This window comes from Gopherus evgoodei, chromosome 14 (genome assembly GCF_007399415.2).
Source record: "Gopherus evgoodei ecotype Sinaloan lineage chromosome 14, rGopEvg1_v1.p, whole genome shotgun sequence".
In the NCBI taxonomy this organism is placed as follows: domain Eukaryota; kingdom Metazoa; phylum Chordata; order Testudines; family Testudinidae; genus Gopherus; species Gopherus evgoodei.
Genome location: NC_044335.1, coordinates 2,995,637 through 3,058,169, shown reverse-complemented (window position 1 = coordinate 3,058,169; position 62,533 = coordinate 2,995,637). Strand labels below are relative to the sequence as shown.

General features: G+C 51.5%; 1 protein-coding gene across 2 annotated transcripts; it reads left to right on the top strand.

Moving 5' to 3' along the window:
* The first annotated feature begins 26,312 nt into the window (after positions 1-26,312).
* Positions 26,313-59,449, top strand: HM13 (histocompatibility minor 13). 2 transcript variants are annotated; one of them, XM_030533178.1, is made up of 13 exons: positions 26,313-26,522; positions 28,528-28,626; positions 31,730-31,812; positions 33,752-33,840; positions 34,657-34,742; positions 35,080-35,205; positions 46,128-46,185; positions 50,258-50,341; positions 51,960-51,996; positions 53,291-53,393; positions 54,877-54,962; positions 57,568-57,765; positions 59,000-59,085. In XM_030533178.1, the coding sequence occupies exons 1-12, from the start codon at positions 26,328-26,330 to the stop codon at positions 57,716-57,718; spliced, it is 1,197 nt and encodes a 398-aa protein (XP_030389038.1). In that variant the 5' UTR covers positions 26,313-26,327; the 3' UTR covers positions 57,719-57,765; positions 59,000-59,085. The 2 variants fall into 2 exon arrangements, with proteins under 2 accessions (XP_030389038.1, XP_030389039.1); XM_030533179.1 differs by lacking the exon at positions 57,568-57,765 and having other exon boundaries at positions 59,000-59,449.
* Positions 59,450-62,533: the final 3,084 nt, after the last annotated feature.

Sequence of the window (62,533 nt, the reverse complement as noted above, 5' to 3'; positions counted from 1 at the left end):
GGAGTCCACAAAGCCATCACCAAGGTCAGAAGCTGCCTCTGAACACTGCTGGCAGCCAGAGCACAGCTGGCCCATGATACCGTGCGGACAGGCACTCTAGAAATCCCTTAGACAGGAAGGCCCTGAGCTGAGGTGCAATGGTATGTTGGGGTGGGGGCTGGCGGTGTTTCGCTGCCACATCTGGGCATATTAACGTCAGTGGGGCAGGGGCGAAGAGGGCAATGGAGAAGCAAAACAAAACTTCCTTGGGTAGGAGTTTGGGGAGGCCAGACTCCACCTGTCTCCTGGCTGGGGTTGGGGACTGTACCAGATAGGGTTCCTTAGTGCCAGGGGCCAGGCGTGGTGGCATTTTGTACCACATCTCTCTTGTACAGTGTTTTTAGGATCGAGGTTTTTCTGTTGTCTCTGTATGACCGCGGTGACGACCCGTCTAGACTTGCAGAATAAACCAAATCTGGAAAGGAGCCTGTCAACAGTATCTGCGCAGTACCTCTTGCCCTTTAACTCCTCTGCAAGGTGCTCCTCTCTTGGATTTCCCTGGGCTCCCCAGAGAGGCAGGGAGCTGGGCCCACTGCTCGTTGTACCTGCTTCCCAGTCAGAGATGGGCAAAGCCCAGCCCAGACCCCTGAGTCTGAGTCTGAACCCTGGGGGAGCTGGGCTTCAGAAATGCACCTTTAATGGGGGCAAACGGACTGGATCCATTGGGCTGCCGTGGGAACTTCCTGTGATTCCCCAAGAACCTGGGATGTTTTGATTTCTGTAGATACCCTGAAATGGCAGCACAGAAGCACATGGGGCAGCTGCTAGGGTGACCAGACAGCAAGTGTCAAAAATTAGGATGGGGTGGGAGGTAATAGGAGCCTATATAAGAGAAAGACTCAAAAATCAGGACTTCCCCTATAAAATTGGGACATCTGGTCACCTTAGGAGGGACTTGGTTCACACACAAGGTTTCCGGGTGGCTAGGAAATCCCATGAAATATCTTTGAGGAATTTAGGCCGGATTCTCCAGTCTGCCAACTTCGCTTTGTGCTACTTCCGAGGTGCAGAGTGAACTGAAACTGGCTGGAGATTCCCCTGGGAGTAGTAGGAATCTGGGCAGTGAACAACACAGCTGCCCTCCTTCCAGGATCTGAGTGGGAAGCGAGGGGTGTCGAGGGCAGGAGCAGAGCTCCCCTAAGTTACACAGCTCTCACCAGCAGCAGGGAGCCGACTGTCTTCTGGTGCTGGAGCCGAGCGGTCAGGAATCGGCAAGCCGCAGTCCGCTCCCTGCAGCTGCCACCGAGCACAGCGTGGCCGTAGTGGGAGGAGCAGGGCCCTTGTCTCCTATGCACAGAGGGGGTGATTTCATTGCTCAGTGACTGTTAATCGCCCTAGCTGTTGATTCTGTACCCCACGCCATGTGCACTCAGCACTGTGCCAAGTGGGTGTAAGCTCACCTGGGGCAGGAAGCCGGGCAGAACCCAGGCCGGCCCTACTGCCCTTACAACGTGGTTTCCAGTGGAGATGGGGTCAGCCTTTGACATCAGTTGGATGTCCAAGGCGAAAGGGGTGGAGATGGAGTCTGCAGCACAGACAGGGTGAGCTGGGGGTTGGATCCGGGCTCCAAGTGGACATGTGATCAGAAGCCAGGCCTGAGTGGAGGTCAGCAGTGACCCCCCCAAGCAGGATTCTGGAACAACCAACAAAGAGACCAGCTCAGCATCAGGATCCATCCCAAGTTATGGTGAGCGCCGTGCATGCTGGGAGGGACCTGGGGAATTTCAGTGCCATGGCGAGACCGCTGGACATCAGCAATGAAGCTTTGAGCTATGGACCTCCCGGGGTGGTTCAGGGAGCCACGATGGAGCCCACTCCCAGCTCTAGCTCCTAGGAGAGATTGGAGAGAGAGAGGGAAGGATGCTTGGCCAGCAGGGTCTGGGGGAGGTCCCTGGTCTATGGGGCAGCATGGGAGACAGCGAGAACTGGATGGGGGGTAGACTTGTGAGAGGAGGTGGGATGCAAAGTAGGGGGGTAAGGACAGTGTATGGGGGGGGAAGGTGTCTGACTGTCAAGGGTCCTGTGAGAAGAGGTGAGGTTCAGGGAGGGAGTAAGAATGGTGTGGGAGGGGGGAAGGTGTCTGACTGTCAGGGGTCCTGTGAGAAGAGGTGAAGTTCAGGGAGGGGGTAAGAACAGCGTGGGGGGAAGATATCTCATTGTCGGGGGGGGTCCCGTGAGAAGAGGTGAGCTGCAGGGTGAGGGGGTAAGAATGGTGTGGGGGGGAAGGTAGCTGACTGTCGGGGTCCCATGAGAAGAGGTGAGGTTCAGGGAGTGGGTAGGAACAGTGTGGGGGGGAGAAGGTGTCTGACTGTCGGGGGCTCCTATGAGGAGAGGTGAGGTTCAGGGAGGGGGTAAGAACAGCGTGGGGGGAAGTATCTCATTGTCGGGGGGTCCCGTGAGAAGAGGTGAGCTGCAGGGTGAGGGGGTAAGAATGGTGTGGGGGGGAAGGTAGCTGACTGTCGGGGGTCCCGTGAGAAGAGGTGAGGTGCAGGGTGAGGGGTAAGAACAGTGTGGGGGGGAAGGTGTCTGACTGTCGGGGGTCCCGTGAGAAGAGGTGAGGTTCAGCGAGGGGGTAAGAATGGTGTGGGGGGGAAGGTAGCTGACTGTCGGGGGTCCCGTGAGAAGAGGTGAGCTGCAGGGTGAGGGGGTAAGAATGGTGTGGGGGGGGGAAGGTGTCTGACTGTCGGGGGGTCCCGTGAGAAGAGGTGAGGTTCGGTAAGGGGGTAAGGACAGTGTATGGGGGGGAAGGTGTCTGACTGTCGGGGGTCCTGTGAGAAGAGGTGAGGTTCGGGGAGGGGGTAAGAATGGTGTGTGGGGGGAAGGTGTCTGACTGTCGGGGGGTCCCATGAGAAGAGGTGAGGTTCAGGGAGGGGGTAAGAATGGTGTGGGGGGGGAAGGTGTCTGACTGTCGGGGGTCCCGTGAGAAGAGGTGAGGTGCAGGGTGAGGGGGTAAGAATGGTGTGGGGGGGGAAGGTGTCTGACTGTCGGGGGGTCCCATGAGAAAAGGTGAGGTTCAGGGAGGGGGTAAGAATGGTATGTGGGTGGGAAGGTGTCTGACTGTCGGGGGTCCCGTGAGAGGGGCTGATGGTGGGTTTGGGGCAGATCAGTGCACTTTGCTGACTACACAGCACGGCTGGTGGCTCGGGCGGGGAGAAGAGCGGGAACAGGAGGGGTTTCTGGGGTGCCCAGGCAGGGCGGTGAGTTGTGGGAGGCTGGGACCCAGCCCTGCGGCTGGGCTAATGAGGCCAGCCTGTGGGTGACAATCCATCTGATCTTGTACAGACTCGCTTGACCCCACTTTGAAAGGTGAGCCCTGCCCGGAGCGGGAGGGCCCTGCTAGGTCTGGAGCACTTGGCCGGGAGCCGAGCTGGCCCTGTGATCGGGGAACAAGAGCGGCTTGTGCCTGCAACTGATTCCAGCGTGAGAAACCGAACGGGGGCTCCCTGCCCGGCTCCCCAGGGGGTGAAATTCCAAGCTGGCCACTGTCACTGGAGGGCCAGGGTGCCTGGCCTTGCTGGGCCACAGACTGCCCTGGTCAGCTGCCATGGAGAGGAGGGCCTGTTTGTGGCCGTCCTGGCCAGCGAATGGAGGTGGGTTAACAGGTGAGTCCCAGGGCCTTTGACCTGCCGTGTCTGGCTTGCACGGCCAGGAGGGACCAGCCCAGAGAGGAGGCTTGTGCTCCAAGCTACTTCTATCTGTGCCAGTCCCGGAACGCACCTGGCTGGGCTGCTCTGTACGCCCTCCGAACTCCTCCCAGGCGTCTGCCTCGGCCTGGCAGCCCTGCAGGGCAGCTAACCAGGGCCCTTTTCACAGAGAGGAAGGGGAAGGGATTTCTCCAAGTCTGTCCAGCACCTGAGCTCACTTGCCCCTGGCTGTGTCACAGCACTGGCCTCCGGCTCACAGCGTGGCTTGGTCAAATGCCCACACTGGTCTACGGCCTTCCCGAGGCTCCCCCTTGGCACCAGGTGCCTGTTGCATCTCCCCTCCCAGGCCATGCTGCTACCAGCCTGGCCCTGACTTCACCAGACTGGGACCTCGTATCCCCTGGCAGGAGCCCAGTGAGGAGGAGACAGTTAAAGTCCGGGGCTGTCACCTGCAGCTTCCAGTCCTGACTTGCTTCTGGTCCTGGGGAATCCATTAAGGGCCTGTCTGTGCTACAGGGGACTTGGCCCTCTAACGTGTCCACCTTGCAGAGCTGCTGGGAGGCTGAATTCCCCCGGCAGCAAGAGCCTTGGATGGGAGCCGCAGGAGAACGGGGCTGGGCTGCATGGGTCCAGCTGGGTGAGAGAGGCTAGCACTGATGGGGTGGCGCTGAAGTAGCTTGGAGCACAGAAATCCGCCCTTTGAATGGCTAGCGCTCCCCCATCCTCGCGAGTCAGCTGGGAGCAGCACACTTCCCCAGCTGGACTGCCAAGATCCCCAGGCTGGCACAGCCAGGTGTGATGCGACTGTTGTCCCTGGCATACCGGTGAGTGATTCTCCACTGGGAGCGCAGCCCCCACCAGCCCCCTCAGAACCTGACCCGAGAAATCCACCACTCAGATAAGGAGCAAAAACCCCTCTCGAGCCGCGCTGCTGGAAGAGCCTTCAAGTGGTTTGTGGTGGTAGCTTGCGCTGAGGCTTTGGGCCCCAGGCCAGAGCTGACTTTGCTAGCCGCCCCTGCCCTAGGTCAGGTCAGGAGTTTCCACTCCCCGTGCATCTTTAGCATCAGGCGCGGGAAGAATTGTTTAAGGGGAGAGCGGGGGAGATGCAAAGCTCTGGTGAATTGCAGTCATCAATTTAGGCGGCTGAAAGGAGGGGGGGAGGGAAGCAATGTGTGTGTGGGGGGTAAAAACGTCTTTCCTGCTCCCTAGGAAACCAGAGACTGAATTCTGCTGCTCTTTACACCAGGGCAAATCCAGAGTGATTCCACTGACAGCTGCTTACTCCAGATTTACCCAGCTGCCAGTGAGCTCAGAATCTGGTCCTGGGCTGCTGCACTAGTCGTTATCCAGAGGAGCCCCAGAGAAACCTGCTCTGCAGCCCCCTGGGTGTTGCTTAAAGGTTCTCGCTAACCAGCAAACTCTGTTTCTGAGCTGAGAAAACTTCTAATAAACAGTGGCCGCTCTCGGGCTGCTCCTTTATATGCCACCCAGCCAGCTGCCCCTTCAGCAAAATGCTTGTTCCTGCCTGGGATCTAGCGGCTTCCTCAAGGCACCGCTACAGGGCAGCTCATGCTGGAGGAATCCCATGGGCCGCTGGCAGTGCGCTGCTGGGAGGAAACTCACAGCACTGGAGTCCCATTGGCTGCTGGCAGTGCGCTGCTGGGAGGAAGCTTACAGCACTGGAGTCCCATGGGCCACTGGCAGCGCACTGCTGGGAGGAAGCTCGCAGCACTGGAGTCCCATTGGCTGCTGGCAGTGCGCTGCTGGGAGGAAGCTTACAGCACTGGAGTCCCATTGGCCGCTGGCAGTGCACTGCTGGGAGGAAGCTCGCAGCACTGGAGTCCCATTGGCCGCTGGCAGCGCACTGCTGGGAGGAAACTCACAGCACTGGAGTCCCGTTGGCTGCTGGCAGTGCGCTGCTGGGAGGAAGCTTACAGCACTGGAGTCCCATTGGCCGCTGGCAGTGCACTGCTGGGAGGAAGCTCGCAGCACTGGAGTCCCGTTGGCTGCTGGGAGGAAGCTCGCAGCGCTGGAGTCCCGTTGGCAGCCGGCAGCGCACTGCTGGGAGGAAGCTTGCAGCGCTGGAGTCCCGTTGGCCGCCGGCAGCGCACTGCTGGGAGGAAGCTCGCAGCGCTGGAGTCCCATTGGCCGCGGGCAGCGCACTGCTGGGAGGAAGCTCGCAGCGCTGGAGTCCCGTTGGCCGCTGGCAGCGCACTGCTGGGAGGAAGCTCGCAGCGCTGGAGTCCAGTTGGCCGCTGGCAGCGCACTGCTGGGAGGAAGCTCGCAGCGCTGGAGTCCCGTTGGCCGCTGGCAGCGCACTGCTGGGAGGAAGCTCACTTGAAGCCTAGCTGCAGCTGGACCCAGGAGATGCCCTTTGATCTCCACCCTGGGTTCTTTAAGCCCAGCATTCGCTGTGCTGCCCTGGCCTGGAGTTAGCTGAGGCTGCCTGGCGGGCGGCACCACTCCAAAGTGCAGTGGAAACAGTTCTCTGCGAAGTGTCAGCGCTGATCTGTAAAGCCCTTTGTTGTTGTTGAAGATCAAGTCTAGCCCTGCTGCCCTCCCCTCCTTCGCCCACCCTGGCCCCGGCCGGGGAACGTCCAGATGTCTCCTGTGTGCAAACAGCTGCGAGACGGTTGCAGTCGCTCCGGGTTTACATCCAGCAGAAAGGCGGGGGCGGGGCTGTCAGTATGGAAAGTTGGCAAGAGGCTGCAGGCCGGGAGGAGAGTGGAAAGAATGAGATCAAACCTAGAAAAATGCAGCCCTGCTGGAGGGCCCGGGAGGAGAGGCCAAGGGGGCGAGACACTGACATGCTGGGAAAGGAAGGGAGGGGGGCTTTTGGCCAGGGGTCCTGCACACAGCAGCAGCTGGGCTGGGGCACCTGACGCAGGTACGGAAAGCCAGGCCTCAGCTGCCTGCTTGCTTCCCACCCCTCCTGAGTGGCAGCGCCTGTCCGTCACAGCATGGGCCACTGCAGTGCAGGGCCGGCAGGGAGAGGGGAATGGGGAGCCCTTTGGCTGAATGTGGTGGCTCCTCCATCACTGACAGCTCTTAAAGCAAGGGGGAAAAGGGGGTTAATAGCTCTGCTGTAGGTGTTCCTTGGGGGACATTCGCGGGCCTGTTACACAGGAGCTCAGCCAGAAGATCACAATGGTACCTTCTGGCCCAGAAATCTCTGAATCTGCCCCCAGTGCGCTGCCGGAGCTAGTGTTCCTCTAGTGCTGCCACGGCACTGTACACAGGGGCCCTGAGTGCAAAGGGAGCACAAGCCTTGGAGGTGGCCTTGAACCGGTCACGGGTGAGGCTAGGAGTGGCTGGAGGCTGGACCTGTGGGGAGCATGCCTTGCACCTATTTTGAGGATCTAGTAGTACCTGCTACTTCTGGGCTTGCTCCTCCCAGCAGCCCCTGCCTGTTTCTGCGCACGCAGGCTCCAGCACCCTACGCGGCCACACACACCACACCAAGCCGATGCAAAACGCTGCCGTTCTGAATTGCACATCTTTGGCCCAGGTGTAAGTGTTGACACAGTGCACCCTGCTTCACTTGGTGCCCACGGATTGCTACTGGCCTCTGGTCCCTCCACGAGAACCAGCACCTCCACTATCCAGCGGCCCAACTGACCCATTGCTCTGTCCCCAAACCCACTAACTAGAACTAGGACCAGTAGGAGCCAGCTGCCAGCTTTCAGCTAGAATTCCCTCTCTAGGGCTGCTGCCCTGTATTTGTCTCCAGCCATTAGCTGACTCAGTGTGACGTGCACTGAAGCTTTCAGGTGCTGACCCTGCTCCCAAGGAAGCCATTGGGGTTTTTGCCAATGTTTCAGCAGAAGCAGGTTCTCAGAGAAAAGCATCCCACGCGGGGCCAATTCTGCTTTCAGTTACACCTGGGCATCCCGTGAACTGTTCTAGGTGTCCCAGCTGTAAATGAGAGCAGGAGTGAGCTCAAAAGGTTTGAGACAATCAATGGTGCAACTTTCGGGAAGTAGCATCTGCTGCCTGGGAGGCACCGCAGGAAACGGAGGGCTGAGAAAATCTAGAGGATGGGAAAGAAAATGCAACTAGCATTTAAAGTGGCCAGGAACAGCCAGCAATGTTCTAACCGGGACTGTCCTTAGGATTTATGGGGCCCTAGGCAGTATTATTAAACTGGTGCCCCTGTGCCGGATGGCAGCCCAAGCTCACAGCCTGGTGGGGGAGGGGGAGGAGGGACTTGACAGCAAAGGATAATGAGATGCCCAGCCTGCCTCATGGTGGCGGAGAGTCACAGTTCCCCGCAGAGACTTCCATGCACTCTCCCTCATGCAGAATGGACATGAAGAAAGTACCTAATTAAAAGCACTAAAATTTGGGAATAAAAAATGTCAGTCACAGGTTTTTTGATATGCCTTAAAGTTTGTCAGAGATTTATTTGCAAAAACTTCATAGTAAGGGTGAGTCAGCTGTCCTACTGAATACAACATTACATATAATGGAATATATGATGCAGCTCTTCTCTGTTTTACATTTTCTTCATCAGTATTTCTAAGTTGAATTTATATTTTAAATGTACTCAAATCTTAAACCAGCATTCCAGATTACTACATATTTAACTCACTAAAACAAAGACATTCTTTTAAATTAATCAGAGAGGTTTAGTGTGTTCATAACAATGTTCATTGCTTTTAGAAAAAGGGAACAGTAATTTACTTTGTGTGATCTCCATAACAAGAGACATGGTTATGAAATTTCACCAACTTTAAAAAATATGTTTCCAAAGATTTAGGTATAACAAGGATTTTGTCTTACTAAGGTACTGATTTTGCTGGAGGGTTCTTTTAAAACTAGTTTGTCGGATAGTCAGAAGTAAAGAAAGGGAACTCTTTGTCCAGCTATCTGGAAGGGAAGGACTGTTGTCCCTTTAAGGGCTCTCTTCAGTGGGGAGTGGGGGGAGAGGTGGTGAAGGGATGGACAGAAAGGACAGGAAGACTTGGAAGCACTTTTTTTTAACTATAGTAATTAAAATGTGTATTTTAGATAAGGGAGGTCTTTTGAAGGATTTATTAAAAAAACTATGTCTGAAGATCCACACATTTAAGGCTAAAGATGATTGTGCATCTAAAACTCTATGCAAGCATTTTTTAGAAATGTGATTTTATAATCTTCACCAGCTCACTAATGAAATATTTTTAAAGCAAATTTTAAACTAAGGTCCTGTAGACTGACATGTTCTGTGTAAATATTACATTAATGCACAACTGTTTTTGTCAGTAAAGTCAGAAACTGACAGTATAAAAATTTATTTGGGCATAAGCTTTCATGGACATCTGATGAAATGGGGTCTAGTCCACAAAAGCTTATGCCCAAATAATTTGTTGTCTTTGAGGTGACACAAGGACTTGTCCTTGTTTTTGCTGATACAGACTAACAGGACTACCACTCTGAAACCTGTCAGTATATACCTTGGGGTTGGCAAATGCCTGTTAAATGGCTTTATTACCCCTTGAATGTCTCTTTAACAGTTTCAATGTTGTGCTAATAGGTCTGGCAGGCTGGAGGTTTTTTCACTTTTAACTACTAGATTCCCTCCCAAGGAAGACTCACCAGGCTAGAGCAGCCATCCGTGGGAGCCTGCAGGAAGGGTCAGAACAGGGATAGGAAAACAAGCGGTGGACACTAAGACCCAGTGGTGCCCCAGATTTTCAGGTGCCCTACGCAGCTGCCTCTGTTGCCTATGCCTAAGGACGGCCCTGGTTCTAACTGAAAAGAAGGGGACAGAGCCCCCGCTGTTGTAAACTTGTGCAGCTCCCTTGAAGTCGGCGGATCTAGGCCTGTTTTTTCCAGATGAGGATGTGGGCCTAAACTTTACTCAGACAGTTGCTAGTAGGATCTTGAGTCTTTTCACTTCCAAGTCACTCACTGGTATCCGGACTTGGTCAATGGGGACCAAAAGTTGTTGCCATTCGATGGCCTCAGTGAACAAGTTTGTTGGGTTTTCATCCAGCTTCCAACGGACAAGTGTCCACATCTCAAAACACTCCTCCAGTTGGCACTGACTGGCCCAGGGGTTGGTAGAGAGGCCAGTGTTTGAATGGGCCATGGGGACAGAACTATTTTTACTTTATTTGTTTAGTCCTTTTATAAAGCAGCTTTTTTGAGGCATCTAAGAAACGTGCAGTAAAAACCAAATGCCAAAGAATCAACCAGCCAAATACAATATGCAGCCAGACAGTGTAAAAAAAATCTGACACTGAGACAAGCCTAATAGCCATCAGGCAAACCACTCTGCTTGTGCCAGGATCAATTCCCATATAACAAGAATAACAAGGAAGGGTAGCAAATACGCCCGCAAAGGAAGGGGCCCATACCCAGCCTAAAACAGGCCAACCAAAATAACTGAGATTTGGGGGGGAGGGATAGCTCAGTGGTTTGAAAATTGGCTTGCTAAACTCAGGATTGTGAGCTCAATTTTTGAGGAGGCCCTTAGGGATCTGGGGCAAAATCAGTACTTAGCCCTGCTAGTGAAGGCAGGGGGCTGGACTCAATGATCTTTTGGGGTCCCTTCCAGTTCTATGAGATAGGTATAGCTCCATATATTTTTTTATGCTTTGAGGGCAGCAAGTGTAGGAGCTAAGGATCTTCACCTGAGCCATCCCTGCTCCTGACTGACACAAGGGGCCCAGAGCAGACAAATGCCTTTTGACTGCTACTGCTGGGTCAGGACTCAGGAGATATGGCAATCACATCTCCCCCTAATACTTAGGACTTACAGAAGGTGATGAAGGTTCTGCCACTGCCAGGACTTTGCATTGTATCCTTTGGGGGTCAGTAGATTGCAGAGGACCCAATTGTCTTGCTCCTATCCCAAGGCAACCTCGGTTTGTGAGCTTTGAAGCGTCTGGCGCTATTTCAAGAGAAGCAGAAGCACATCTCAGTGACTTAGCCTGACCAAGGCAAGGTCTGCACTGGAGAGAATGTGACAACCATTCTGGAGAAAGCAAACGCAGTAATGGCCACTCTGGACTGTGTTTGCCACATGGGCCTCTCTACTGAGAGCGTGTTCAGGGCTGACTCCAGTCCCGCCCCGTCGCAGCACAGGTAGCTTTCCCCCTTGCAGAACAAGCACACCTGTCTCATCTGATGGAGGATTTCCCTCCTCCCCTGCTTACTGCATGAGCTTGGATATCTCAACTGACTGATAATGCCATTTGCAGCCTCTTTGGGCAGCATTCTCGGTCACTTTTCAGTCCATGGCCCCTCTGCTCTGCAAACAAAAGGTTCATTTCAGCTGTTTACAGGGCAAGAAAAGAGGAGAGGAAAGAGGGTTAAAGAGAAGAAGCAGGGGAGTAGCAAAACCATCACTTCTTTTCTATTCTCTCTTGCCACATTCCCCGCTTTCCAGTCTCTCTTCATCCCTTCCTTTGCCCTTTCCTTTGCTTCTCTCTCTCTCTGTAGCCTTGTTTATCCTGCACTCACCATCTCTTTCTGATGATGGTGAGAGATGAAGCGAGGCAGTGTCTCTCTGTCGCTCACCCTCTCAGATTCAGTGTGGGGTTCCCCCTCCCCACTTGAGGGGCATCAGACCAAGGTCATCTCCAGAGCTTTGTGCTGGGAAGATGCACCAAAGGGACAGGGACAGTATTTGCAGCTGTGAATCTCAGCAGGGAAAAAGGGTCCAACCTGAGGATTTGACCCTGAATTTTTTTGTTGCTTTGAATTAAGATTGCTAACATTGACTCTGAAGCCTAACATGCGTGTGCATGCGTGCGTGCGGAGAAGGCACCTCAAATCTACGTGGGCCGTACCAGCAGCCTGGGGTGGAAATGGTTACACATGTATAAAATGTGCCACAGTTCATCTTCTCATGGAGCAGCTCTAAGAAAAGCTTTTGGGAAGGATGGTCTGGCGCCTCTCCTGCTCCTCACTACAGACTGCAGGCAGGTCATGTTCCAAATCCCTCTAGTACAATGATAGTGGAAAGTCCCTCCTGCTTTCCCAACTCATATTCTTGCAGAAAATTCCTGTTCCTTTGCTGACCGCTCCACTCTGCTCACTACTACCCCACTGTTGGACTCTCTCTAGCAGATGACTAATATCCCTGCAATTAACTCTTCCTGGAACCCTGAAGCCACTATCCTGGGGTCATCCTATCTCGGTCCAAGGTGCCTGCCTACATGCCATGGTGATGGGTGCATTATAAATGCTAGAAGATAGCTAGAGAACCCGAAATCCCCCAGTCCTGCTTTTTGAAACTGTCGTTCTGTAATCAGCCCCTTTAGGACTAAGGACTTTTGCCCTGAAATCTCCCATTGCAATTTATGGAGGCTGCTTTCCCCAGGATCAGACTCACACCAGTGAGAGGGATGGCTAGCCAGGGTTTGACTGCAAAGCCAGAGATCTGCTGAGGCTGTGCACGCCCACATACATGACACTAGTGAACTTTCTGAGTTAAGCCTGTTGGTGCTTCCTGCCGCTGTCAACGGAAAAGAAAGGTCCATGAGCAGGCTTCATAGCGCTACAACTTTATTTCTAAAGCCAATTCCTTCAGTTGTGTCAAAGACCCTCACCATCCTCATTACAAACAAAGCGCCTGCCAAGCTGGACCTTTCCTCTCAGGATGGGGTCCCCACTGAGTATGGGTTGTAGCTGTTTGATGATCCCCTGTATGGGTTCCAGGGTGGGGTGGCAGGTGACAACTAGGGGTGTTTTGTTGGGGACAGAGGGGTCATTTCTGTATTGAAACATTCTCTTGGGGTATTTGGGAGGCCCATTCCATGACGTGGTCCACATCTCTGGAGCAGCGTCTGTGTTTGGTAAAGGCAGTTTTAAGTGTGTTAGGCAGAAGTTCTTGTTAATAGTCCCTAAGTGCATGACAGTGCACTGTGTAGTATTAAATGTCATCCTATTTCTACGACTCCAGGCCTCTAAGTCATCCAGTTCTTCCTGGCTAATATTCCACTTCTCCTCTGTATTGATGATGCTTCCCAGTTTTGTGTCATCAGCAAATTTCATTCGCACGCAAGGTCACTAGTGCAAATATTAAATGAGCTCAGTCTCACGCCTGACCCTTGAGGAATTCCTCTAATAGCCTCCCTCCATCCCAAGAGTTCTCTTCTCAGCACAACCCATTGTCGTCTCTCCTTTAGCCAGTTCCCTACTCACCCTACAATTCCGTGCTACTCCCCACCTTTTCCAGCTTAACAAATCACTTCCCATGTGGCACCCTGTCAAATGCGAGGTCCGAGATATCCTGCAGACAGCTGGCCTTCAGTTCCGCATCAAGATTCCTGGCTTCTCTGTCTTCGGGTTCAGCATGTGGAACTTCCACACCAGCTTCATTCAATTAAAAACGGTGTTGTTTTTAAAGTATCAGCCATGGACATTAGTACTACAGTCAGTAGATCACCCAGTATTGTTTAGTTTGAAATTATATTCCCCCTCTAGGGAGCCATGGATGGCAGTTTGGAATTATGGGGGAAATATTTGTTGAATGTTTCTTCTAAAATGCTCAGCAGTGAAAGAGTTAACAGTGTTAGCATTTAAGTGGTTATCCTCAAGCTTCAGATTTAACAATCCTTTGAAATGAATTGCTCAGTTCACACCTCTCCAAGCTATTGTTTCAGGCTGCCTCCAAACTCAGGCAGACAACACTGCATCAGTCACACTCCATCCAGGTTATCTAGGGCACCTTTGCAACCATGCAACGGAGAAATATGGTTTCTAAACTGAAAGCTGAGATTCTGCAGCAAGGTCTGAATATCACAGCATCATGGAATCATGGCCCTGATCACATGATGCAAAATTATTTTCTGGAGTGCACCAGGGTTACATTTTTTAAGTCAGCACCATTGTTCTGGTGTAATTAAGAGCAGAATTTGACACTAATTTTGTTCTTCCAACAGAAAAAATAAAATAAGAGGCTGAAAGGGTTTTCTCCCATGGTGATTTTTCTAGCCCACTTGAGAGTGATCTTTTCAAACATGCCTCTTATGTAGGGCATAATTCAGTCAGCGTGGAAAATGAGAAGCCTTGATTCCACGATGTGCATGTGTCTATCGCTGACAAAGAGCACACTCTGGGGCTGGATTCCTATGGCTTTCAAGGGACTGGGACAGGGACTGAATGGGGTTGAGATAAAGTCATGTAGAGGTGGGGAGAGGGCAGTAAGGGGAAGAGTTTTCCCTGCATGAAGGGGTTACCAGCCAAGCCCTGGTTTAGAATATGGTTTACAGCTGCTGTTTGTGAGAGAAGGACAGACAATAACAGGAGATTCTCCTGGCCAGGAGACCAGCCCCATAGAAATTGGGACTAGAGCTCCCTAGAGACCTTTCTATCTCCCCTTTGCCTGAAATATGAAACTAGGAATCATCCCTTCTGAGCCTTGAAATGGATTTTTTTAGAGGGGTGTGACAGATCGCAACCAGTGGGGTACAGGAGTCTGGTAGAGAGCAAATATACTGGTCACTGGATGAGTAGTTTTCTGTTCCCTGAGTGACCAGAGCAGGGGCTGTACTGGAGTAATCAGGAACCTGCTAGAACCAATTAAGGCAGACAGGTTGATTAGATCACCTGCAGCCAATCAAGGCAGCTAATCAAGGCACCTGGGTTTAAAAAGGAGCTCTCTCTAGTCAGATGAGGAGGAGCCAAAGGAGAGGAAGTGCGTGTGATGGGCTAGGAGCAAGAGGCACAAGGAGCTGAGAATGAGAGGCTGTGCTGCTGGAGGACTAAGGAGTACAAGCGTTATCAGACACCAGGAGGAAGGTCCTGTGGTGAGAATAAAGAAGGTGTTTGGAGGAGGCTGTGGGGAAGTAGCCCAGGGAGTTGTAGCTGTCATGCAGCTGTTACAGGAGGCACTATAGACAGCTGCAATCCACAGGGCCCTGGGCTGGAACCCAGAGTAGAGGGTGGGCCTGGGTTCCCCCCAAACCTTGCAACTCCTGATCAGACACAGGAGGAGTTGATCCAGACTGTGGGGAAGATCACTGAGGTGAGCAAATCTGCCAATAAGTGCAGGAACCACCAAGGTAGAGGAGAAACTTTGTCACAGGGGATAAATTAAAGAAATTGTCTTTCTTTCCTTCTTGGGCTTGTTTTCCCTGCTTGCACTCTGAATTTAAACTAGCTTTATGTGACCATCACTTATTAGCATGTAGTGTCCAGGAAGTGGATCTCTTGTGTGGACTGGTCAAGGCTGAGGTTGTTGGTGGGGTGGAAATTCTTGAAATCATGGTGGAATTCCTCAAGGGCTTCTTTTCTAGGGGTTCAGATGATGAAGATGTCATCAATGTAGTGCAAGTAGAGCAGGAGCGTTAGGGGACGAGAGCTAAGGAAGTGTTCTAAGTCAGCCATAAAAATGTTTGCATGCTGTGGGGCCATGTGCGTATCCATAGCAGTGCCGCTGACTTGAAGGTATATGTTGTCCGCAAATGTGAAAGAGTTATGAATGAGGACAAAGTCACAAAGTTCTGCCACCAGGTTTGCTGTGACATTATCGGGGATACTGTTCCTGATGGCTTGTAGTCCATCTTTGTGTGGAATGTTGGTGTAGAGGCCTTCTACATCCCTAGCGGCCAGGATGTTGTTTTTAGGAAGATCACAGATTATAGTTTCCTCAGGAAGTCAGTGGTGTCTGTAAGATAGCTAGAAGTGCTGGTAGCCTAGGGCCTGAGGAGGGAGTCTACATAGGTTCTCATTTGGACAAGACAGAGCCTAAAAGGGATCGGGCAAAGCATATTCTAAACTCTTCCTCCCAATGGTACCAGTGCATTGATAACTCAACTATGTTGCTTTCCTCTCAAGAGGCAAGTGCACCCTTCATCCTGTTTCTTCATGCTCTCCTTGGCTAGTTGGGGCAGCCCATAAGGCTTTGAAGGATGTTGTCATTCCCTGGAGCCTGCAGCCATAGGGAGAGAGGAAGTTTGCTCATTTCAGCACTCTAGGTCCAGTATAGCATGGGGAGAGGGGCCAACTCTCAGGTAATCAGGACCCAAATCACTAAAGATTTATAGGCTTAAAACCAACACCTTGAATTCCACTTGGCAACTCTGACATTAATACACATTCTGAAGCCCCAACAGGGCTGCAGTCTCCTTGCAATACATTCACGAGATGCAGAGGCTGCACACGAGGTAATTAGTCATGAGTGAAGCAGATGGCTCTTTGGGTTCAGTGACTGGTGGTAAATTTAATCTGTCACAAACTAAGTAGCCTTAACAACTTGAGCCTACCTAAAGTCTCCTACTCAGAGCCATAGGAAACCTGTGACTCTCATTGCACCCAGCTAGACTCACCATGTTTTATGATGAGTAAATCCCAATTTCCCTTCATTTTAGGATGGTAATGTTTTATTGGCTGGAAACAGCTGCTGTATCCCTCATTGCTACAAATGAAGGACACGTGTCCTTGTCTGGGGGATAGAAAGGGCTCACTTACCCTGTGCCGCTGCCTTTACCAGGTTTGAATTTTATGACTTCCCTGATCAGAGAATATGTGTGAATGACCTCCTCACTCAGGGCTAGCACCTACGGACTGGAAGATCCTGAGATAGACACCTACACAGACAGGCTTAGGCATCAAAAGAAGGATCCACAGGAAGCAGAAGGACTGATTTCAAAAGAGCTTAATTGCAGGGATGAATTGGGAAGAGGACATTGCATCCCAAATGCACCAAGACCCTCCCACCCTTCTGTGGCAGATAGGAAAGAGGGACACTATTTTATGGAGATATACCTAGCTCATAGACAGGGCTGCCCAGAGGATTCAGAGGGGCCTAGGGTCTTCAGCAGCAGGGCCCCCTGCTGCCAAAGAAGCTCCAGGGGCCTGGGCTCCATGAGAGTTTTCTGGGGCCCCTGGAGTAAGTGAAGGATGCCAAAGAACTCTTGTGAGGGCCACTGCAGGGCCCAGGGCAAATTGCCCCACCAGGTGGCCCTACTCATAGAGCTGGAAGGAACCCTGAAAGGTCATGGAGTCTAGCCCCCGCCTTCACTAGGCAGGACCAAGTACTGATTTCAGCCCAGATCCCTGAGTAGCCCCCTCAAGGATTGAACTCACCATCCTGGGTTTAGCAAGCCAATGCTCAAACCACCGAGCTATTCCTCCCCACCAGTCTAGGAGTGTCAGTGTATAAGCTAAGGAGGATGCTTAATAACACAGCCAAGCTGCCAGCAACCCAGGAAGGAAGGAAATATTCACAAGGAAAACACACATTTCAGCCAATTTTCCAGTGGCGCCCTGGCTCCTGTCCAACTGCATGGAAAGTTTGATTTCATTTAAGAGGCATTTTTCCTGAAGAGTTTTCTGCTGAGTCCTGCAGCAGGTGGGATCCAAGGAAGAATAGGGGTGAGAAGGATCCAGTGAGGCAAAAGGGAAGACTCAGAGCGGTTAGCTTTCGCTCTGAACCAGCCAGCCCCAGAACAGGGAAGCCCAGCATAAAACAGGGACATTTGTTAACGATTATAGCTCCAGACTTAGTAATTTATTCAGATTCCTCTGCTAGCTGTATATCTATCTCCTTCTCTTTCATTGCCTTCTTTTGGAAGCCCGTCGTGGCGGTGAGGGTGGAGATGAGAAGGGAGAAGCAGCTGCAAGGAAAGTTAAATACGCAACACTCTGCGTATTAGAAGCGTTGTGCACAAAGAAGCTAGCAACACACACACTGCTCCTGGAGGCAGGCCAGGCATCCTTAGGGTCTGTTTCATTGGTACAACCAGTGTAGAAAGCCCTTGGGCCACATCTCCAAGCACAGGACAGGAGGCCTTTTCTCCCATGTCCCCAACCAGTAAGTGGGTGAGCCTTTTGTACCCTATATTGGCCATGGACAGAGTTTTTACTTTAGGGTTTGGACCAGGACTTCATCTGCAAAGCGTAAAAGTTTTTGGCACCACATCTTCAACAAGGAGGGTTTTGGTACCCTGACTCCACAACACAAACCACAACTGCAGTTACACTGCTCTGCTTATATCCAGCATTCAGTGCTCCATAGAACAGCCTACAAATAAAGAAAAAAGAGGGACCCCTCCCCCCTATTGTCGGGGTGAAAGTAACTTAAAGGACTTGCAGTATTCTGGAATCCTGAGAAGGGGCGTGGCCTCCACTGGAAGAGGTGGAGCCTTTAAATCCCCAGGCCCTTTAAATCAGGATTTAAAGGGCCCAGGGCTAGGGCTGTGGTAGCAGCAGCTGAGAGCCCCAAGCTCTTTAAATCACCCCCGAACTCCCAGCTGTAGAGGTGGTTGGGAGCCCTGGGGTTCAGGAGCAATTTAAGTATGGGGATTTAAAGGGCCCGGGGCTCTAGCTGCTGCTACCACAGCAGAGTCCCAGGCCCTTTAAATTGCCGACAGAGCCCCAGGGCTCCAGCAGCAGGGCCTGGGGCTCCAGCTGCCGCTACCCTCCAGTTCCCTTTAAATTGTCTCTGGAGCCCTGCTGCCAGAGCGCTGGGGTAGCGGTGGCAGGGCTCCGGTGGCTATTTCAAGGGCCCAGGGTGATAGAGGCAGCAGGAGACCCAAACCCTTTCAATAGCCACCAGAGCCCTGCCGCCGCTACCCCAGGGCTCCGGCAGGCTCTGGGGGCTATTTAAATGGCTCTGGCCCTTTAAATTGTCCCAGAGCTCTGGGGTAGCGGCAGTGGGGCTCCAGCAGTGATTTAAAGGACCCGGGGTGGTAGCGGCAGCAGGACCCCTGAGTCCTTTAAATCACCACCCAAGCCCCACAGCCGCTACCCCAGGGCTCTGGCAGCGGGGCTCTGGGCTTCAGCCCTTTAAATTGCTGCCTCAGGAAGCTGGTCCACCCTGGTATGGCACACGAGCTCCTGCCAGCAGGGGTGGCAGGTTTGTAGAAATTTTGGTGGTGCCCAGAACCTGCCCCTGCCCAAACTTTGCCCCCTCAAACTCCACCCCCCACACATCCAAGACTCTGGGAGGGAGTTTGGGTGGAGGAGGAGGTCTGGGGTGCAGGCCCTGAGCTGGGGCAGGGAACTGGGGTGCAGGCTGCAGGCTCTGGGAGGAAGTTTGGGGATGGGAGGGAGTGTGGAGAGAGGGGGTGCAGGTTCTGGGAGAGAGTTTGGGGATTGGAGGGAGGCGGAGCAGGGGTGAGGGCTGTGGGGTGAGGCTGGGGGTGGTTCTGGGATGTGGCTGGGGATGAGGGGTTTGGGGTGTGGGAGGGGACTCAGGGCTGAGGCAGAGGGTTAGGGTGCAGGGGGATGAGGGCTCTGGCTGGGGCTGGAGATGAGGGGTTTGGGTGTTGGAGAGGCTCAGGGCTAGGACACAGTTGAGGTGTAGGGGGATGAGGGCTCTGGCTGGGCGTATGGGCTTTGGGGTGTGGCAGGGCTGGGGATGAGTTTGGGGTGCAGGCAGGCTGCCCTGGGACTGGAGCCAGAGAGAAGGACTCCCCCCAGCCCTCTCCTTGCTGGCAGCAGTGAGCTCTGGGGTAGGGACCCCCTTCCCCCCCCCCCACTGTCACTGCACGTGCTCCTATGGCCCCTCTAAGGTCCAGGAATCCCCCTCGCCTCTCCTGTGGTGGGTGCCATGCCGGTGGGGGGGGTCTGCCATCACATGTGCCTCCTCCCCTGCTGCTGCCCCTCACTGTAGCTTCACTTGGGCTGCCCCTTGCCCAGCGTGAGGCAAGAGCAGTGACTGCGGGCAGGGGGGTGGCTGCACCGGTGGAGGGTCCCACTGGAAAATGAAAGGGTCCGAGAGGGAAGGGCAGCCTGCCCTGGCATGAGTGAGGGGGGCACTAGGACCCTGTGGCGGCAGTTAATGCAGGCAGGCAGCAGGGAGCTGCAGGGGATGGGGAGAGACAAATGCTCTGCTCCTGGACCCAGGGAGGTGCATGGGGGCAGCAAAGGGGGGGCCGGGGCACACTCAGGGGAGGGGTGGGGGGGCAGCAGGTGGGACCAGGGGGGAGACCCGGCCCTGAACTTTCATGGAGCCGGGCTCCCGGACCCTCAATTTGCTGGAGCCCAGAGGCGGAGTCAGAGAGGGAGAGAATGCTCCATTTTCTTGCTGGTAGCTACTGCACTTTTTCTTACCGGTCCTCCATCCCGGCCCGTACCTGCTTACTTTCACCTCTGCATATTGTACCCTTTTACACAAAGCTGCAGGGAGGCCAGGGAGTACACTGGTTGTCTGTCTATCAAGCACCTATTCACAGCAGTATCTAGTCCTGAAATACAGACTTAAGGACCACAGTCATAGCTTATAAAACTAGAAGGAACTATTGTGATCATCTGCTCTGGCCTCCAGGATAACACAAGCCATAGGATTTCCCTGAATTCATTCTGGTTTGACCTACAGTGGATTGTTTAGAAAAACATCCAATCTGTATTTAAAAGGTTCCAGGGATGGAGAATCCACCACAACCCTTGGTAAGTTGTTACTTGCTCTCACTGTTGAAAATTTGCGCCTTATTTCTAGTCTGAATTTGCCTAGCTACAGCTTCCAGGCTGCACATGGCCCTTGTTACACCTTTGTCTGCGAGATTTAAGCGCCCTCTTATCAAGTTTTTGTTATCCAGGTAGTGACTATTGGACTGATGCTATACTCGTCCTGAAGGGAGCCAGACTGGCTAGCACTCTGATGCTAAGGGATGACCTTGTAGATGCTGGGGCTCCATTTTGTCTGGTGTTGTTCCCAGTCCACTGTGAGTGATCAGTCCCTGTGCTCCTGCCCAGGCAGCAAACTAGCATCAGAGACTTTTCAGTAACTGGAAAAACTGCTGTCCCAAGCTAGAGCAGTTCAGACACTGCAGCTCTCTGAACACAACCAGACACACTAAATCGCTCAATGGTGTCGCCCTCCGGATGCAGATTATGGAGAGAGGGGCTGCGAAGTCTTCTCGTCCACACATCTATCAGCTGGATTCTGCTGACCTCTGGCTGCTCTCGGGCTAAACAGCAGCTCACTCCAAGCAGCCAGCTCAGGTAAGAGTTTTCTGGGGATGATGTATTTGTTCTATCATGGTTCCTCCAAGCTCTTCCTGGTGACCCAGGCAACCCTCTGTCTTTCCCCCTCTATTATATCCCATTCACAGTATGAATCCTATATCAACCCCACCATCATTCTGGATGAGGAGAGCTGGAAATGGCTCCCCCTCCGCCCCTCCCTAAATGCCCACATGAATACTTGTGAATCAGCCAAACTGTTCCCTGGAGAGTGATCTGAGGGGGACTCCCTCTTGCTGTGGCTACCTTTGCAGTGTCACTCTCTAGTGCCAACCCAGGAATGAAAGACTACAGCACAAGTCCCAACACTGGATCCTCTGCATGGTAATGCACTACATTTCCACTAGCCTGGGGGCGGGCTCTGTTCCCACAGAAATCTCATGAAGACGTGGGGCCAGGTCTGTGGCAAGCCCTCCACACTTTTTTTTTTTTTTCACTGCCTGAATTGCTCAAGGTGACGCATGTCTGGATCAAATATCCTTTCTCTGTCACAGGGTGTGTTCTCCATCTCTTTCAGCTTGAGTGATCAGAATGTGGGTCAATCTCCAGACACAAAAGGAAAGAGATCTCTCATTTCTAATCTGGGGGGTCTCTTATCTGGGAATTTGCTGCTGTTAGCAACTGCCTGGCAAATGCCACTTGGCTGGCAACTCGTGATCTGGTTGATTAGCTAATCAATAACACCCTGTTCCATTGCTATAGCTGTAGTACAGGAATACAGTTGAATATGTAGCAACAGTTGTGGCATTTAGAAAAAAGACCTGACTTGCGTGCTCTAAAAGGCCAGGTTTATTTTGTGCCATGGGGGACACAGAGCTGTGCTGTGTGAAATGTCTAGTTATATAACAGCTTGTACTCACTTTGTCAAAGAAAATATGTATAACACCTCGGCTGTGTTGGCCTTAGGCCTGTGCCAGCTGTGTGATCACAATTATTACCCATCGTAATAACTGGGCTTACAAATTTATCCTAATTGTGAGCTCAACTGTAAGAAGTACTTGAAAGGTCATAAGATGTCACAATAACCTATAACAACAAAAGTTGATGGGGGAAAAAGTATGAAAGTGAGACAGACTGAATTAGTCCAAATAAAAAGACCTCCTGAAATAACTCATGGACTGTGCTAAGATCATGCTTGGTAAACAGAAATCAGTGAACCAAAATTGGTGCATTGGAAACTAGACCTAACTGGTGGACAAAATAATGAGATGGGCTATTCCAACCATCATTCCTTTGTGAATCCTTAAAGAAGTAGACTTTGGGGAGAAAAATTTGGCTACTGGAGCAAGCTTCAACATCATGGCTACCATGCCCACCGTCTCCTGAGATGCCAGGCCTTCATCATCCTGATCCTGAGAGAAATCCTGACTAGACTGAGCAGAAAGAGGGACCCAAATGCTGAGAAATGCAAGTACTGCACATTGGAAAACATAATCATAACTATACTTATAAAATAATGGGTCTAAATTAACTGCTACCAATCAAGAAAGATGGAGTCACTGTGGATAGTGCTCTGAAAACATCCACTCAATGTGCAGCAGCAGTCAAAAAAACTAACAATGTTGAGAATCATTAGGAAAGGAATAGATAATAAGACAGACAATATCATATTGCCTCTATATAAATCTATGATATGCCCACATCTTGAATACTGTGTGCAGATCTGGTCCCCCTATCTCAAAAAAGATATACTGGAATTGGAAAAGGTACAGAAAAGAGCAACAAAAATTAGGGGTATGGAACAGCTTCCGTATGAGGAGAGATTAATAAGACTGGGACTGTGGAAAATAAGCGACTGGGGGGGGGTATGATAGAGGTCTATAAAATCATGGCTGGTGTGGAGAAAGTAAATAAGGAAGTATTGTTTATTCCTTCACAGAACACAAGAACTAGGGGTCACCAAATGAAATTAATAGGTTTAAAACGAACAAAAGAAGTATTTCTTCACACAGCACACCATCAACCTTTGGAACCTGTTGCCAGAGGATGTTGTGAAGGCCAAGACTATAGCAGGGTTCAAAAAAGAATTAGATAAATTCATGGAGCATAGGTCCATCAATGGGTATTAACCAAGATTTACAGGGAGGGTGTCCCTAGCTTCTGTTTGCCAGAAACTGGGAATGGGTGACAGAGGATGGATCACTTGATGATTCTCTGTTCTGTTCATTCCCTCTGAAGCACCTGGCACTGGCCACTGTCCAAAGACAGGATACTGGGCTAGATGGACCCTTGGCCTGACCCAGTGTGGCCATTCTTATGTTCAAATGACATTGCCACCTCCACTGGCTCCAGCTTAATCCCAAACACCACCTGGGATGAAGTGGGAACAGATTTTAACAGCATCTTTGATTCCATCTAAGAGACTGTCAGACAAAGGGGTTTTTCCTTCTAAACACTCTCTTCAGCTACAGGGAAAGGGAACAAAGGTTGTTGGTAAAATGAAAGTCTTGTTTCATATTTTATATTTTAAATGCTTTAACTATTGTGTTCTCCTTTGTTAAAAGGATTTTTACTGGGTACTTGCCATGGCACTAAGCAGCCCGAGGTCTCTGTATATGAAAACCTGGACCTGGTTCATCACTGTTGGACAGTGAGCAGATTATGTTAACACCTTCAGCCCATATATTCATCTAAACTAATACAAGAGACCTGCCTCACAAGCCAGCCCAATAATCAAAGCACGCAAGCCCTAATTGCCCAGCCACAGTCAAGTCTATCTAGTACCCATGGAGGCCTGTTAAATGGGGTGTGGCACAGACCCATGTACGTGTTGCACTATCAGGGTGGGGGAGTGACTGGGAATGCAGCTCATGCTGGCTGGTGCACCAGCATAGTGCACAGGTCTCTACTTCCACACAGGGCTTGCAAAGCTCATTAGATACCTATTAGTCAAGGGGATAAGCCAGCTAGCCCAGGGGTAAGCACAAAAGATAGAGGAAGTAAGGGGCTCTACCGCTGGAGGCCGGGGTGAAACCATGTCCCCTGCTAGGAGTTCTGCCAAGCTCCTCTTGGTGCTGCTTGGGGGCTCTGTCAGTCTGGGGTTAGCAGGAGGCTGATAGTTAGAAGCTGTTGGATGGGAGAAGGGGGCTCTGTTTCTTCCGTCCTGGCAAGAGTCTCCTTGTGGCCCTGTGGGAAGGGAGCCCCTACTCTACCCTGCTGGGGACACAGGTCACAGGCTCAAGGATAGGGGCCTGGGAATGGGGGCCCAGGCCAGGGGAGAGAGGATGGGGCCTGGGGCTAGGGCTTATGGGTGAGACAGGCCTGGCCCCGGGGTTGGGTAGGGTTGTCAACCCTCCAGGATTGTCCTGGAGTCTCCAGGAATTAAAGATTATGTTTTGTGAGGAAATCTCCAGGAATACATCCAACTAAAATTGGCGACTCTTGAGTGGGAAGGCCAGGCTGGGGGGCCAGGCCAGGAAGAGGGAGGCCTGGGGTGGGGGTCCTGGCCAGGGGGGAGGCAGGCTGGGTGGCCAGGCCAGGAGGAGCGAGGCGGGGGGGGGCAGGTTAGGGGAGGACAGGCTGGGGGGCCAGGTCAGGAAGAGGGAGGCCTGGGGTGGGGGTCCTGGCCAGAGGGTGGGGCAGGCTGGGTGGCCAGGCCAGGAGGAGCGAGGCAGGGGGTGGCAGGTTAGGGGAGGACAGGCTGGGGGGCCAGGTCAGGAAGAGGGAGGCCTGGGGTGGGGGTCCTGGCCAGAGGGTGGGGCAGGCTGGGTGGCCAGGCCAGGAGGAGCGAGGCCGGGGGGGGGGCCAGGTTAGGGGAGGCCAGGCTGGGGGGCCAGGCAGAGGGAGGCCAGAGGTGGGGGTCCTTGCCGGGGGGGCCAGGCCAGGAAGAGGGAGGCCTGTGGTGGGGGTCCTGGCCGGGGGGGGGGGGCAGGCTGGGTGGCCAGGCCAGGAGGAGCGAGACCAGGGGGGGGGCCAGGTTAGGGGAGGACAGGCTGGGGGGCCAGGCGGAGGGAGGCCAGAGGTGGGGGTCCTTGCCAGGGGGGGGGCAGGCCCAGGAGGAGGGAGATGGGGTGGGGGGCCAGGTTAGGGGAGGACAGGCTGGGGGGCCAGGGGGAGGGAGGCCAGAGGTGGGGATCCTTGCCGGGGGGGGGGGCAGGCCCAGGAGGAGGGAGACCAGGGGTGGGGGTCCCGCCCCGGGGGGGCAGGCTGGGGGCCGGGAGGAGGGAGGCCAGAGGTGGGGGCGGCAGGCTGGGGGGCCCGGCTGGGAGGAGGGAGGCCGGGGGGGGCAGGTTAGGGGAGGACAGGCTGGGGGGCCAGGCCAGGCCAGGAAGAGGGAGGCCTGGGGTGGGGGTCCTGGCCAGAGGGGGGGGGCAGGCTGGGTGGCCAGGCCAGGAGGAGCGAGGCCGGGGGGGGGGCAGGTTAGGGGAGGACAGGCTGGGGGGCCAGGCGGAGGGAGGCCAGAGGTGGGGGTCCTTGCCGGGGGGGGGCAGGCCCAGGAGGAGGGAGACCGGGGTGGGGGGCTAGGTTAGGGGAGGACAGGCTGGGGGGCCAGGTGGAGGGAGCCCAGAGGTGGGGGTCCTTGCCAGGGGGGGGCAGGCCCAGGAGGAGGGAGACCAGGGCGGGACCCCCACCCCGGGGAGGCAGGCTGGGGGCCGGGAGGAGGGAGGCCAGATGTGGGGGCGGCAGGCTGGGGGGCCTGGCCGGGAGGAGGGAGGCCGGGGGGGCAGGTTAGGGGAGGACAGGCTGGGGGGCCGGGCCAGGCCAGGCCAGGAAGAGGGAGGCCTGGGGTGGGGGTCCTGGCCGGGGGGGGGCAGGCTGGGTGGCCAGGCCAGGAGGAGCGAGGCCGGGGGGGGCCAGGTTAGGGGAGGACAGGCTGGGTGGCCAGGCCAGGAGGAGTGAGGCCGGGGGGGGGGCAGGTTAGGGGAGGACAGGCTGGGGGGCCAGGCGGAGGGAGGCCAGAGGTGGGGGTCCTTGCCGGGGGGGGGGCAGGCCCAGGAGGAGGGAGACCGGGGCGGGACCCCCACCCCGGGGAGGCAGGCTGGGGGCCGGGAGGAGGGAGGCCAGAGGTGGGGGCGGCAGGCTGGGGGTCCCGGCTGGGGGGTGGGGGTCCAGGGCCGGGGGGGGGCAGGCTGGGGGGCCAGGCGGAGGGAGGCCAGAGGTGGGGGTCCTTGCCGGGGGGGGCAGGCCCAGGAGGAGTGAGACCGGGGTGGGGGCCGGGAGGAGGGAGGCCAGAGGTGGGGGTCCTTGCCGGGGGGGGGGCAGGCCCAGGAGGAGGGAGACCGGGGCGGGACCCCCACCCCGGGGAGGCAGGCTGGGGGCCGGGAGGAGGGAGGCCAGAGGTGGGGGCGGCAGGCTGGGGGTCCCGGCTGGGGGGTGGGGGTCCTGGCCGGGGGGGGGCAGGCTGGGGGGCCAGGCGGAGGGAGGCCAGAGGTGGGGGTCCTTGCCGGGGGGGGGCAGGCCCAGGAGGAGTGAGACCGGGGTGGGGGCCGGGAGGAGGGAGGCCAGAGGTGGGGGCGGCAGGCTGGGGGTCCCGGCCGGGAGGAGGGAGGCCGGGGCGGGGGTCCCGGCCCGGGAGGGGGAGGGGGAGGGGCTGGTCTAGGCCTAGGCGTGTCCCTTGCTCATCCCCGGTTGGTGCAGCCGCAGCAGCGGGTCCCTTGGTAACGGAGCCGGCTCGGTTGCTAGGGGGCTGGGCCAGGCTGGCGCAGGCGCGCTTCTCACTTCCGGCTCTTAAGGGAACGTGTCCCTGAGGCGGTGGGGTTGCCGGGCCGGAAGTGCGGACCGCGTTGGGAGCAGGCAGCGATGGCGGAGCAGGCTACGTCTCCCTTGAGCGAAGCGCACAACGTGAGCGGGCCCGGGGAGGCCCCCGCCGCCGGCCCGGCGCGCCCGCCCGCCACCCCCGAGGGCATGGCCCTGGCCTACGGCAGCCTGGTGCTCATGGCGCTGCTGCCCATCTTCTTCGGGGCGCTGCGCTCCGTCACCTGTGCCAAGAGCAAGGTAAGCTCCGCCCCCCCCGGACCGGGCCCCTCGCGGGCCGCGCGCTCCGGAGCAGCCCCTTGGAGTGTCTGCCGCGTCCCGGGGACCGCCCACGCGGAGGGGCCGTGATTCCGCCTCTTGCTGCTCTGGTTGACCGCCAGTGACAGGTCCGCCTTTTGCTCTGGTCCCCCACTGCCCCCCGAGACACCGAGGCCTCCTGATCGTCTTGCTCTGCTCAGAGATTCCCCCCGCGTGCCGCGGAGAGGAAAGTCCTGAGCCTCCTCCAGGGACTGGGAGCCATATGTGCACACATGGGGGCCAGGGTGTTTTCATCCCCCCAGGTAGTACTGCTCCCCTCCTGGCAAGAGATGCCCTCTAGCTACTGGTCCCTCCTCTCTGCCTGTGACCCATAGGGTTCTGCTTTCATCCCCTACTACTGCCTTCATTCTCTCCATCTGGAGAGAGAGAACCCATAGGATACCTCTGCCTTCTTGATTATTGCCCCCTGGGTAGTGAGTGCCCCTCTTGGCTCAGGAGAAGTTCATGTATCCTTGGAAAGCTTCTAAGCACCATCATCCCTTTTTGAGTAATGCATCCACCAGACAGCTGAGCCTGGGTTCTGTTTCTATTCCTCTGGCTTTCTCCTGCGTCCTCTCACTATCCTCCACGGAGATGCCTTCTCTGTCTGAGAGAATTGTGCTCCCAGCTTTAGGTTAAACAAGCGCCTTTCAGGGTGTCTACGTGTACTTGGTCCTGCCTCATTGCAAGAGACTGCATTAGATTAACCTCCCAAGGTCTGTTCCAACCCTGCATTTCTATGATTTTGCGCATTAGCCTGTCCCCTTCTTGGGGGCTGTCTAGTAATGGTAGCTCACCTTGGTTTTCCCAGTTTTATCACATTTTCTTCTCTAATACCTAGCTTTGGGAGTTTATTATAGCCACGTTGTTCAGTATGTGCTAGATGGAAATAAAGCTGCGGAGTTAACAGACCTTGCTGCAGAGAATGAACAATTCTTTGGGTACTTAGATATTGTCTTGAGCTGGGGAATGCTGTGTAGCAGCCAGCTGTATGCTCTATATGAGTCGTCACTACTTTCATATGGTTGCTTTGCATAAGTGGTAGCAGTAGGGTGCATTCTGCTCAGGCAGGATTGCAAGTGTGTTGTGAAAGTTTCTGTGTCTTGATTAGCCAAACAGCTAATGCCAAGTGTTGAGTACAGTCAGCTGTTTGTGAGTGATGCTGCTTTCACATTCCAAGTAGGCTGCTAGCCATTGTACTCTGCTGTGTGGTCTGGGTACCACAGCAAGGCTACTGATGTCATGGAGAGGATGCAGTATAGGAGAACAAAAGATCATATCAGGAGTTGAGGACCTACATTGAGAGAATCAGACTTTGCTCGGTCAAAACAAGAGACTTCAAGTTACCTAATAGATGCTTCCTTATTGAAAGGAATTTACAAAATTGATACATCTTTCACACTAGTAAGCGGCTCAGTGCAAGGGTGCATCCGAAGAATGTGATGAGTAAATCGGTGGCTGGACAGAACTGTCATTCAGTAGGTAATAAACATATGGCATACACAGATGAGGAAGCTAAATGAAGCCAAGAATATGAATAATGTTGAAACAGTTCTGATGCAAGAATAGCACAGAGGGGCTGCCGAGCCAGCAGTGTCCAACACGCCTCTGCTGAGCTGGGGGAGTAGGAAGAGAGAACTGGGGAGGGAGGTCAGCTCAGAAGGCCCGCTGCTTTCTCCCCCACCAAAAAAGTAGTAAACTCTGGCGATTCCTGCTAGGACAAAGGTGGGCAGGTATCTGTTTCTGAATCAGTTTATGCTTTTAATAAAGGCTCGGCAGGGATGACTGGAAGCCAGCAAGCAACCTGCATCCATGTGAGCCCAGCGTTGATTAGTTCTGCAGAGTCCAGCAAGCTGATAGCTCTGCTGGTGCTTCTGGACCTCTTCTCCCCAATGTGTTGATACAGAGAGCAAACTAATCTACAGATGTGCTCTTCTTCCCTCTCTAGAATGCCTCAGATATGCCAGAGACTATTACCAGTCGGGAGGCTGCTCGCTTTCCGATTGTCGCCAGTTGCACCCTCCTCGGACTCTACCTCTTCTTCAAAGTAAGTAAGCCACTTAGATCTTATGTTGTTGGGGGCCATAGAAATGTGTAAGCTCCTTCTTTGCTTGTCATTTGTTTTAACCTCTCTACCTTACTGCATTCATGTTTAAATCACATCAAGACTGATCACAGCCTGCAGTGCAGACATCTCAAAGAGCAGTCTGAAAGGCTCTTTTTGGCTTGCTGTATTGTGATCTCTGGGTGCACAGTGTGTTGAAATTGCACAGGTTTTAGAGATCCTTGCAACATTGCTAGGCAGTGAGAGACATTAGGGATGGAGTCACAGCCTTTATTCTGAATTATCTGACTTTTATGGCAAGTCTGAGTCTGTGTACAAGTAATTGCTTATGAAATAAGGCCAAAGAGCCAATGAAAATTGAGTCGATTCTCAGACTACTAAGCACATGTGGCCTTCCCTGACACGCTGTGGTGCTGTCTCTGAAGTCTGAGATGTAGTAACTGATAACTCAGTGACCTGACCGAAAGCAGAGAAGAATGAAGGTATATGAACTGTAGCTTCTTCCAAGTTTGTTTCATGTTCCTTTCCAGCTGTAATCAGCCTTAGGCATTGATAAATGGAAGCTCCAGCTAGCTGAGAAGGTAAAAGATGACATTTTTACTTATAGACAATCTTCCACATGTTTCATAGGGGAAGCCTCAGAGAATTACTATACCCGCATCCATAGGCGGCGAGTTATATGGGCCCGTGGTATCTATACTGCACCAATATTCGGGAAGGTGGACCCGGCTCCACCAATGTTTGGGCTGATATTTTCAGAGCCGTCCCATCCATAGGACGGACCAAGGCAACCGCCCTGGGCCCTGCACTTCAAGGGGCATAGGGTCCAGGGGATCTGGGGGTTTAGCAGGGGGGCTGGCACTGTCAGCAGCAAGTGACCTGGCCCCAGCTCACCCTCTGCTCTGCCTCTTCCTGCCCCTGCTCCACTCCACCCCCACTCCACCCCTTCCCCCAAGCCTTCGCCCTGCCTCTTCCCGGGGTTGCCCCAGTCCATCCCATGGACTGGACAGCTCTGCTGGACCCATTCTGGGCACCACCAAAAATTATACAAATCTGGTGCCCATGCCCACATCTCGGGTTACATGAAAATGCCAGAACTGTAGCTAGAGGTCATGGCAGTAATGGCTTTAGGCCTTGTATATGAGAATAGTGGCACTGATGTAACTAAATTGACTTAGGCTTCATCTGTGTGAGAATGTTTGTACTGAAATTACGAGGAGTCCTTGTGGCACTTTAGAGACTAACATTTATTTGGGCATAAGCTTTTGTGGGCTAAAACCCACTTCATCAGATGCATGGAGTGGAACATACAGTAGGGAGTAGGGTCAGTGTGACCCCCGACTTGGTAAGGTAACTCCCATCTTTTCATATGCTGTGTATTTATGCCTCCGTACTTTATATTCCACTCCATGCATCTGATGAAGTGGGTTTTAGCCCACAAAAGCTTATGCCCAAATAAATGTTAGTCTCTAAAGTGCCACAAGGACTCCTCATTGTTTTTGCTAATACAGACTAACACGGCTGCCACTCTGAAACCTGTACTAAAGTTGACCTATGTAGTTAAACCCATACAAATCCCCTGTGTAGCTGCGCTTAAGGTAGCAAATTACCAATTTAAACTGAAGCTTAAACTGGCTTAAGTTTGTCTACATGGGGGAATGTACAGGCCTAACTAGTTTACAATTTAAAATCAGCTTAGTTAAAGCAGTACAGACTTTCTTTTATTGAGGAGGCCTTAGTTAAGAATTCATTTCAACTGCCATTCTAATCCTTCATCACTTACAGTTTTCTCATACTTCTCTGGGCTGTAATCTTCCATTCCAGTCCAGGGGGAATTTATTTTTAGACTACTTGAATGAAATTGGTTCAGGCATATCTGAGTTATGTGAGCATTGGGGATGGGGGAATACTTCTCTAAAAATACCATCTGGATAGGGTTCTTGCTCCTGGAATAGGGGAGACCAGAAGCCAGGATCCCTACTATTTATGGCATCCCCCTGCTATTTATGGCATCCCCCCACCATGGTTACAAATACTGCCCATCAAATGTTCTGGTCAGTTCCTTCTTGCCTGTGGTCAGAGAAGGTATTCTCCCTAAGAGACCCAATATCCTGCAGTGTCAGGATGTTAGCAGGACTCCTCGGGTACCTTTACTATCCCTTATCTTTTGGTCATGCCAGGTGTGGCTGTGAAGTGTCTCAAGGCAAAGTGCTAAACGTGTGCAATGTGGACAGATTAATGTTGCCACATGAGCCTTCACTTGGATAGGTTTAAATTGTTACTGTGATGTTACTCTGCAATAAGCATTTGTATTTTAATTTCTCTCTGTTTTAGGAGAGTACAAGAAAAGCTCAAAGGCTGACCTAAGTGCCTCTGGGCACATTTAGCTAGGTTACGTGTGTGTGTGAGAGAGAGAGAGAGGGACAGATAGAGAAATTGTGCAGCCTTATAGCCTGCATTCATGCATTTCAGAGGGGTAGGGCGGACCATGAGTTTAGCATGCCTTTGGAACTGAAGGGCAGGGGAAATGCTACCTTAATTCAGTTTTCATAGAAATGTAGGGCTGGAAGAGACCTCAAGAGGTTATCTTGTCCAGTCCCCTAGATTGAGGCAGGACTAGGTCAACCTCTGTCATTTTTTGTTTTCAAGCTGTTGCATGAATTTAACAATTTCATGCTCCAATCACATGCTGATTTTTTCTCCAAAAGAGAAGTGTTTGGAAAAAATGCGTGCCCTTTCCTGCAATTTTTTTGTTTTTAAATCATTCTGAATGGCTCGCTGTTGCATGTGGTAATATAGACTCTGGAGATGGCCAGCTATCCCACGTGGCCCTTATTATGTGATTGGGGGACTAGTCATTTATTTTAATTTCTTTTTTATTTTAATCCTGCTGGTGTGAAATATAGTAAATATGTCGAGTTTTAGTCATTCTAAGTCACTTGTCACAACCGTGACCAGAAAGCAGTGACACGTAACTTGCTAGTTACATCACAGCTGTGTAACATGTAAAGGAGTTCTTGCCTTTTCTGCCACCTGCAAGGTGGGAATTGCAATTGTAACTGAATCTCGTTCTTTTGCCTTCTAGATCTTCTCTCAAGAATATATCAATCTGTTGCTCTCCATGTATTTCTTTGTCTTGGGGATCCTAGCCCTGTCTCACACCATCAGGTAAAAGCTGGGGGGGTACCTCAATATTGTATGGTAAACTCTGTCCTGGTGACTAGGGGAGTGTATAGGGAAGTGCCCTCTGGCGTATGTGCACCTAGGAAAGAGGGCAGATTGGACTTGTTTATTCCCAGAGTGCTCTTACCTTGCAGCAGTAATAATACGACCTAGCTCTTACATAGCGTTTTTCATCCGTAGAACTCTAAGCACGTTACAAAAGAGGGCAGCAACATCGTCTCTGCCTCAGCTTCCCTGTCTGTAAGTCATAGAGAGGTGAAGTGACTTGCCCAAGGTCACATAGCAGACCTGTGGAGGAGCCAGGCATAGAACCCAGCTCTCCCTAGCCCCAGGCTGGTTGACAAAGCACTGGGTTATGCTGCCTGCAAAAGCATTTGGATTTATGCTGTTACTGCACCATAGGTGTGCATGCCCAGCAAGGCACTGTCCCTCTCCTGAGCAGCTTACAGCGTAGGTTGTATTTAAGCAGGACAGAGAGAACGTTTTGCTTTGAACAGCAACTGAGAGAGATGGTTGTGAAATCCTCAATGGGCTTTTATTGCCAGAGCTTGTGCCTCGGCAAAGCCAGTTGGGAAATGTGTTTACAAAGCACAAACCTCAGTGAAAACTGCAGGCTACATTCTCAACTGCGCTGGGACAAAATGTGATACGGTCCAGGAAGCAGGTGGAATTGGGCCACCGTCCTGCTCCATCCCCCATGCCTGTGGCTAGCCACAGCCAGCCCTGCCTCCCACTGCAAGTTAGAGCAGTCGGAGCTCATTGCACCAGCAAGGCTCACTAGAGTGTAGTGTACTCCAGCCTGCCCCTTCCTGCCCCATCCACCAGAGGGGCCAGCTCGGCCAGCTTTGCACCAGTTGAGGACTCTGCCTTTTCAGGGGAAACTGGTCGCCCATGGAAGACAGTGTTTAAGGGCCCTTTGCACCTTAGAATAGGGTAGGATCTGGCCTTGGATGTTGCAATCTCATCTGAGCTTTTCTAGAAAAGTAAAGTTATTGTGAGGAGAGAAGAATCGACTTTCTGTCTCCTGAGCTGTTTGGGGCCTTTTGGGGGTGGTACTAGGAGGGGAAAGATCCTGTAACCTAAAGGAAGGGGTTTTAATCCCTACATGGACCCCTCTGACTTCTGATATTCGTTCAACTGGGCCCTGCAAACCCAGGAGGTTGTGGGCTTTTGGGACAGAGATAACTTTCCCCAGGTTTTTGGATTATGGTGTTTTGCCTTTTTCTCTCTAGATGTGCTGACACAAACACATTAGCTACTGCCTGAGATGGTATTGCTGGTTTCAGGCTTCGAATGGGGGTCTCTCCTCTGCAAGTCTCTGATTCAGGAGACTCATGGGATGTTGCAGGAAGATACACTAGAAACTGTTAGGTGGGCTAGGGCATACAGAGGGCAATCCAGAGTGAGCTACAACCTCACGGTGTTAGGAGGTGTGATGAATGAGAAATGAGAACCATCACTCCTGAGCACTAGCAGAATTGGGATTAGGCTTCTCTGCCTCCAGAGCTCCCCTTTCTCTCTGGCTAATGCTAAGCCAACCCTCCCGTGGGTGACTCTGAAAAGCATTGGAATGCAGCCAATTGCACCAAATTGGCATGCTTCCAAAATATACCCAGCAATGGTCCCCTGCAGGCCCCCCTACAAATTGGTTTGAATACTGCCTATAACCTTACAAAGACTCTCTCTTGCCGGTTAGAACCTGGTGACAGTCACAGCCCTGGCTGTGCCAGTATCTCAGGAATGTTCAGCAAGTCACTTTGTTGTTCTGTACTTGAGTTTCTCCATCTGTACAGTGGGGATAGGGCAGAGATGTTGGGACTTAATTTTTGTAATGGGATTTGCAGTCATCCTGGAGGTGCTAGGGAAGTGCATTGAATTCACAGGTGCTTCTGCAGGATTGACCTTCTCTCCATCTCTATTTCAGCCCCATCATGAACAAATTCTTCCCAGCTAACTTCCCCAGCAAACAGTACCAGCTTCTTTTCACGCAGGGCTCAGGGGAAAACAAGGAAGGTATTTCTATTTTGCCTGCTTTCTCTTGGGACTTTATTGTTCTCCTTCTTGTTTCCTACTTCATGTGCTCTTACTCTCCCTCAGCTTGTCAACTTTCAACCCTTCATTGAATCAAAATATTTTGGACTCTCTGCCTCTCATTCCCCACTCCATGCTGCTAGGGTCTGTTTGGATATACCCAGTGCTCTTTAGATACTGTGCATTTGCTGTTGGACCTCTTTAGTGTCTCCCTGTCGGCTGCCTTCTGGTCAGATGGAAGATTCCAGTATCAGGGCGCTGCAGAAATGAAACTGATAAAGAGAATTCATTGTTAATATTTTTATCTAAGGCTTTTATGTAATTTAGTGCTGTCTACGGTGCTCCTGATCTCCACGCACTGATGGTCTGTGCACAAGTAGAATGTTTCACCTAGCAGAAGAAGTACTTTCCGCTAGTTAACTGTGTGAATGTGAAAGGCAAAAAGGCATACACCTCCTGAGACAGCTATGTGTATACAATCCCAGCAAACCTGAGTTCAGTGTCCTTCCTGGCAGCAAGACAATCTGCCGAGGAAAAGTGGCCTGGTTGAAAAGAAAGGTCTGGATTTTCCAAGTTCAATTCTGAATGCACCCCAACTTGAACGTGGTTACTGTAGAATTGATCACTTGCACGTGCAGTGTCACTCCGTCACTCGTTTGGGAAAGTTGCCACGGTGGTCCTGTGTTGCTTACCTGCTATATATATATATACACACACACACTAGTCACTGCTCTGCCTGTGTGAGTGGGAGGAGGAGTTGTGCGGGTAGATGGAATCATGCTGTTATCTTTGTTACAGAAATAGTGAATTATGAGTTTGATTCCAAGGACCTTGTGTGCTTGGCCATGAGCAGCGTTGTTGGAGTCTGGTACCTGCTGAGGAAGGTAAGAAAGGGAGCAAAGCAGCAGTGGGATATTCAAACTAGGAAGGGGGAGGAACAGCCCCTAGATCACACTTGGGAGTCTCTTGGTAATTTGCTTGCAAGGAATAGTCAGTTTGTGCCGCTGGCTGTGCTGAACTAGATCCATCTTCCTATTGTGTTTGGCCCTTAGCACTGGATTGCGAGCAAAGCAGCAGTGGGATATTCAAACTAGGAAGGGGGAGGAACAGCCCCTAGATCACACTTGGGAATCTCTTGGTAATTTGCTTGCAAGGAATAGTCAGTTTGTGCCGCTGGCTGTGCTGAACTAGATCCATCTTCCTATTGTGTTTGGCCCTTAGCACTGGATTGCAAACAATCTCTTTGGACTGGCGTTCTCTCTCAACGGCGTGGAGCTCCTGCATTTGAACAACGTCAGCACTGGGTGCATCCTGCTCGGGGGCCTCTTCATCTATGATGTGTTCTGGGTAAGCAGGCACGGCTCGTGGGTGTTGGAGGAGAAGCAATGTCACGCCACCCTGTTCTGTGGGTTTTCTGGCAGAGTTGGTCGTATATGATGTCATGCTAATTTTGGGAAAGGAGGGAATCTTGGAAACCATGACTACAATCGGGTGTACACTTTCTCTTCTGCCCAGAAGCAAGAGGGATGGGAGGGAGGGGAAATGACAGGGTCTTTGACCAAAACTTGGCCCAGCAAATATTCTTCCAATTTATTCATTTAATTCCATAGAGTGGCTCCCGGAGCATGCATCTCTCCAGCGAGAGAAACCTGCTGCATTGCATAATGCAGCTGGCACCAGCACTGCTCTCTGTTTGCTCTAGAATATCTGGTTTTCTCAGCTGATTGTCCCGCTGTTCCTACAAGCAGTCTCCAGCCAGACTTCCTGGCTCTGTACAAAGGACTTGTCCTTGCTGCTTCTTTTCATGTGTCTCTTCAGCGTTAAACAGTCACGTAGTTCAGTGAGAGTCATTCACAATTTGGGATCCAAGGTATTGATAAATGATTTACTGAACATGCTGCAGGTCCCTCTTGTAATGTTGGTGTGAAGTTTTGCTAGAATGTTTGTTAAAGATTTTCCTTAGTCCTGGTGGCTGCTTCAAGGCCCAGTCTGCTGGAAAGTCCCTCTGGATACTGTCCTCTCTTTGGCCCTAGCTAGAGCTTTCTGACCTCACTCCTTGATGATAATAGACATTCTAGCAGTGATTGCACCATTCTGTCATACTCTTGTCTCTCTGTAGGCTAACTGTTGGATCTCACTGGCCAGGAACTAGTTGGCCTCTGATTTATAGATCTACAGTCAGCTTAATCTAAACTAGATGCCATGAAATGACTAGGAATTCAAGAATCCTGACAAACACGTGTTCTATCAGTCCAACAAAAAGATGTCAATATTTAAAATGGACATATTCCTCCAGATAATACAATAAAAAGGCCACGGAGCAAAATACAGTTGTCAGAAGCAATTGTTACACTTCTTATTTAATTCAGTCCTGTTTTAAACTTCCAGACACAAACTATGCATTGTCTGCTAATTGAGGCCAAATCAGCAGTTTTTACTTTTGCTGAAATGCCTTCATGTGAATTTAGGCCAATGGCAGGCACCATCAATTTGTTCGACTTAATGTATCCTCTCTACACATGCACATCATATGTCATTTGGAACCTTATGATGTCTGCTTTAGGATGAGGTATGATATGGAGCTGTCAAGTGGTGCCATTACCATAGAAACAGGGATAAACTGACACCGTCATATGTTAGTGACCACTTTCAATATTTGCATTCACTTCTGTTAGTTTAATGTCTCTCTGTATTGTTGTTCTGATGCTTTGAGGTCATAATCTATTAGATTTTGTTTTACCCTTTAAACTCATAAAGTTATGCAGCAGCCTGTATTGGTACAGGCACAAATAAGGTCTTGTAGAAGCTCAGATGCAAACTGGCCCTTGAAGAATACAGGAAGTAATTCATCATCCACATTTTTCCATCCATGTTGCAATGGTGATTCACTGTCTGGCTTACCTGTGTGCAAGGACATCCAAATCTTTGTTTGCTAAGATGCTCTTTTGACACGCACTTCAAAACTCTCGTCACATGGTGAGCGTTTGACCAGCGACTTGTCCTTTTTGATGGCTAGATTCAGGCACAAGTAATTCAGATGTGTGGGTCGTCTTTTCTTTCTCACTTCAGACAGCACTGATACCAACCTCCTTGCTGCAGACGTCACGGCTTGTCTGTCCTCTCTCCCGGAAGCAGTAAGCTGTCTTTGTTTTAACAACATTAAGCGCGGATTTTTTTTCCCCAACACCAAATAGGAATGACACAGTCACATCCTGTTAATGCAGGTACAGCAGGAGATATGTTGCAGGAGTCAGGAATGAGTACATCACAAATTGCACGCACAAGTATGAAGTGCAACACTTGTCAGTTGTGCTGGTAATGGAGTGTTTCAATCCACATGTTTCTCTCTCTGTTCCATTTTTGGAAAGTAGTGAAGAGCAAGTGCTACGGAAAAATCTCCAGCCAGAAGGGGTGTTTGTGCTGAGCATTTTCATGCACCCTCAGGTATATTTTGAACCGTCTAGTCAGAGGAATATTACAAGTGACTGCTTGCTGGATGCCACTTTTAGGCCTTGTCGATACTACAAAGTTTTGTCTGCCAAAGCTGCCTTTTGCCAACAAAACGGGAGGGATACACACCACAAAGCTACTTTTGATGGCAAAACTCTTCTGTTTGCTGACCATTTAAAACCACCTCAACAAGAGGTATAAAGCTTTTTGCGGCAAAGTTAAAGCAACAAAGTGTCAGTTTAGACACTGCTGTTTGTTTTGTCGATATACCTGGCTTCCGCCTGTATCCCACAATGCCCACTGTGACAGCTCTGCTCACTGGTTTGATCTCTCCTACCCTGCGTGCATGTCCCCCACCCCTTTCAAAACTCCAGGAAGTATCCGACAATCCAGTGTGCTGCTCTGTTTGGGGAACAAAGAACAAAGTTAATGTGGAAGCCTCCTGTTCTGCCCTGCACTAGGAACACAGCAGCAGGTAGGCTGCCGCTTGGGGACAGGGGGAACCACTGTGCTACTTTGCCATTTCTTAGCACGGAGAGCTACAGAGCTGCTCAAGATGTCTCTCGATAGCTGAGGAGGCTGTGGGAGAGCTCAGGGAGTGTCAGAGCCATAGGCAGGCAGGCAGAGTGGGCTGTCAGGATAGACTGCTGTGCAGACTCCAAGCAGTGCCAGGGGATGATGGTGGGGGGGAGGGCGGGGGTTTGTAGGTTGGTCAGCCTGCTGTCTTCCCCGTCAAAGACATACCACTCTTCTCTTCCCCCACCCCCACCACACGCGCACACACACACACACGGACTCTTCAGTTGAAAAAGCGGCTAACAATCTACTGAGGCATTGCAAGCCCTTCCCAAAGCACCACATGGCCTCTTGCATGGTGGGATAGCTACCCATAGTGCACTGCTCTCTGTGTCCATGTGTGAGCTGTTAGTGTGGATGCACTCTGCCGACACAAGTAGCTAGTGAGGGCCTGCAACAGTGATTTTGATTAAAGCGGCTTACCTTTTGCTGACAAAACTTTGTAGTGTAGACAAGGCCTTAGAAACTTCTTCCTTGGAGGCACAGGGCGTCCATCAATCGCCTGCTCTTTCTTGCATCCCTCCTTGGATCCTGTCCGGTGTTGTCTTTCTGCAGTTTTCACGGAGTTACTGTTGTATCTGTCAAAGACTTCGATGGCACAATTAGCTTTGTCGGATCCTTTTTGGATCTGCCTCAAGTACTCAGCAGCCAGTTCATCGAAGGTGTGGAATTGGAGTGTGCTAACATTTCTATGGCAGCCATCGCACTTCTGATGTACACTGTGGTTTCTCTGTTGCATGCTCTTAACTTACTGATTCTTCCATCTTGAGCTTCCAGTTGATGTCCTAATTCATCTTTGTCTGTTCTTCTTGTTGTATCAGTGTGGAAGAGGGACATAGGTACAGGTCCTATTGGGTGACTAAGAACAGTTGCCATTGAAATATCTCTGCACCTTGCTAAGGACAGGGCTCCATGGAAAACATTTTCTGGATTGGTTGCTGCTGTGTTCTCCCTGGTCAGACTTAAATTTGGTCATCTTGGCCATGTCAGCAAATGTTTTGATGCCAGATTTCTTGACTGGGCTGAAGAAGCTACGGGTCTCGTTAGAATCAAGTGCACCTCTCATGAATCTGTTTGTTCTTCACCAACATCTGCTGTTTTCAGTAGAGACGTTTTTACATGTGATGTTACATGTAGTCCGGTAGCTATGTTGGTAAGCACCTCTAAATCAGGTTGCTAGTTTCTTTCCCCTCTCTGAACTTTAGGATACAGATGTGGGGACCTGCATGGACACTTCTAAGCCTAATTACTTGCTTAGCTCTGGTATACTGCCACCACCCAGAATTCCAGTGTCTGGGGCACTCTCTGTTCCCTCAAAACTTCGTCCCCTCCCTGGGTTGCCTTGAGGGACTTCACCAATTCTCTGGTGAACACAGATCCAAACCCCTTGGATCTTAAAACAAGGAGAAATTTACCATCCCCCTCCTTTCCCGTCACCAATCCCTGGTGAGTCCAGATCCAATCCCCTTGGATCTTAACACAAGGGAAAATCAATCAGGTTCTTAAAAAGAAAGCTTTTAATTAAAGAAAGAAAAGGTAAAAATTACCTCTGTAAAATCAGGATGGAAAATGCTTTACAGGGTAATCAGATTTCTGTAGACCAGAGGGGGGCCCCTTAGCCTTAGGTTCAAAGTTACAGCAAACAGAGGTAAAATCCTTCCAGCAAAAAGAAGCATTTACAAGTTGAGGAAACAAAAATAAGACTAACATGCCTTGCCTGGCTAATTACTTACAAGTCTGAAACATGAGAGACTGATTCAGAAAGATTTGGAGAACCTGGATGTACGTCTGGTCCCTCTTAGTCCCAAGAGCAAACAACAACAACACAAAAAGCACAAACAAAGACTTCCCTCAATCAAGATTTGAAAGTATCTTGTCCCCCTATTGGTCCTCTGGTCAAGTGTCAGCCAGGTTCATTGAGCTTCTTAACCCTTTACAGGTAAAAGAGACATTAACACTTAACTATCTGTTTATGACACAGATGTTCTGACAAAAAAAATTTTGGCGCTTCAGAGTGCGGCCACCAACTTTTGCTGGTGGCTGCTCGACAATTTTTTCTTAAAATACTTAATTAACTTTAGGAAAAACAAATACTCGCGTGTCTATGTCCAAATCTTTGTAATTTATTATGTACATTTTTTTTGCAAACTTAATAAAAATAAGTACAGTTGTCTCTATTCTTTACTGGACCTAAACAGAATAGAACACAAATAAGGTGCTTTGCATGTTCTTGTCTTTTTTTATTGTTTCTTTTGCTTTTTTCGCTGCATTTTTTAGACTTGCTGGCTAGTAAGTCTGCCTCTGTGAAAAGTGATTTGTATGTTTGCTGCTGTGAAAAGTTATATTAACAGACCTGTTAGCTGGCTGCGAGGCAGTGAAAACTGATATTAACAAATATCACTTTTCACAGCAGACGTATGCAGCTCTGGCAAGCCGGGGAACAAATTAAACCTTGGATGAGGAGGTGGGTAGGGAGGCAGCAGGGGCAGTGATGGAGTGGTGAGTCCGGGGATGGAGTCCTGCAGGCAATAAATGGAGCCTACTGCTGAGTAGGCAAAGCCCCATGGTCAGAACCTGTGGCAGGATCCTGGTGCCACGTGGCCGGAGCCTGCCGCCTGCCACGCCAGGGCTGAAGCCAGAAGCCTGAGCCCCACTGCAATGGGAAGATGGGAAACTCACACCGGATGTCTGCTCATCTGGTGTTTGTGGCTCCAAAGGGGGGCACGCCCTAACCCCTCCTGGCAGCCCCAGGGGAGGGGCTGCTCCTTTCCTCCCCAACCCCCGAATCATCACCCAAGAAGCTGTGACTGCAAGAAAAGCCCCTGGTGGCCACATTTGAGAAATGTTGCTCTAGATGTGATACAGTGTCAAGTGGGTTTGTCATGTTATTGCTCACATGGTTGGTAAGAGCTGTAACATGCTCTTCATCTGCCTTCAGTGCAGAGGAAAGGACTTGTTTGTGAGGTTTGTCATCACTACTTCTTGTCAGGCCCCTTCTTTCTCAAAGCTTTTGTGTATTCATAATATGAAGCTGTGTATTGTCATCTTTAACACTAATACTGACCTGTGCATAAAGTGTCACTGAATTAAAAAGCTAGTTGCTAGAATATTTCAAAGGCTAGTACTGCATGCGTAGGCAACTGCAAATTAAAAACCTACCAGGCAGGCTAAATGCGATTTTGTATTTACAAATGGAAAAGCCTTATGTTAGGAATCTGTGTACATTTGTACCTCTCCACTGTGCAGGGCATGCACTCTACTGTTACTGGTTCCCAACCTTCAGTGTGAAACTGGTCTGGTCAGCAAACTTCAATTAAAAATATAGGAAAACTTTTCTAATTATAGGGTTGGAAGGGACCTTAGGAGGACCCGCAACACCTGTGCTAGCACTACTTCTGTCTCCTCCACCTGCGCCTGTAGCCAGACAGAGCACCAAAGCATGGATGCTTTTACCCAGATTCTGGTGTGGGCTTGCAAAGACTGTAATTTGCAATTTCCACTTACTGATATCCAGGCTGGGGGTGGCATCCAGTGTGAAAGGTGCCTGCTGGTGGAATCTCTCAGGCAGCAGGTGGGAGAGCTACAGGAGAAGGTGGCCAGGCTGAGGAACATCCATGCCCATGAGCAATTCCTGGACAGTATCCATGTGGAGACAGCTGATGGTGCTGTCCCTGTTGACAGGACTACTGACACTCCAGTGGAGGAGATGCTTCACACTCCAGTGGAGGAGGAGGCTCAGGGCGGACACAGCCAGCTGGTTACTTCTAGCAGCAGGCAGTGCTCCACCGCTGCTGCGAACCCTCCTGTTGTGGTAAAAGATAACCATTATGCTCTTCTTGATACAGGAGAGAAGAAATCACCCCCAGTAGTTAAGGGGGTGAAGCCTCGTACCCCTAAGGCTGGGAGGACTGCTGCCACCACTGCTAAGAAACGTAGGGTAGTGGTGGTTGGAGACTCTCTGCTGAGGGGGACGGAGACACCAATCTGTCGCCCTGACCGTTCATCCCGGGAGGTATGCTGTCTGCCAGGGGCCCGTATCCGAGATGTTACAGAGGCTTTGTCGAGGATTATCCGGCCTTCTGACTACTATCCCATGCTACTCATCCATGTAGGCACAAATGATACTGCGAGGTGTGATGCTGAGCAGATCAAGAGTGACTACAGGGCTCTGGGAGTACGGGTTAAGGAGTTTGGAGCGCAGGTGGTATTCTCTTCGATTCTTCCTGTTGAAGGTAGGGGTCCGGGCAGAAACAGATGCATCGTGGAGGTGAATGCCTGGCTGCGAAGATGGTGTCGCCAGGAGGGCTTTGGCTTCCTCGACCACGGGATGCTATTTGAGGAAGGACTGCTAGGAACAGATGGCGTTCACCTTTCGAAGCGGGGAAAGGCCTTATTTGCGCACAGACTGGCTAACCTAGTAAGGAGGGCTTTAAACTAGGTTCGACGGGGACAGGTGAGCAAAGCCCACAGGTAAGTGGGGAACAAGACCTGGGAGATGGGTTGGTAACAGGAGGGAGCACGGGCTATAATGGCAGAGAGGAAGGAGGGTCAGGGCAAAGCTGGGAGGCGAGATCAAACCAGTATCTTAGATGCCTTTATACAAATGCAAGAAGTATGGGTAATAAGCAGGAAGAACTGGAAGTGCTAATAAATAAATACAACTATGACATTATTGGCATTACTGAAACTTGGTGGGATAATACACACGACTGGAATGTTGGTGTGGATGGGTATAGTTTGCTCAGGAAGGATAGACAGGGGAAAAAGGGAGGAGGTGTTGCCTTATATATTAAAATGTACACACTTGGTCTGAGGTGGAGATGGACATAGGAGACAGAAGGGTGGAGAGTCTCTGGGTTAGGCTAAAAGGGGTAAAAAACACAGGTGATGTCGTGCTGGGAGTCTACTACAGGCCACCTAATCAGGCAGAAGAGGTGGATGAGGCTTTTTTCAAACAATTAACAAAATCATCCAAAGCCCAAGATTTGGTGGTGATGGGGGACTTCAACTACCCAGATATATGTTGGGAAAATAACACCGCGGGGCACAGACTATCCAATAAGTTCCTGGACTGCATTGCAGACAACTTTTTATTTCAGAAAGTTGAAAAAGCTACTAGGGGGGAAGCTGTTCTAGACTTGATCTTAACTAATAGGGAGGAACTTGTTGAGAATTTGAAAGTAGAAGGAAGCTTGGGTGAAAGTGATCATGAACTCATAGAATTTGCAATTCTAAGGAAAGGTAGAAGGGAGTACAGCAGAATAGAGACCATGGATTTCAGGAAGGCGGATTTTGGTAAGCTCAGAGAGCTGATAGGCAAGGTCCCATGGGAATTAAGACTGAGGGGAAAAACAACTGAGGAAAGTTGGCAGTTTTTCAAAGGGACGCTATTAAGGGCCCAAAAGCAAGTTATTCCGATGGTTAGGAAAGATAGAAAATGTGGCAAAAGACCACCTTGGCTTACCCTTGAGATCTTGCGGGACCTACAAAATAAAAAGGCATCATATAAAAAATGGAAACTAGGTCAGATCACGAAGGATGAATATAGGCAAATAACCCAGGAATGCAGAGGCAAGATTAGACAAGCAAAGGCACAAAATGAGCTCAAACTAGCTATGGGAATAAAGGGAAACAAGAAGACTTTTTATCAATACATTAGAAGCAAGAGGAAGACTAAGGACAGGGTAGGCCCACTGCTCAATGAGGAGGGGGGAACAGTAACGGGAGACTTGGAAATGGCAGAGATGCTTAATGACTTCTTTGTTTCGGTCTTCACTGAGAAGTCTGAAGGAATGTCTAGTATAGTGAATGCTTACGAGAAGAGGGTAGGTTTAGAAGAGAAAATAACGAAAGAGCAAGTAAAAAATCACTTAGAAAAGTTAGATGCCTGCAAGTCACCAGGGCCTGATGAAATGCATCCTAGAATACTCAAGGAGTTAATAGAAGAGGTATCTGAGCCTCTAGCTATTATCTTTGGGAAATCATGGGAGACGGGGGAGATTCCAGAAGACTGGAAGGGGGCAAATATAGTGCCCATCTATAAAAAGGGAAATAAAAACAACCCAGGAAATTACAGACCTGTTAGTTTAACTTCTGTGCCAGGGAAGATAATGGAGCAGGTAATCAAAGGCATCATCTGCAAACACTTGGAAGGTGGTAAGGTAATAGGGAATAGCCAGCATGGATTTGTAAAGAACAAATCGTGTCAAACCAATCTGATAGCGTTCTTTGATAGGATAACGAGCCTTGTGGATAAGGGAGAAGCGGTGGATGTGATATACCTAGACTTTAGTAAGGCATTTGATACGGTCTCGCATGATATTCTTATAGATAAGCTAGGAAAGTACAACTTAGATGGGGCTACTATAAGGTGGGTGCATAACTGGCTGGATAACCGTACTCAGAGAGTAGTTGTTAATGGCTCCCAATCCTGCTGGAAAGGTATAACAAGTGGGGTTCCGCAGGGGTCTGTTTTGGGGCCGGTTCTGTTCAATATCTTCATCAACGATTTAGATGTTGGCATAGAAAGTACGCTTATTAAGTTTGCGGATGATACCAAACTGGGAGGGATTGCAACTGCTTTGGAGGACAGGGTCAAAATTCAAAATGATCTGGACAAGTTGGAGAAATGGTCTGAGGTAAACAGGATGAAGTTCAATAAAGATAAATGCAAAGTGCTCCACTTAGGAAGGAACAATCAGTTTCACACATACAGAATGGGAAGAGACTGTCTAGGAAGGAGTATGGCAGAAAGAGATCTAGGGGTCATAGTGGACCACAAGCTTAATATGAGTCAACAGTGTGATACTGTTGCAAAAAAAGCAAACGTGATTCTGGGATGCATAAACAGGTGTGTTGTAAACAAGACACGAGAAGTCATTCTTCCGCTTTACTCTGCGCTGGTTAGGCCTCAACTGGAGTATTGTGTCCAGTTCTGGGCACCGCATTTCAAGAAAGATGTGGAGAAATTGGAGAGGGTCCAGAGAAGAGCAACAAGAATGATTAAAGGTCTTGAGAACATGACCTATGAAGGAAGGCTGAAGGAATTGGGTTTGTTTAGTTTGGAAAAGAGAAGACTGAGAGGGGACCTGATAGCAGTTTTCAGGTATCTAAAAGGGTGTCATCAGGAGGAGGGAGAAAACTTGTTCACGTTAGCCTCTAATGATAGAACAAGAAACAATGGGCTTAAACTGCAGCAAGGGAGATTTAGGTTGGACATTAGGAAAAAGTTCCTAACTGTCAGGGTAGTTAAACACTGGAATAGATTGCCTAGGGAAGTTGTGGAATCTCCATCGCTGGAGATATTTAAGAGTAGGTTAGATAAATGTCTATCAGGGATGGTCTAGACAGTATTTGGTCCTGCCATGAGGGCAGGGGACTGGACTCGATGACCTCAAGAGGTCCCTTCCAGTCCTAGAGTCTATGAGTCTATGAGTCTATCTAGTCCAACCCTCTGCTTAAAGCAGGACCAGTCCCCAGACAGATTTTTAAACCAGTTCCCTAAGTGGGCCCCCTCAAGGATTGAACTCACAGCCCTGGGTTTAGCAGGCCAATGCTCAAGCCACTGAGGTATCCCTCCCCATCCCATCACTTGTATTCTTAATTGTCAAAGTATCTCATATGATGTGAAAATGGTTCGTGTTACTGTATTACAGAAAGTTGATCTTCACCATTTTTGCCACATGCTGAACAGCATAACTTATGGGAAAAACACCCGTGCAAAACCAATACAGGTCTTTTAATACATTGCTGTTTGGTAGTTTTCACCAATAAATACCATAATAAGATGTTGAAATTAATCTAAACAGTAAAAACTCCAGTCGTAGTCATGCTAGTGTTTCTGGAACAGTCCAAAAAATGACTTTCTCATTTTGTGTACTATTGTTTCACCTTACATACAAGCTTATGGCACCACTTGACAATTCCACATAATCCCTCATCTAAATGTACCTAAAATAATCTTTCAAACAAGATATGATGTGGGTGTGTCGAGAGCAAGTACTTTAAACTCCAGAAATAAGGTTCTTTGGGGAGAGTTGCTGCACTCCTGTTACTCTGGCTTCACACTCAACTAATGTGAATCAGTAGAAAGTGAATACTGTGTTTCTGTGCCTGTCGGGAGCTCAGCTGCTGTGATCACAACTGGCTCTGGTGGTGGTAGCTGCAGCTAGGCCGCTGTAATAGAATGGCTTCTTTCGTTATTACTTGGGCCTCTGTTTTCACTTTGGACTGTTTGCTCCTAGGTTTTTGGCACCAACGTGATGGTGACTGTTGCCAAATCATTTGAGGCACCAATAAAACGTGAGTAGATCTTGCCTGCTTTCTGGGAGGACCTGTCCTGTCTCCTGCCCACCACCCTCGCTGCCTGGGCTCTGTACTCCACCTGGCTTGTTTTACATTCTATTGTGCGTGCCCCTGTTCATGAGTCGATTCTTTTCTGGGCTCCCTCTCTCAGAGTTGGAATCGTATCCCTGCTTACACTCTGTCCAAGAGGAATTTGGATCCTCTCGCAGCCATTTGCTCTAGATCTGTATAGGTCTTTCCAGCGTGTCCTGTCACTGGCACACCATGAAGTACAATACACCTGCCAGACAGGGTAGCGTTGGACGTGGGCATTCAGGTCTCTGATGATTGGGCGGGAATATCTGCAGAGACCTGACCCAGCCAGTGAAGGGGGTCAGTACAAAGCCTTTAAGGTGGGAATCATCGGGACTCAGGGTCACCTCAGATGTATGAAGTGAGATTCTACAGCCACTGCACAAGGCAGGTGCATCAGACACGGGATCTGAAAGGTACCTGAAGCCATGGAATCTGATGTATTCTGGGGTGTTGGTAGCTGCACCACAGTTCAGGCTGCGTGGGGATTTGCATGTAAAGCTGGAATAGAATCACAGAATATCGGGGTTGGAAGAGACCTCAGGAGGTTATCTAGTCCAATCCCCTGCTCAAAGCAGGACCAATCCCCAACTAAATCATCCCAGCCAGGGCTTTGTCAAGCCAGGCCCTAAAAATCTCTAAGGATGGAGATTCCACCATTTCCCTAGGTAACGCATTCCAGTGCTTCACCACCCTCCTAGTGAAATAGTGTTTCCTAATATCCAACCTAGACCTCCCCCACTGCAACTTGAGACCATTACTCCTTGTTCTGTCATCTGCTGCCACTGAGAACAGTCTAGCTCCACTATCTTTGGAACCCTCCCCCCTTCAGATAGTTGAAGGCTGCTATCAAATTCCCCCTCACGATTCTCTTCTGCAGATTAAATAATCCCAGTTCCCTCAGCCTCCCCTCATAAATCATGTGCCTCAGCCCCCTAATAATTTTCATTGCCTTCCGCTGGACACTCTCCAATTTGTCCACATCCTTTCTGTAGTGAGGGGCCCAAAACTGGACACAGTACTCCAGATGTGGCCTCACCAGTGCTGAATAAAGGGGAATAATCACTTCCCTCGAACTGCTGGCAATGCTTCTACTAATGCAGCCCAATATGCCATTAGCCTTCTTGGCAACAAAAGCACACTTTTGGCTCATAGAATCCCTCTTAGTCTCCAGATTTTGCTGGGTGAGTTGGGGTACCACTGTTGTGGCCCCATGTGGCAGGTAGGAGTTTAGACAGCTTACAGTCCTTTTTCCTTTGTAGAGAGGTGAAGTGTGTAATGTAGATCTCCTGTCTTATTTTAGTAAAGTCTGTTTGTGTGGAAGGTTGGTTATTTTATGAGAGTCTCCAGGTTGGAGAGCTCTTTTTTTTTTTTGATGTTTTCCTGTTTGCTGTATAGGATGCTGATCAGATGGTTCCTCAGTTTCTTTGATAGAGTATGACATAATCTCTCACTGTGGTCTCTGCAGTATGTAGATAGCAATGGATATTTCACCTTCAGTCCATTTGGTATGATGTCCATCCGTTTGCATTTGGAAAGGAAGATATCTGTCTGTACTTGCGCAAGTTTCTTCATGAGGTTGACGGATTTCCACTCCATACAGCTAAACGCAGTGCCTTGCATGGTGTCAAGTATCAGAGGGGTAGCCGTGTTAGTCTGGATCTGTAAAAGCAGCAAAGAGTCCTGTGGCACCTTATAGACTAACAGACCATACTGGAGGATAAACTTTCATGGGTGAATACCCACTCTGTCAGATGCATGTTGACTTGTCCACAAATTTGACTCGCTCAAAGAATTCTAATTGATTGAGGCATGATTTCTCTTTACAAAAGCTGTGTTGAATCTTTCCCAACATATTGTGTTCATCTCTGTGTCTGATCATTCTGTTCTTCACTATAGTTGCAACCAATTTGCCTGGTATTGAAGTTAGGCTCACCTGGCCTGTAATTGCCAGGATTGCTGCTGGAGTCTTTTTAAAAAATTGGTGTGACATTAGCTATCCTCCAGTCATCTAGTACAGAGGCTAATTTAAACAATACATTACATACCACAATTAGTAATTCTGCAGTTTCACCTTTGAATTACTTCAGAACTCTTGGGTGAATACCATCTGGTCCTGGTGACTTATGACTGTTTAATTTATCAGTTTGTTCCAAAACCTCCTCTAGTGACACCTCCAGTTCCTTCAGACATTAGTCCCTCAGATTTGTCACCTACAAAGAATGACTCGTGGGAATTTCGCTCACAGTGAAGACCGATGCAAAGGATTCATTTAGCCTCTCTTGAGTGCTCCTTTAGTACGTTGATCATCCACTGGCCCCACTGGTTGCTTGGCAGACTTATTGCCTCTGATGTACTTAAAAAAAAAAAATAATTGCTGTTAGTTTGTCTCTGTTTTGCTAGTTGCTTTTTTAATTATTTTTTGGCCTGCCCAATTATGCTTGACTTGCCAGAGTTTACACTCCTTTCTATTTTCCTCAGTAAGATTGGACTACCAGTTTTTAAAGGAGGACTTTTTATTGTTTAGCCATGGTGGCGTATTTTGGCTCTCTTACTTTTTTCGTTTTAGTTTTATATATTTTGAGCCTGTATTACAATATCTTTTTAAAAGTTTGCTTGCAGGCATTTCACTCTTGTGACTGTTCTTTTTAATTTTCATTTAACTAGCCTTATCGTTTTCGTGCAGTTCCTCTTTTTGAAGTGAAATGCTACTGTGATATTTCCCGCCCCCGCTCCAAGGATCTTCTGGTTGCTGTTACTGAGCAGTTCACCTCTTGGACCAGATCATGTTCGCTGCTTAGGACTAAATGAAGAATTGCCCCTCCCCTTGTGCGTTCCAGTTGCTAGAAATTTGATCTCTGCATCCTGTCCTGAGGTGATGTGTTCCCAGTCAATACAGGGTTAGCCGAAATCCCCGTTATTATTGGGGTTTCTGTTTTTGTAGCCTCTTGAATCTCCGAGAGTCACCATCAGCATCCTGGTCAGGTGGTTGATACTATATTCCTGCTGCTGTGTTCTTATTAGGCATGCAGGGAATTTCTATAGTGAGTCTGTGGGACTGTTGGATTCATATCAGATTTTTACCAGATTTAACATATAGTGAAAGAACCATACTGCACCTTTTTTCCTGAGTTGCCTGTTTCTTTGTGTTCCATTAGCTAACAGCCCACCCACTCCAGACAAACCTGCCATGCATTCCTGTTGCATCTCGGGCATGGGTCAGTCTGCACTGTTGGCCCCCTGTGGCCTGGATGGCTATAGGCTGTTCATGATGCTCCATCCGCTGCCTTCTTTCCCATCTCCCTGCCCCCTCCCGCCATGTCCTCCCCTGCTTCTAACACCGGGTAGAGAGATGAGACAGCTCAGCTTGTGAAGTGTCTTGAACCGAGACTATCGGCTCCTCTCTAGAGACAGCAGCTTCTGCAAACCACCTGAGCAGCCCTATTGGACTCATCTCCAGCTGGGGGACCCAGAGCAGAATGCCTGGAGCCTTCCCACCTCCCTCTTTCTTCCCCCCCTCCCATGTGATCTTCCCCCAAGTTGGCGCCACACAACACTGCTGCCTGCGAGATGGGCGAAGTCAGGACAGCCTCACCAAAGGAAGCTCTGAATGTCCTAATACCACTGCTTCCCCAGCTCACCAGGAGGAGCCCAGCTGCCGTGCACAGAAGAATTGCATGTAGATGGGGCATGTGTCTCCCCATTTACCTGCTGTGGGTGTTGGCTTGCAAGTGTGTCATGTGCATGGGATTTGAATGATTTATCTCCTTGTTCCCTTGCTTTCCAGGGCCTGCAGTGGGGGGATATGCAGTAAGTTGATGCAGCTTTGTGGCAATAAGAATAGATTGAGTTTGGAGAGAGAACTCTCACCTGTAGGTCTTTCCATTCCTGTACGTATACACACCTGCTGCTAATCTCCAACCAAAGCATCAGCTTGAGTTTGTGCTTTTAAACCTGAGCTCATCTCCTGTGTAATGCTCCCTCTCTGCTTTTCCAGTGGTTTTCCCCCAGGACCTGCTGGAGAAGGGGCTGGAGGCTGACAACTTTGCCATGTTGGGTCTTGGAGATGTTGTAATTCCAGGTAAAGATGAATGGATGGTGTGTTAATAGAAAGTGTTACTCAACCCAGGATACGATTTTGATGCTTGGACTCTGGCCTGCTGGGGCCTGGGTGTGGAGTGTACACTACAAATACAGCTGAATGGCTGCAGGTCAACCAGGGAATCCTCTGCATAAGAGCTGGATGAGGACAAAGTCTCGTGGTTCTAAAGTGAGGGGGAGCCCAGAATGGAGGCTGTCAAAGGGAGATTGGAGAAGCCTTTGGCTTTTGGGGAGCCTGAAGCTGGGAACAGGAAAGGGAGCAAGGAGAAGGGAAGGCGTATGGGAAAGGTTGTAGAGGGAAGCCAGGTGTTGGCATTGGAGCTGTCATGATAGCTGTGGAGTTTGTTTGCCGTGCTGAAGTGCAGCAAGGCCATTGCCAATCCTAGCACCAGTTGGCTCCGTTACATGCATTCATATAGAGCCTGCTGCAGGCTCGCAGCGTGGGGCTGCCGGGAGCTGGGGCTGGCTGGCCTGGGCTGCTCTCGTTGGGAGCGCTGATGCAGGGATATGCTGCCGTTTTGCTGCCGCCCCCTTCTCAGGGTTTGGACTCTCAGGAGAGCCCTTTCCCTCCCGACCGCTACCGTGGGCCCCTAGGGAAGGAACCGGTGGGAGCAGATGGGCTTAGAAGCATTTTAGACTGAAAAGTGTTCTCTGAAGGGGAGGGCTTCTGGCGGCACAGCTAGTGATGCTCACAGACGTGCTGGGCCTTGTCACGTAATCTAGCACTAGTGTGCGGCAGGTACGTCAGGCCTCCCTTCCTGGTTAGGGCCAGGGAAATGTTCCTTAAGGAATGTGCTCTTGTGCTGCCCAGCATGGTGATGGAGACAGCAGCACTTGGTCACCAGTTTGAATTCCAGGCTAGGGACCACTTGTCTGAAAGGAAGTGGGGTGAGCATGTGGGTTCAGATGCATTCCCTCTACTGGCTTACTCTGCCCTGTGCCCCAGCATAGTGCCCCTGTATTTACTCCCCTGATCTTCAGTGCCTCCCGCTCCTGCCATTTCCCTTCACAGCGAGGGGTTGGGGTTGGGTGCTCAGCAGCAGGAGCTCTCAACTTGTCCAGAGCACTGTACCCCTTTCAGGAGTGGGATTTGTCTTGCGTACCCCCAAGTTACACCTCATTTAAAAACTACCTGCTTACAAAATCAGCCATAAGAATACAAAAGTGGTCTCCGTGACTATTACTGAGAAATGGCTGGCTTTCTCACTGTTAGCACAGAATTATAAAATCATTTGGAATATAAATACTGTACTTACATTTCCGTATATAGAGCGGTATAAGTTATTGTATGAAATTTTAGTTTGTACTGACTTCGCCAGTGCTTTTTAGGTAGCGAAGATGAGTTGACGTACCCCCTGGAAGACCTCCGTGTAACCCCAGGGTACCTGTGCCTTGGTTGAGAACCATTGCTGTACAATAGAATTGTTTCACTAGAACTGGACCAATATAGAATTCAGCCACAAGAGGCTGCTGTGGTCCCAAATGTGCTTGTGGCCGTGGCCAAGTACAGAATCATCTCATCACTCTGCATTCGGCACCAGCTGTCAGATAGGTGATCTCTCCATCCCATTCTCTAACTCTGTGCTTCTACCCCTCAGGGATCTTCATTGCTCTGCTGCTGCGTTTTGACATCAGGTGAGCTGTGCCTCTAGGAGCATGTCTACCGGACAGCTTTGTTTTGCACTGCGTTTGTGTAAGTTGCCCCAGAGTGCTTTGCTGAACTAGACGAGGAAGGCCAGGGTGGCCAGCTGTCTCTTGCTGAGCCTTGAGTTGGGGAAGCTTTGACAGGAGGCCACAGGATTAGTCTAGAAAGCAGCAGAAGAAAGGAGAAGGCAACAATCGTGAGTGAAAAGAGCCTGGTGCTGGACAAGCCCAGAAAGATCAGATCTGTGAGCTAGCTGGGGAAAGTCCCTGGGCAGGGGGCAGTCACTTGTGATCTGGGCCATGAAATGACTGGGGCCCTGTCATGTTGTTTGACCCTGGAAACTGCTGCGTTTGTGTGCGTGAGAGCAGCATCCTGCACATGCGGGGACTAGAGGAAGAGCAGAGAGGAGACAGCTGTGGTGGAGCTGGGAGAAGTAGAAGCGAGGCAGCAGTGTGTGGTTGGGCACGTGGAGACGGGAAGAGGAGCACTCAGGGCCACTGTTGCCGATGGTGTAGGCCAGTGGGAAGCTGTTGGGAGTCGTCCTGTCACACACAAGAAGCACTTCTCTGGACACATGACCCGTTGTCTGTGCGCATCTGTTGCCAGGGCTGTTTTCACATGTGTAGGGAAAGCAGGGCCTTCCCACATGGCGTTCGGCCTGTCTCTGGGACTCTAGTTCTCAGTGCTTACCTTGCGGCCCTTGGAAGATGGGCTGCTGAATACGCTTCCCTCAGGTTCCCACTCCCGCTCAAACGCTCCACTTGCCACATGGATCTGTGCTGGCTTCGTGCAGTACTGGAAGTGCTATGGGTGCTTCTACCTGAAGCTGCTGCCCCGGCCTGGCCTGCAGTAAAACAGCTGCCCAGCTGGGGAATGGGTGCAGGGAGATGCAGGTGAAGAGCTGCTCCCTTGGTGAAGGGCTTCTCATTGCAACTTCCTCATTCATGTTAATGGGGTACGGCTGCCAGGCACTTCTTGTGTTTAGTGGGTAAGGACTGCGGGTTCCAGGATCCTTCCAGAGACCTCGTGTCTTGGCAGCCTCCTCTCCAGGACTGGACTCTGCTCTCACCAGATGCTCTGCACCACTCTGAGCACGGGCAGGAGTGGCTGCTCAGGAGCAGTGGTGCCGACAGTCTCTGCCAGCCTGGATGTCAGTCTCCTGTCTGGATGTGTTGCAGCTGCAGATCTTCCCTGATACAGCTCCCAAAGTCCATCAGCTGGAGTGGTCTGGGGATTGCCACTCTCAGGGCCCATGTTAATCCTGCTCTCTTCCCTTCCCTATAGTTTAAAGAAGAACACGCACACGTACTTCTATACCAGCTTTGTGGCATACATCTTTGGACTGGGCCTGACCATGTTCATCATGCACATCTTCAAACATGCCCAGGTAAGCCTGCTATCCAGCTGGCCTCGCCTCACACTGTCAAAGGAGCTGCAAAACTGCCGTTTTGGCCATAAGATCTCCCTGTGTTTGTGCGGCAAGGATCTGTAAAGCATGCCTTCCACTGCACAGAGTTTGCAGTCCCTGGCCATCAAGGGCTGGCAAATCCCTCATCTTCTGTGCCCTGCCCATTACCGCTCTGCTAACCCCTGAGTCTCAGGCAGCCATGTGCAGCAGCAGGCTGGGGAAGCTTGGTCAGGACTTGTGTTACGATCAGGGTGACAGTGCTGCTTGAGGGCAGAGAATCGACTCTGTATCTCTGAGCTGAGATTGTGTGGTGACCACCTTGAGCTGCCATTACAGCAAGCGATGCTAGACACAGCCGCTCCGCTTTGCTTTTTCATATTGGGGGTGTGCGCTTCATACCAGAGTGGAGCACCTGGCTGGGGAGAGACTGCATGAAATGCAAAGGTTACTGGGGCCTGCCCCGTTCACTGCTTCTAGCACAGCAGAGCTCATGCATCTGCAAACTTGTCTGCTAAGCTCCTCCTGCAGGGTGCCTCCTGCCAGGGTGACGCAGGAGGCAGCCAGGCCAGCAGGGTTTTCAGCTCCCGGGTGAAGTGTGCATTGACAAATTGTCTCCAATTGTAAATTGGGCAAACTGGCTCTGGGGTTCCCAGGCACTAAAGGTGGAGGCTGCTGCAGGCATCTCTAGTATAACTGCACTTTACTGTCTTCTGGAGGAGGGAGGTGGTTCTCCCTGGCTTTGTGACTCCATCACGTCTGTGGGGAGCTCTGCTCATGTGCTGAGAACAGCCTGCCCCTTAGTAATGGGGAGCATCAGCTGGGCTTGTCTCTGGATCGCAAGAGCAGGTGCAAGCACAGCAGAAATACCTGGCTAGTTTTAATGCTTCCCAGCTGCCCCCTGCAGGGGAGGAAGGAATGAACAGGATGTGGAAACTGAGTGAGCGTGGCAGCCGCTGTGCCCTCAGCACGTAACTCCGTTAGCCTGGGGCAGGGGCTGCTCTGAGGAGGGGGTGGTCAATACTTGGGGGTTCTCTGCTCCTCCTCTGCGGCTGTATCCCCAGATCGTTAGTCCCCATCTAGGTGGGTGCTAGACAAGCAGACGGAACCTTGGCTATCAGAAAGTCAGCACCTGTAAAGTGTCGCCCTCCCCTTCCTGGAAGTGCTCTGTGCTGGGCCAGAGTGTGGGACTTCTGGTCACGTTCTCACCCTGGTGCCAGGGTGTGTTGGGACTCGACGCGTACAGATTTCTGGAGCATAAAGGAAAGATCTGACACTGAGCCCTAGCCCTGAGCCATGCCCAGCATTCCCTCGTGTGTGAGTTACTCCATAATCTGGGGACTGAGACCAGCCGGGAACCCGAGACAAGCCAGCCCCGTTCCTCCCCAAGAGCCTGTGCTGCAGGCTGTGTTGGTTTTTCTAACTGTTGGATGCAGTAATTGCCTCTGTTTTTCCTCCCCCTCAGCCAGCCCTGCTGTACCTGGTCCCTGCCTGCATTGGGTTCCCTCTCCTCGTGGCCTTGGTGAAGGGAGAAGTAACCGAAATGTTCAGGTAAGTCAGCCTCTGGCACGGCTCCCTAGCCGGCAGTGCTGGGAGTGCCTGAAATGTGCAGGTGTTCCCATGCTGGGGCGCAGGCAAACGGACGAGTGCATCTGGGCATGCTGTGGGCACGTGGGCGTGTGTACGGGTGGAGGGAGCGAATCTGTGTTCGTACACGTCTCCCTGGAGCGTTCCTCCTGTAGCCCAGTCCCTACCCTCTTCCTGGGTAACTGTGTGGGAGCGCCAGGGCTGGAACACAGGTGAGGCCTCTGGTATCGCTCTGCACTGTGAACTGTGACTCACTCTTCCGATGAGCTGGGGTGAAGTCAGAGGGTGGGCCTGCACAGCTGGCTCGTCAGCACCCAGTAGCTGTTGCAGTGCATGCTGGGGGAAGGGAGCAGAGCCAGCCCAGCCTGGAGAGGTAATGGCATGCTTCATCATCACGGGTGCCACGAGGCCTGTTTAATCATCCTTCCCGTCACCCAGAGCAGGTCCTAGCTATGTAGCCCTCTTCTCTGTGCTACTCCCAGTCCCGGCTCTGCAGAGGGGGTGCTTCTAGCCCTGCTGGCCAGCAACTGCAGGCACCCTTCAGTCTGGTTCCGGCACCTTCTGGCTGGCCTGTCCCCAACATGGGGGTCCTGCACCATCCCAGCCACAATGGAGCCCTGTAAGTTCCTCCCCCAGAGCTGGCGTCCTTCTCACATGTCACGGGAGAACTTGGACAGTCCACGGCACATGGAAACACAAGCTCCTTGCATTGTTACCTCTGTCTGCTCAGAGGGGGTCCGCGGCTCCAGGCCTGGCAGCTGGCCTGAACCCATTGGGCCGACACAGGATTGATCAGAAACGAATGGGGGCAAAAGCGTGTTCGAGTAAAGGGGTGAGTTGTCATTCACCTGCTGGATGCCAGCGGAACCAGTCTTTCCCTCCCCATCTCCTAGCCCAGGGAATACTACTGTGCGTCTTCCCCACTGTGGCTCTTTGCTGGGACTTCACCCCTCTTCCCAGTCCCTTCAGCACCTGCCTGCTCTTTGATGTTTGCTTCTGACAGTCGCTGCTGCAGGCACTGTGTGTTCTGGCTTCATCCTTCCTGTGCACCTGGTATCCTGCAGCCACTTTTCACACATGCCTGTGACTCACCAGCCTGCTGCAGCATCCCCTCCTGTGCTAGAGATGGCTCTGGTGAGAGACAAGCTGCTTGTACACGCGGTATTTGAACAAGGAGCTCATGGACTCGTGTGGCAGAGCGAGAAGGGTTAATGGTCTGGAGTGCTGGGCCGGCATGGATGCCACGCATAGCTCCTGCCCCGGTGTGATTCTCAATTGTTTGCAAGCCCACCTTAGAACTAACGTGATAAGGAAGAGCGATACCCTCCTAGCATCTTGGAGGCGGACACACATTCTACATCTCTGGGAGTCACTGTCTTGCAGAGACCGCGGGGGTTGGATGTCTTAGGAAAGTTTCTGGGGTCCAGCATCTCTTGAAACTGCTCCAGTATTTGGAAGCGGAAATGGAACTTGATAGAGCTCATGTGCCTGGAGGGACGGAAGCCTCCCCACCCTAGGAATTCCACCAGGTGGAGGATCCTAGGTTGCTTTGATGCAGCCTGTGTTCCTGTGAGCGCTGAAAGTCTGTGATTTGAGATGGGTAACTGCTCCTTGTGTCTCCATCAGCCACCTGCGCTTCTGGCAGCACACCTTAGTCTGAGGATGGTCCCTGGCCCTAAATTCCACATGAGCTCTCGGCCCGCAATCCCTGCAGTTTGCAGTGTGTATTGAACGTGGAGACGTGGCTCTGCTCTGAGGAGCTTACAGGTTTTGGACAGAGCACCAGGTGCCCAAACAGTAGAATGGCTGCCCCGTGCAGCGATATTTTCAATGGCCGGGCAATTGTAAACCCGTTGCTGGGCTTCACGGAACCAGTGCCCTAAGAAGAGGGGATCTGCCTGCTGTGCCTGGCTACGGAGGGGATTGTTGGGGCAGCCAGGAAGACGTGGGAGAAGAAGCCAGGGGAACAGTTAGATATATGGGCTCGGGCGGGGGGGGCAGAATGCAGGCTGGAGCTAACTCTCTGGGGTTCGTGTCGCTGCAGAGCCCCCTTAGGCAGGTCCCCAACCTCCCATCTCCCTTTGTGCTTTGAATTAATCCCAGGAAATCCGATAGCCAGCACGCCCAGAGGAGCTAGCTATCAGACCTGCATGGAGGAGCTTTTGAACGTATTGGTCTGCTGCCTCTCAAAGACCTCTGGGCCTGGCCCTACCCTGGGTGCACTTCTGTGCACTGGTGCCCGATTCTGTTCTCCTGCCGGGCCCTGTCCATTTGCTGTCCGTGGTCCCGTGCATGTACGGCCATGCCATAGACCTCGGCCCCTCACGCCTCATACAGCTGCACTCGTGTAGGCTCACGCCCCCCCAGGCTTACATGACGTACACAGCAGTGTGAGCCCCCCAGCTCACCCCAGTGCTAGGGCCAGAAGCGCCGTTTAAGAGACAGCAGGCAGGCTTTGCAGGGCGGAGGGTTTGCAGACATATCACTCAAAGCGATTCTTATTCCTTTCTTTCTCTCCCTTCTATCCCATTCCTCCCTGTCCCCTTCCTGCTTCCTGTCTTTCCTGCAGCTATGAATCCTCTGCTGAAATCTTGCCACACACACCAAGACTTACCCACTTCCCAACCGTGTCGGGTTCTCCGGCCAGCCTTGCCGATTCCATGCAGCAGAAACTGTCCTGTCCCCGCCGACGCCGGCAGCAAAGCCCCAGCGCCATGTAGCAATCGCACCCGATGCCCTTTCTTTGTCTGTCTCTGTCTCTGGCCAGGTAGGGTCTCTCCAGTTCTGTCAAACTCTTTCCCAGCTCCACGGTGTCTGGCTTGTGCTGTGGCCATCTGCCTCGCTACGCTGGGCTGGGCTCATTCTTTCCTCCTTTAAATTGGTGCCCCTCCCCTGACGGCGTCCTGGGTCCCAGCACTAAGTGCCAGAGCACCTTCAGGCCACCTGCTTGCCCAGTCCGAACCCAGCTCGTGAGCCCAGTGCACAGGCTCCAGAATAGCACCCCCAAGGATCAAGTGCCTGGGGGGGCTGGAGCAGGTGTCGTTAGCTCAGAGGTGTCCAAGGCATGGGTGGCAGCATTGCACGTGTTCAGCTCTCCACCATCTGCCTGAAGGCCTTGCTGCCAGGTTCGCCTCTGATTTCCCCTGCAGCTCCTAATGTCGCTAGTGTGGGGCTTCTCTTAAATGGCCAAGTCTGCTGAGGGACTAGCCTCTGCGTACGCTCTTCCCTTCAGACAGCCAGAGCCAACAACCCAAAAGAAGAAACAACCTAAATCTGCCTTACTGAATAGCCTGCCCCTCGGCTGCTGGCTTAACTAAGGTCGCTTGTCCCAGGCACTCGTGCTCTTCACAGCCTGGCCCATCTGGCCTCATGAAAATGCCAGTGCCACACTGTACAGGGGACAGTGTCGAGGGGTAATGCTTTTATTCAGGATGCCCGAATGTTCTGCGTGGCGCTGGGAGCCAGCGCTCAGATCCACGTGCCACCTACACAAGCCAGGGCTGGCTTGAGCTGAATTCTCAGTTGCTTGACCGGAAGGGGGTTTCCATCGGCGTGCGTGCTCAGTGGGCTGACCGGAGCGTATGTTAGTGTACCTGCGTGTGCGCCTTGCTGCTGAGTGAAATCCTCTCTTCTCAGTTTGGAATGTATATTTGGGGAGGGGAGGGAGGTATGACAGTGCATCTTGCGTTGTCTTCAGGATGGCCGTTGTCAGCCTCCCCTCTCCCAGTGACTTCAGCTGAATCCAGTGTCTGGCGGTGTAACACTGCAGTGACCGTGGGAGCTGTTCTCCCCACCTGCGTGGAGTCCTGCTCTGTGTGAACCGTAGCCCAGTGATCTGTACTGCTAGGGGCAGGCTGGAAAGCTCCGCTCTCTGTGCAGCTGGCTGCCCTTGGTCCTGATCCATACTTTCCCTACCCACTTTCACCCAAAACAGAGGCACTGACTTTCCTAGAAACTGCGGCTGCTTAACTCCCAACACCCTCTTCTTCTCTTGCCCTCAGCTATGAGGAGAATTCCATGCCGAAGGAGGAGCCTGGGGACTCCAAAGATGCAAGGATGGAAACGGATAAAAAAGAGAAGTGACCTTGCACATCTGGGCCAGGATGGGCGTGTCGGGACCAGGCCAGGCTGGGATCCAGGCCCCATCGCAAGGGATAAAGATAAAGACCAATTGTGTATCAGCATCATGGTGTGTGTGTGTGTGTGTGTGTGTGTGTGTGTCGGGATGGGAGAATCTCTGTAAGCCACATCTCTGTCCGAAGTCCTGCCATCCCGACATTCCACCTGGGGCCTGTCCACGGCCACACAGTGCTTTTGGCAGCCACACTCCCTTCTTTTATTTCATTTTTTTGTCATCTCCAGAAAAGGGGAGGGGGAAACCAAGGGGCTGGTTTTTAAATTTTGTATTGTGGATTCGCTTTCTCTCATATTAAACCATCTCAGAGGATGGAGGAGCTGTCTGGGTCTGTTCCTTGGTGTTAAGTGGGTGGGGGAGCTCACCTCTCCCTTTGGGCCCCAGTGGGGAGAACACTCATTACCCCAGAGCAGCGGATTGGGGGTCGCCTGGCCCCTACTCTGGGTGCAGTCCTGCCTGGAGTGTGTTCAGTGTTAATTACTTCCAAGCTAAAAAGTGATCTCCAGCATCACTGCCCAGTGGGCAGGGGTGGGGAGGTTGCTTTCTCTTAGCCTGGGAAGGTGTTTTTCTCTGAGAACTCCAGTCCAGTCACTCCCTCCATTTGCTGCACACTCACGTGACTCACTTGGCCCCTGACAGAGAGGAAGGGTGGGGCTGACAGCGTGGAGGAGTTGGATGCCTGTTTCCCATTAATTTCTGTCTTAGGTTCTCATCTGGACCCCTTTCCCCTCATATCAGAGCTCCAGTCCACCTTTGTCCTCATCCGCACAAAGCCCCAGGGGGCAGAGTTGAGCTGTTATCCCCATTGTACAGATGGGAAACTGAGGCACACAGTGACCTGCCCAAGGTCAATGGGCGCTGTGGCAGAGCAGAGAATGTCATGACCCCAGGTCTCACTGATCTCAAGCTAGGCCTTAACATCCTTCCTGTCTTGTTAACGTCTCGTGGGATTCGGGGAGCCACAGCTGAGGGGGCCTCACTCGATTGGTTTGGCTTAGATCACATGACCCCTCCTTGGCCAATAGCAAAGCTGCAGTGGCACTAGTGGAAGTGGCTGACATCAGTGCACGTGAATTGTTTGTGCTTTGTCCCACGCCCCTTTGAAGCATCTGTCTCTGGGGAGAGCGGTGCTGGTGCTTCTAGTGACCTGCAGGGCGCTGGCGGTCCTACAGTGCCAGGGAGAGCTGCATGGTGGGAACACCACCTCCTGGGAGAGAAGATCCACCTGCCGGGGTGCTGCAGCCTGGCAGGACAAGGGGCAGAAGTCATGCTGCTTCCATGAAGAACCCAACCCAGCAGCTGCTGATGGAAGAGAGCCTTGACCCACCTAAGAGGGAAGCTCACAAGGGGGGTGGGTAGTAGGACCGAGGGTCTCCTGGGAGCCTGTCACTGCTCAGAGCAGGTGGAAAGAGGAGTAGGGGGAGGAGCAGAGGGGCTGGGCAGGGAGCAATGAAGGTGATCAGGGCTATCCTGATGTGTGTTGCCTGTCCTATGCCAAGTACCAGGGAGCCAGAAAATACGCCCCAGAGGCGGGGGCCGGAAGGAGGAGACAAGATAAATGTGTCAGATCCATTCCCTGCCCTAAATCCTGAGGCTTCTTCTCTGTAACTCCTGGGGCTTAGAGCCCCAGCCTGATAGCCAGGATCCTGAACCGGAGCGAAGGAATTAGGCAGTGTTCAGGCCCATATTCAGCTACAGGGACTGAGGCCGACAATCCACATCTGACTCTGCCATCTGTAGCTTGTGCCCAGAGACCCCGATTCAGGGCCCCATTGTCCTACAAACACAACAGCAGAAATTATCCCTGTCCCTGCCAGTCTGTGCCTTTGGGCACTGTTGGGCCTCAGGGTCCCCGTAATAACTGCTGGGCCCTATCGCTTTCTGGGCGGAGAGCTTGTCTCTGAATAGGTCCCACACATCTGTGACCTTGGGCTTCTCTTCCCAGCCGGCCCTGCTGTGGTTCTGGATGGAGAAGGCTAGCAGCAGAGTACTCTAGGAACTGACACACTCACTTCCCCTGTCTAGCCAGCAGGCAGACCCGGCTAACCTCGCTTCCCGGCAGGCTCCTGCGCTCTTGCTGAGAGAGTTTTGCCCCAGGACAGAGGAAACTGCAGGGATCTCAACGTGTTCGGAGCAAAGGTCAGATGCTTCTGATTGTAAGCGGTTACCTGCTGGAGCTTTAGTCTCCTCTGCCCCTTCTTAGGGCACTTCTGCGTTTGGCCTTGGATGTGCATCCTGGGGCAGCCTGTCGTGATCTTTTCCCTGAAGGACTCACTGGATCAGCTGTTAGATTCCCTCTTTTAGCTAAAGGAAGCAGGGCAGGGTCAGTGATTCGTTGTAGGACTGGGGGGGGGGGGCGCATCTCCATGGTACCCACGTAGCATTCTGCACGCAGGGAAGCTGATCAGTGAGAGCCGTGGTGTCTGGGAGAGGTCTGTCCTGGCCTGTCCCATGGGTGTGCAAGTGCTGCTACCCACAGTGAGTGGCAGGGCTTCACTGCCCTCCCCTGGGGAGGGATGTTCTGCACGGCACTGCTGCAGGTTCGGGGCCCCTGGCTGCCAGCCTCAGGCTGCCTTCACGAAAACTGGTGCTTTTGTCCAGCACCTGTGCTAGCCTTGGCAATGAGTGTCTGTCCGCTAATCCCAGCGTTGGATTAAACAGCACGAGGGGCTGTGGCAGGTCCTCAGCTGTGGGACTGAAAGCCAGGCTGGCATTTTTAAAGGGGGGGGTGGTGAATTAGTCCTGGTTGTGCAAGAAACACTGACAATGGGAACTGAGTGTGCAGAAGCCTGAACCGCCAGCGCAGAGGGTGAACTGCCCTGTCCAGCTCCAAGGGGTGCTAACTACTCGACCCACCTCCAGCCACACACCATACCAGCAGAGCTGTGTGGCCAGTGGAGAAAAGTACAGCCCCCCTCCCCAAGATCTTGCAGCAGCTGTGATGTGAGTACTGGGGGGGGCCCTTTCTGTCTCTTGAGGGTAGATGGGGGCCCTTTGCCGTCCCTGGAGAGAGGTGCTGCCCCTGCCACTCGGGGAGGGGATCTCTCTGCCACTGACACTGCAAGTGGAGGGGAAAGTTGGGGGGTAGCCATGGGGGCAGGAGGATGTTACATTATGTCTAAGGCCTCTGCTTCCCTTCATCTGGCCCTTGCTAACTGTGGTGCCCTGATCTTTTGCTGCCTTCTCACAATGTGCTCAGCCTGCTGTGGCTTCTGGGGGCTGTATGCATGCGCCCTGCCTCATACGGAGTAGCCCTTGCTCCCAGCCGGGCACCGTATCGCTCCCAGGATCTCGCACATCGGGCTGGGCCGGCACTCGGGCACCATGTCCTGCCCTGCAGCCCTGCACTGTCCTGTCCCTGTGCAGGCCGCAGTGGAGTCATGCAGAGAGCTGTGCTCTG

Coding starts and splice junctions, on each gene's coding strand:
- HM13 (XM_030533178.1), top strand. CDS start 26,328: ATGGCGGAGCAGGCTACGTCTCCCTTGAGCGAAGCGCACAACGTGAGC. Junction 28,627..31,729: donor GACTCTACCTCTTCTTCAAA/GTAAGTAAGCCA, acceptor TTTGCCTTCTAG/ATCTTCTCTCAAGAATATAT. Junction 50,342..51,959: donor TGGAGATGTTGTAATTCCAG/GTAAAGATGAAT, acceptor TCTACCCCTCAG/GGATCTTCATTGCTCTGCTG.